A 72,089-nucleotide genomic window follows, 5' to 3' on the forward strand; every position below is an offset into this window, starting at 1 on the left:
ACAAACCCAAAAACAAAACCCAAAAATTAAGGAAAAATAACAAAAATTGCTCATAACTCCATTTAGAAAGCGATTTATGGACTCAAAAATGGGTAAGTCCCCTTTGGGGACTTAGTTAGACGTGCTCCTTGCTCCAAGCTTCGATTTGACTGGTCGTAGGCCCAAAACGAAGATTCGTAGCCAAAGTTATGGCCATTTTCGTGAAGCCCCTTTAGTCACACGATCGTGGGCCTCTAGGAACGCAATGGCCCGCATCACAATTCAACAAATTTCCAATTTTAATCAATTTTTTATTTTGAGCAATAATGTTGTCATCATGATTACAGCTATCTTCAAAAATACACTCACTGACTCTATGAGAAGTATCACCACAGTGGTAACAAAGTCTTATTCTAGAATTCTTTCTTTTAAAATTAGAACTTTGATTTCTTTTGACAACTAAACATGAGGAATCTCAATCATTTGATTTGAAAACTTCTGCTTTAGTTTTAGACCAAGGATTGTTATTAATCGTGTACTTGCATGAGAAATTTCCACGGGACACAAAGGAGATAGAAGAATCACCAGAAGGAGAGAGTTTAGACTGACTTCCAGTTTCAATGTTGCTAATAGAACATCATGGAAACATGCTGAGGATTTCATTTATGGGGTGAACTTTGCCATTAGAGATGGGAAATTTCAACAAGGTCTTAGTAGAGGGCAAAATATACTCAGAATGAGGAGGTTGATGATAAGGGTCAAGAGTGTTAGATTAATCTATCTAAGCTTATATATAAATTGGTATAAACTTGAAAAGTAGAAGAAAAATCCTTTTGGGTTGCCCTCATAACCAGAAATAGCTAGAAATTATATTTGGAGAGAGATAATGTTTTGCTAATATATATTAATTGGGAATAGATAATCTATATGTTAATTTGTTATGTGATTAATAAATTAACATGAAATAAATAGTTAAATAATTTCTTTGTTAATTAATATGGTTAATAAATTAATATGAAATCAATTAGCATTATTTAATTATTAATCAAAAATAATCTGGAATTGATTTGAGATTAATTGGAATTAATTGATGGTGCAAGGGATGGATTGTAATTGTTCAATAGTTGAATAGAAGAAGCAATTCTAGAATCATAAAAGGGGTGAACAAAATCAGGTGTCTTTCTAGGGTTTATGGAAACCTCTTGGTTGTATAAAAGGAAAGGATTTGAATTAGGACTAAATCTATTATTTAACAAATTCAGATTCTACTTTGCGTGCAAGTTACCTAAACTATAAATAGTACACCAAGACCAAAAATTTTCATTCATGACATTCCTAAGAGTATTAGGAATGAAGTTTCCTTCTCCTCCCTCTCTATCCTTTTCATTCTAGGGTTTCTAGTGTTTTGGGTGTAAGCCATTAGATGTACGAGATTTCTGGTGCTTGCTTTCTAGAGTTTGTACAAGAAGGATTTTATTGATTATTTAAAAAAATAATCGAAAGGTATGTAAACCTTAATCCCTTTATGAAGTTCAAAAATGCTAGGATATTCCTAAGGTTCTTGACGTCCAGTTATTTTTTGCAATCAATATAGAAAACTTATATCTAGTAGGTTGCATGTGAACTTAGGGTTAAGATTTTCCACCACATATGTTTTTGTAACCTATAAAACCTATTAGTGGTATCAGATCCATTGTTTTCAATTGATTTGGTAGTACGTTGAATATATCAAAATTAGGTTTTATAGAAATTAAACCCTAAGGATTCATTTTTCGAAAATTGCTAGGGTTCTTGAAACCCTAGCCTCTACCCCTAAGTTTTCAAAGTTTTCTAGGGTTCTTGAAACCCTAACCTCCTTATAGATTTTCAAAAATTAGGGAAATCTTTGTAGGTTTTATCTTTTTTGCTTAGTTGTTATGTTAAAAGCCTTAAATTTTGAATAATTAGAACATGATAAATCCAAGCCATGTTTTTGAAAATTAAGGGATTTTGGATTAGGATTAAATCTCAATTATTTTATTAATTGATTAATAGTAAATAATTATTTAATCCATAAATGATTTAGCTAATTTAATTAATTGTTTAATTAAAAGATAAAGATAAATCATAACTGGTTAATATTGATTAATTAATAAGTTTAATTTAAATAATTAATAATTGAACTTCATATTTTAAAATCTTTTAAAATATACATTATATATACTATTAAAAGTGAACTACTATATGTATAAGAAAAGTTAGTTAAATCAATATTAAGTCTCTTTCACGAAACCATGCTATAGAGAGAGTAAAAGGAAGTGGCCTATAAAATGTCCGTCGAATGGGTGTCCACTTTCAACCACCGCTCTCCTGTGTAGTGGGTGGTTGATAGATGAACAAATTTGATAGGACATAATCTCATTAAAAGTATAATTATATAAAAGTACTAGAACTTTCATTTAAAATCGCACTCTCATTACTTTAGAAAAAATGTGAAATCTATATTAATCCATGAAAACGCACATCATACTTTAGTATGTCGTTAGTGGATTGTGTGTGATTAACCGACACACTATTAAGGAAACTAAAGAAAAAAGATGGACATCAAAAAAAATTTGGTTGTTGACGAAGCGTGTATGGTTAACCGGCACATCAATGTAAGATGATAATGGAATTGCGGATGTCAAGCGGGTTTGCATGGTTATTCGCATATCGTTTGTGATGGTCGGTATCCCAATGACAAAAGCGAGAGCATAATCTGAGATTAAGCATGTCATTGATAAGATTCAATGAATCTCAAAAGATCTAGGAGTTTCATAAGATTGAAATTGGTAAAAGCCTTACCAGCTTGAAACTGATTCGAATTTGGTTACTGCGTCCCTCTTCAAAGTTCAATTTGAAAATATGGATCCTAGCCCGAATTTTTGGGTTATTAATTAAGGACTAAAATAAACTAAACTAAATTGTGTTCTCTCTAAATTTTAAATGTCTTGAAGATATAAATTGGTCTTTCTTGTTCGTTTAGAAATGGTTTTCCTCTTCTTTCTAAATATGATCTTCCACATTTTGATCAAGGTGAACATGTTTTCCCTTCATTGAGAATTGGTGGAACTGGATATCATGCTTCTTTAACTCTTCCACCTCCTCCTTTTGTGACTCTCCCAACGTCACGTTTTCCTCAAGTTGAAAGATGTGAGACAGCTCAAACCCTATTGGCATGTAGACATCCAGATGGAAATTATGTGTGTATACATGTTCTAAAAATGAAATCATACATTGACAAGTTGGAAACATTGGATGTCGTTATTCCAAAGGGAGCAAGCCATTGATTTGTTTTTCTCTTGCTTCCTACATCATATGGTTAGTTTGTTAAAAATGTTTACATGAGGAATATCAACATGACCCTAATTGATTTGACCCAAACATTGATATTTGCTAAAGCATGAATGTTTCAGAGCACATCTGCAGTAGAGATGCTTAAAGGGTCTAATTCCATGGTTTCCATCGATATTGGCAATGGTGACAACTGTGGTCCACAAAAGATGTACCTTCCCAATGGAAAGGGGTTGTTCAAGATCAAACCACTTGATTGAATGGTAAAGAGAAAGGCTAGGTATTGGATCATTCCATATGTTGACCTCGAAGTGTAACACTCAAGTCCAGGTATGAAATTATTTTCGATTATGTATGATATTTACTTTTGAAGGACACGGTGTGGTGAAGCCTCACCACAACATGTTGATAAGCATTTGGTGGAAGATCTTGATGAGTTAGTTGATAGATCTATCGATTTTTCTGAAATTTCTATATTCCTTGTTTTTTTGGATGGTCGAATCTCGTAAAGCTTTCAACTTTATGAATATCCAGACCATTTGGAGCCTTTGGCTCTTTGGATCTGATTTAGATTTGATTTTTGAGGCTATGCAAAGAATCTTGGCCTTTTTGACCTAATTTAACCTAATATGAGTTCAAGACATGCATTGGTCATTCATGTCTGAAAAGCACTTATTTTGTTTATGTGTTAGGTTTTAGAAACTTGTATAGAACCCTTGGACAAGTAACATTAAGGATTAAATGAGTATTGATTAATCCATCTAGTGTTTTGGGCCTTAAAGTTGAGATCCATATACTTTGGAGGGGGTTCTATTGGATAAATTTGGAAACTTTATCCATTTAGATCCTATTATGGACCAACTTTGAGTTAGAGACCCTTTAGAATCGAAGAAAATGGTTGAATCTGTTAAGCTGCTGAAAACCCCGTTACCACGACATGGTGGCGAGGTTGGTCACAACAATTTTCCGTTTTCGACACCACGTCGTGGTAAAGGGCTACCACGGTGTATATGTCAGCTGAGTTGGCTTTTCTTGACTTTTTGACCGTTTGACCCAGTTGAACCAATGGGTTATTTTGGGTATTCTAAATTATGTTTGAGAATTAGTCTTTTGTTGGTTAGGCATTGGTTAGAGCCGAGATTTGGAGTCGGGACCTCATCAACTATTGTTCAGGTTCAGAGGTGAGTCTTCCTCACCATGGTTAGCGATCCGAACGCACCAATGCTGACCCCTGGTTTATTATTTTAGGGTTCTGGATGTCTCCATGACTCTTACATGTGTATGTGTTCGTATGCTTAGTGGGTAGGGCCCAATGTGTAACCTTTATGATATTTTTTGTCATACTTGTATGTTTGTATGTTGGCCGGGGCCCGTTATGCGAGTTATGTAAATGACATTTATACTCAGTGGGCGGGGCCCTTTATGCGAGTTAGGACAAGGCCCTTTATACTCAGTGGGCGGGGCCCATTATACGAGTTAGGGCAGCACCCGTTACACTCGTTGGGTAGGACCCACAATATGTTGATATGTGTGGTATGTGGTATTTGGGGAAAACTCACTAAGATTCATGCTTACGGTTTTCATTTTATATTTCAGGTAGTTCTGGTGATTGAAGTGCACACACGATATTGTTTCGTATTTTCATGATAACTCTGATATTTTATGATGTATTGATATATTTGTTCCACTCGGGATTTATGATGATGTTTTTGGATACTAATTTATTAATTTAAAAATGAAACTTTTGGGTCTTATTGTTTTTGGGACGTTACAAGTTGGTATCAGAGCCTTAGTTTGAGGGATTCAGACAAACTCTCGGGTGTGTCTGAACTCGAACTGATGTTTTGGTAAATTTTTTCAAAGAGAATTTAAAAAATGGTTTTCTAATACAAGAAAAGGTGTCGTGCATGCAATCGACCGAGATCAATTAAGTTTTCCCAAAATACCTATACATGTTATCTGATATGATTTGATTTATGAATCTGTGAATCACATGCTAGTTAGGGTTAGTGTTTGCATGATAGAATGTTATGATAGATGCCTTTTTATGCCTATTGTATGAGCTTGTAGACTTGCATTCAAGTACTGATCAGTCAATGATAGATTGGTCGGATACGTGATGCCTTGTAGCCTAGGAAGCATTGGATACTGTATTTGACTGGGAATATCTTTTGGAATCAGTAATTTCTAAGCGTACGCTTTAAAATTTGTATACGATTAGGAACATATAGCCCTAGAATTATTGATTTGCCCCTTTTTCTTGTTCCTTGTTTGGTTGTGGTCCTAGGGTAGAGTCTTTTATTCGATAGTTTATTTGATCCTATATTTTGTATAATTTGCATGCATAAGGCAACCGGCAGTGAGAGTGGAAGATCCTAGCATGAGTTATAGTATGTGAGTTTGAATGTTGTTTGGCTATTTTATGGATTAGAGTGCTACAACATAAATGTTGCTTGCTTTGTGCTTTGTGGAACTCTTAAGTTATGTGAGTTAGCTATTAAGCGAATATGTTAAGTCACATGTGACAAGTTGAATAATCTTAGAGTGATGGATTTGGCCCTATGGCGCAACTCTCGTTTGAGTCTAACCGTTGTAGGGATGAATCTTTTTACTCGAATGATTATCTATGCTTTGTTGCATGTGATTGTATTCATAAGGTGGTTAACTGACATTATAGGGACTTCTTTAGCAGCTGATGACAGGGTGAGGTCGGAAACCTAGAAAAGCCTTGGAAGTGCTTTAGTGAGCTTAGTTGTGCTGCTCAGCGAGCATTTGAAGGATCAGTTGAGATGGTGACTTAGAGGATTCGGGATGCTTTTTGAGGAAAGTATGGATAGGTGTGGAAAGTAGTATTGGCCCGTACTACTGAAAGCATAAGATCCATACTCGAATTGGGGGGAGTCTTGCAGAATCTAGGAAGCATGTGCGATGAGGATTCTTCGATTTGTTCTAATTGTTTGCATGGTTTTTTTCCAAAATGGTGGTCAGCACTCAGGAAGGAGATTTGGGTTCGGTTCAGGCTCAAGTGCAGGTACCGAGACGAACGATGAGTGAATGCGGGAGTTCATCTCTTCGGAGATTACCTGCGGTATTTTGGAACCCTTCGATGGTCATCTTGGGGCTTTTTAGATTGAGATGGTAGCAGGACAGTTAGGGGCCCATCAGGAGCTCGAAGCATGCGGAGCTCTAGATTCCTTCGGGAAGGCGATCGTACTGCTAGCTCTTGCTGTAAGGGATCGGAGGTGGTTTATGCATCATGTTTTTTGGGAGATCGATCCCATGATTGAATTTCCATAGAGGCTTCACGAGCTTTACACGAGGAGTTACCCGACACAATTGACCGTATCAGTGATAGATTGGTCGCTAGGTTTGAGGGCCAGATCTTGGCTATTCTGGCGGTTGACGGTATGGTCAAGGTGACTCAGGAGTAGGAGATTAGTTCGGAGAGGCGACTAGGGAAGAAGAAGCACGTCCATGATCAGACTTGACTATCCGAGTAGTTGGATGTTGTCACAACCAACAAATTAGGGTTATATTTTCTATCCTTGTACAGGATAATTTCTTAGTGTAACCTTGTAACCCTACCTTTGACGTAAATCAAACTTCAACACTATATAAGTTATACATCCAAGAATCATAATTCAAGTCGAAACTTCTTCGTGTAGCCCAAGAACTTAACCCAGTAAGCTCAAAACCTACCCAATAAGCTATAACCACTTAAACTTTGGACCTTAGCCTAAGCTTCTCGGACCAAATCCCTATTGGTCTAATACTTCTCTAGTGGGCCTTAATGGGCCAATAAACCCTCAAACATGATCCTTGTGGGCCGGAACTTGTATTTAACAATGTTTTGGACCCTAAAACTCTTATTGGGCAGCGAACATCTTCCTTAGACTAAAGTGAGCCAAATACCCTATTAGATATTATTTTGGGCCTGAAACTCTCCCACTTGATCTCTTCGGGCCAAATTCATATCTTTTGGACCCATTATTGGGCCGCAACCATTTTGGGCACAATCCAAGCAAACAACACATGTAAGACGAAAACTCTTTGTGGGCTCGAGGTTTTTCCACCCATTCTTGAAAAATGAAACCCAATCCCTTCCATTCTCCTATTGGGATGTAACGCCCGTAGACCAGACTAGTCAATTTAGAGACTATAAGCGTCAAAAATTACTTTTTGATGGAAGATTATTTTGAAGAAATAATCTTAACTAAGTTGTAGTACATGTTACAAGGGTTTCGTACATATAAAGAATGCAAAAATCCGAGTTATAACGAAGAAGTTATAACCTGTCGAAGTTTCGCGACAGAACCCGCACGACGTTGAACGACGTAAAAAGTGAATTTATGATAGAACGATATTTAGCCTTAGTGATCTAAACGAATTTTGTAGAATTAGTTAAACTGAGAGCGTGCATGAAAAGAACGCCCAAATCTGACTTCGTATGAGGAAGTTATGATTTTTCAAAATTTCGACTTAGCAGTATGCAGCCCGAAACTCAAATTCAAGGTCGAGTGATTTCTAGCTGAAATTATCTAAACGAGAATCGAAGATGTCGTTGATAGTGGTTCAACGGTAAAAAGACAGACGAAAATGGACGTCGGATGAAGAAGTTATGAAATTTTAACGGAGTTTTCCTGTCCCGACCTACTAAAAATAAATTCAAAAATTAGCCGACGGAGTCTAAACGAAAGTTGTGGAGCATAGTCTCACCTACGCGTGGATATAAAGAACATCAAAAACAGAGTTCGTATGAGAAAGATATGAATTTTTAAAGTTTATTAAATTATTAAAATATTTAATTTAAATATGAAATCCGATATTATCCAAAGGGGGGGGGGGAGTCATCGGAATTATCCGAGTTACGCCCAGCCTAACTGGAGTATGCCCAGCGTACCCATATGCATGAAATGAAATGGGCCACGTCGACCTGACCCAATACTCAAGTGCATGCGTTCGTAAGCAATGACGACTCCGGCCTGATCCAAAGCATGCGCCCATCGTAGAGCTTAGTACGCCCAGTGTACTCCGAAATTACGCCCAACGTAAATCAAGTTTCATCACCCTATAAATAGAATGCGAGGGTAGCCGAGTTCTTTGCCAATTTTCTTTCTTTCTCTCTCTTTTTGCATCGTTTTGCGTGGAAGATATACCCCGAAGCCCTGGTATTAATCCCGAGCCCCGAAGCAAGTCCCGAAGCCCCGAAGATCCCGAGAAGTGAAATTTCCGAGCCGAAGCTCTGCCCGCGAGGAGCCCGGTTTTTGTGAAGAAATCCTGGTTTCACCAAAGAATACTACTTCTACAAGCCGTAACGCTGTCTGATCATCTTCTGATCAAGTGAGTGTATAGTTATTTTCTTCTAACACATAAATATAAGGTATTAGCTATGAAATACGCGCTATGTGTTATATATTATTTTTCTATTTGAGATGGGCTTGGAATTGATGTTTTTATACGGGTGTTAAATGATTTAAACTTTGTTTGTATTTATATCTACAAAAATGTTGGGTAGAACAAGGGTAGATGGAATAGTTGGCGACGATGCAACTTCGTGCCTATTGACTAAGCCTTGGTAACGATGCGACTTCATGCCTATTGAGTAAGCCTTGGTGACGATGCGTCTTTGTGCCTTTTGAGTAAGCCTTGGTGACGATGCGACTTTGTGCCTATTTGATAAAACTTGGTGACAATATGACTTCATGCCTGTTGAGTAAACCTTGGTGACTATGGATTTAGCGCCTGATAGCTATGGATTTAGTATCTGATAGATAAATTTTGGCAGCAATGGACTTCGTGCCAATTCCTTAGGTAAATCCTTATGAACAAATGAATGAAGGATACTTGGTTCTTAGGGTAAAACCTTAAGAAATAAAGGAGATAATAGGGATGGGTATTTAGGTTGATTGTTGGATGAGTGAATAATAAATGTATTATTGTGGGCTGAAAACCCTATATGCTCTTCAGGCTCCGAAGCCTGACCCACTCAGTTTTCTTTGTATCACAGGTATCAATACGAAGACATATTTCACTGAGAGATTAAAGGAGATGTAAATCATTAGTGTAAATAAATGTGAGTTCTGTTTCTGCTTATGTGTCTATATCGGAACATGTGATCTCGAGATTTTGTTATATAATGAAAATACTTTTCTTTAAGAAATGTTTTGATAAATTCTTCTCATATTTTGTTTTGGGAACAAATTCTGCAACAGTTTTCTTTAAACGATTACTCTGATTTTAAAAACAAAGCATAAACGAATCGGTCTTTTCTGGACGTGAAAATGGGGATGTCACAGTTGGTATCAGAACATTAGTTTAAGCGAACTAGGAATTTGTATGAAATTTGTAGACTTAAACTTAGAATGCTAAGTAATGATTGTGAGGAGTGTGTGTAAATATGTTAGGTAGTACACCTAAACTGACACAAGCACTAGTTTATTTTAGGAATGATGCCTAAAATGCTTTTATGTGCTAAATCTTTTGTGTGATTGCTATTTTGATGCTATTATTTGTTCGGATCTATGGTCTGTTGCCGACCGGATCTGGAAACCTTATGTGTGTAGGATTCTAAGTGGATGACTACGATATTAGAACTAGCATGTAAACGTTTCGGAGTGATACAGATGATATATGAGTCTATCATGAATGAGGATCTAAATTCACCTTATTCGGTGTATAGATCAAGAATGGCAACAACTAGAAGCGGAGTTGGATATGCAAATGAGAACAGGAAACCACCAGTGATTGAGCAAATACCTGTTGTAGCTGCATCACCTGAGCCAATGACAATGGTTGGTGTACAAGCAATGATGCAGGCGATGTTGGATCATCAAATGGAGGAGACCAGACGGTTGCTTCGACAGAATCATGAAGAACTGTCAATTCAAGTGGAAGAGCCCAAAGTAAATGGAGGGAATTCGTTAGCAGGGAACTACAGTGGGACTATTGGTCAAGCCAACCCACCAATAGTTCACCGAAACAACCAGGATGGAGGAAATGATGGACATGGATGCAAGTACAAGGATTTCATGGCATCCAAACCATTGTGTCTTTCTGGGAGCCCGACACCTGTGCAAGTCATGGACTGGATCTCCGAGATGGAGAGAATGTTTGAAAGTTGTGAGTATAGCAACAGACAGAAGAACGCTCTTGCAATTCCTCTATTAAAATCTGGAGTACTAAGCTGGTGGAAGTTACTGGCTAGTTCGATGCCCAAGGAAGAAGCTAGCAAGATGTCTTGGGAAGAGTTTGTGGAGCAACTGAAAATGCAATACTGCTCTGAGCAGGATCTTCTGGAAATCAACAATGAGTTCCAGAATCTGAAGAAGGGAAAATTGAGCGTCACTGAATATGCTACAAGCTTTACGAAGAAGATGAAGCTTATTCCTTAATCACGTCATTTTAATAAATAAATAATAAAAATAATTTCATAATTATCCAACGGAATCTAAACGAAAGTTGTGGATCTTAGTCTCACCTACGCGTGGATATAAAGAACGTCGAAAACGGAGTTCGTATGAAGGAGATATGAATTTTAGAAGTTTATTTAAAATAAATATAAATTCTTGGTAATATCCGAAGGGGAGTCAGCACATAGGACCGGAGTACGCCCTGCGTACCCTCGTACGCCCCGCGTACTCGAATCAAGGGCCTCGGATCGTCCACGTAGCCCCTATGCGAAGCTACCGACCCGCCCCATCCGACCCGCACCATCCGACCCGTCCCATCCGATCCGTCCCATCCGAAGCCAAGGCAGTCGAGGACTCGCTCATGCATGACGTACGCGTACGCGCTGCTTACGAGCGTACGCCCCGCGTACCGAGGCTTCTCAGACCCCCTATAAATAGAATGCAAGGGTTTCCGGAAAAATTGCTCATTTCTCTCCTTTCTCTCACGATCTTGCCTCGATTTCCGTGCCCGTTCAAACCCAAAGCCCTGGTCATTTTGCTCAAGTCCCGAAGGTCGATTTTACTCCCGAGATTCCCGAGAATCCCGAGAAAAATCCGTTTCCCGAGACGAAACTCTGCCCGGTTTTCCATCTCGCTTTCTTCAATCAATCAAGTGAGTTCATACCCCTTAAATCAAGCTTTGAAATGATTTTAAATGTTTAAATACTTTAGGGGGGGGGGGAATACAAGTTGAATACATATAGTTATTGCTTCAATCACATGTGATTGCATTAATCACATGTGATTAATAACTAGGAAACCAATGATTTTATCACTGTTCAAACTGTTTTACTTCAAAATGGTTTACAAACTCTTTTACTTTTCAAACTTATTTACAACTGTGATTGAAACAAATGTTCCTTATACTTGAACTGTTTCATCAAACTTATGCCTTCAAATTGTTTTATAGATTGACAACAAGTCGATCTTTTCTTGAATTAATATTTATGTTTCAAATGTATTATAAAAACTTATTTATGCTTTTATATTATAAATTGCATGCCCATATATGTATAGATGTATAAATAATGTTTAAAGGGCTTAGGAAGGCCATCCGCCCTATTTCCTTTTTCTCGATTTGGATGTGGTATGGTGGGATTTCAGGTTACCATCCGAAGGTCGTTTCAATATTAATTATATATCAAATATACCTATATAGACATAAAAGTACTTCCATATTCATACGTACTAGACACATCATTAGTGAGTTACCATTGGGGTAACACAGGATCATACTATTACAACTGTTAGATCAATGAGTCAGTTCATTCATGAGTCTATACATTACATTACTATGAGAACATATACAACTATACTATGAGAACATATACAACTATACTAGGAGGAGAACATATACAACTATACAAGAACGAGAAACATTACATTACACATACTAGAATACTTAAATTACTGTGATTTAAATCGGAGCATGACTTAAATGTCATGACTCGAGTTGTGGCCAGAGTCTCTTGGAGGGGGAGCGTGAGTTTGCGTATAGATCTATGCTGGATTGACAATCCTACACCTTGCTGCTAGCTACAGCCGGACCTGCAGGTCTGCGGGTGCCAAACGTCATTTCGTTATTACGACCATTCATTATGTTGTTGTTACTAGTCGATAGTATGGTGCAATTTAGCACATAATTCCTTAATATAAAATCCGGTTTAAGGTAGTTAGTACAGCAGTAGTTCCTATAATACAAAACTACAGTACTACAATGATTTACCCATTACATATTTTTAGTGATAACCTCACTTAAACATTAATGTACAAACTATATTTTGTTAAATGATAGTTACACTAGGGAAATTACACACTTTTACAACAAACGAACATACAAAACAGTTAAGCCTTGGTAGAAGGCTACTTTAATAGAAAATATAGGTTTTTCTGAGAGATTCAAACTTTTACAAACACTTACATACATTTTACAAACTTATACTTGAGACACGTTCAAACGTTTTTGATAACAAACACCGACACTAAAATACTTATGAACTCACCAGCTTAATGCTGATAAACTCTTTCAAAATAACTTGTATTCTCAGGTCATCAGTAGACAGGTACCGATGCCAGCTTTTGAGAAGATGGAGCGCATTCAAGACTCATCATATTATTATTTTGACTTACCTTATATTTTTGGTGTCTAAAACTGTACAGAACACGCTTGTATTAAAATTATATATTTAATGCAATGGATGATGTTGTTTGCTTATTTACATTGACTGTGTTGTGATACTTTACATGACGTCCTCCGCCCCAGAATGTTTCCGCCGTTCTTGGTTTTGGGGTGTGACAGTGACGATGCTACTTTGTGCCTATTGAGTAAGCCTTGGTGACGATGCGACTTCGTGCCTATTTGATAAAACTTCGTGACGATGTGACTTCGTGCCTGTTGAGTAAACCTTGGTGACTATGGAGTGTGCGCCTGATAGCTATGGATTTAGTATCCTATTGATAAATTTTGGCAGCAATGGACTTCGTGCCAATTCCTTAGGTGAATTCTTAGGAACGCATGGATGAAGGATACTTGGTTCTTAGGGTAAAACCTTAAGAAATAAAGGAGATAATGAGGATGGGTATTTTGGTTGATTGTTTGATGATTGAATAATAAATGTATTATTGTGGGCTGAAAACCCTATATACTCACCAGGCTCCCAAGCCTGACCCACTAAGTTTTCTTTGTATCACAGGTATCAATACGAAGACATATTTGACTGAGAGATTAAAGGAGATGTAGATCATTAGTGTAAATAAATGTAAGTTCTGTTTATGCTTATGTGTCTGTATCGAAACATGACATCTCGAGATTTTGTTATATAATGAAAATACTTTTCTTTAAAAAATGTTTTGATAAATTCTTATCATATTTTGTTTTGGGAACAAATTCCGCAACAGTTTTCTTTAAATGATTACTCTGATTTTAAAAATAAAGCATAAACAAATCAGTCTTTTCTGGACGTGAAAGTGGGGATGCCACATGGGTCGGTCAAATTTTAAAAAAAGAAAAAAAATGAAAAATGAAGATTAAACCTAAGCATGACAACACACATTTAACCACCATATTTCTAGACATTAAACACCCATATAACAATGCAATATCATGCATCTAGGAGGTTTATTGTCCCATAAATATCACGACTTAACCTCTCTCTTCTGTCATCTCTTAAACCGGTCAAGACCACCACCACTTCTCTCTCATTCATTTCAAACTTCACTTCCATTTTCCTTCCTCTCTAATCTTCAAATGCTATCTCTCACATTTCCTCCTAAAATTTTGTGGGTTAAGGGTGTTCATCTAAGAGTTTCTTCACAAATCATTAGCTTGGTAAGTTGTTATCAATCTCAAGTTTTTTTGTTTTCTATTTATGCTAAGATCACTCCTTAAACATCACCATTTCGTGTTTTGCTTCCTAGAACTCTCCTAGCTTCGAAAATCTCTTCAAAATAGTAAGCTAGACCAAAAACTCACTCCATTCTCCTCTTCAAAACCGATCAAGCCCCAAGGTGAGCTTCATACCCCATTATTTTCCATGTTTTCACATTCTTTTTTTTTTTGGGGGGGGGGGGGGGGGGGATACAAGTCAATGTTTTGGTTAACCATTGGATAATTGCATGGACCATTGTGTTGTGTGTTTAACTTTTGGGTTTTTACTTGAACATGAAGTTTATCACATAGATCTTCATAAAAATCATAAGAAAGGTTTTTGTTAACATATATATTGTATGGGTACTTGTAGATATGGGATTATACACTAAAAAATAACAAAAATGAGTGTTGTGTTCAAACATGTATAACCTAAACTCAAAAATCAGCTTTCAACAGAAAAGTTTTGGTGTAGTTACGGATAGTTTTGATCATCTTAAACTAAATATTTTTCAAAAATGTTTAATATTCAAATACTTCATGTTTATACCTTTCAAATGATTACTCTCACGTGTTCATATGATATTTCTACAATTTTTGGAGATTTTTACAAAACCGCCTATCATTTCAAGAATAATCTCGGACCATTCTGTGAAGATGAAGCATTTCACACTAGTTTGAGGCCATTAAAAGTTATGGGAAAAATTGTGAAAAAGGTAGAGTCAATGTCCAAACTCCGAAAGTTTACAGATCCAAAGTTTAACTTACGATAATTTTTCTAAAAGCAGGGACAGAAAAGCCAAAAACTAGAAAATTGTTTTAACCTACGAAAAATGCTTATACTTGTGTTTAGATGTAAGTTTTAAAAGTTGTAACCTTTTGAAAACACCTAGACATGATAATTTCATGTAATCATATACTTGACTATATAAATATTTTTCAATTACACTAGATACACTCAATTCGTTTTACAATAAAGAGAATTCATAGTTTAGGTAAATCTGTTAAGGCTCTTGTGAGACTCTCCTTTAGTCGTACCTACCTAGCATACACGATAAGTCCTGTTAGTTATAACCACAGTCTCCTGGAGAGAGAGCGAGAATTTGTGTATAGATCTATACTGGGGTGACACCCCACACCTGAGTTGCTCGCTACAGCTAGACAGGCCAGTTTAGGGTGACAGATATCTTACCTTAAACAAGCGACACCTAGAAACGTTATGACATGCATATCAGTCATATCAAGCATGATTATATTGACTCACATAGGGAATAACAACACCATTTGGTTTACAGAAAGCTTTACTTCATTAGTTTTATTAATAGAAATATCAAACTATGTTTTATATACTTTGTAAACTAATTTTACCACTCGGGTCTTAGGGTTTTAAGACCACAACACCTTTATATTCAGGAAATATAGGATTTTATGGATTTATTCATCATTACTCTACAAGGAAGAGACACATAGAGAATAACCACATTATTGGAATTTACGAAGAATTTACACTCAGCTAGTTTTCACAAAACACCAAGCTATGCTTTGTACAGTTTGAAAACTGATTTCACCACTCGGGTATTAGGGCTTTAAGACCAAAACATTTTTATATATAGAAAATATAGGATTTTCTGGGGATACACTCTTTTCAAATACAAAAAAAGTATAATAAAGGAAGTACATGCAATTATACATAGTTTTGGAATGAAACTCACAAACTACTTTTTATAGAAAATATTGGATTTTCTGAAGTTTTACACTTATTGTAAGAAAAAAATTACAAAGTTTTTCCTATAGATATGCTTATGAGCTCACCAGCATTCTATGTTGACGCTTTTCAAAACAAATTGTATTCTCAGGGACTCAGTGAACATGTACTCGAGCCTCAGATCGGGATTACTTTACTACCTTTTGAACAACCATACTTTAAGTTATTTTTGTGTAATCGATAAACAAGTACAATTTGTAAGCAATGGATGCTGGTATATTGTAATGTATGATGTTTGGTTGCTATGTTTCATTCATATTCAATTGTTATGACACTGTACATGAAGTCACCCGCCCCGGGACGTTTCCGCCGTTTTGGTTTAGGGTGTGATCGTTGTCATCAGCCTGTCCATATCGGGGCGAATTTGCCACACTTAGTGGTTAGGGCAGCTCAGGTTCCATCACATGTGCTTCAGCAAGAAGGGGATGTTAGGATTTCATCAGATGCTATTGTGGGTATATTATCTTTTGCTTTCCTCTTGATTATTATCAGTATTTGTATTGCTTTGGAATCTTGTTGGGTATGGGTAAGCATTATCTCTGGGATAGTTCTCCGTTATTGCTTGGCATATATCATCAAGAATTGTTATATGCCATTTTGCGTGCCAAGATTCATTAGTGGTCGTATATTGCTAAGCAGGATTCAGTCATTCGGTTGATTTTTCTGGTTCTTTTGATGGGATCAGTTCAGTGGTGTTGATTGGAGGATCTATGGTGGAGTCAATAGGAATAGTTGATCAACAAATTCGAAGTTCGGACATGATAAAATTTGTTCAGGTAGGATCAGCAGTCGTCTATGGTAGGACCTTTGGGTCGAATCACTAGTGTTACAAGGGAAAGAGCAGTAGCAAGAAGATATGGATGACAGCCGCATGTGTTTGTTTGGTAATTGGAAGTGTTGGTGTAATTCTATAATAATAAGAGTTGAAGATGGTTAGAATTCAGAGATCCTTATGAGTATGAGAAGTTAGAGTGAAGATTCGCAAGCTAATGTCAAGGGTTATTGTTTTCACCAACATAAATGTAGAAACAATAAAATAATGATCGATATATTCAAAACAGTTTATATGAATCAAACTACATGAACAAAGTTAGAAATATGATTGAAAGGGTGCCAAATAATTTATGATCAATATCTTAGAAGAGTTCGAGTAGAACTTCTCTGTAATGATACGAAGGGAAATCAAAACATTAACCCTAAAACGATACATTCATGATGTATTTATAGTCTAACCCTGGCACCATAATGACGGATGGATAGGCCTAATCCGATAATAATAAAGACTAAATCCATGCATAAAAAAATTGAAACAACACAATAAATATACCAACAATCCCCCCTTTGTGTCAATAAGGAAGGAAATTCTTTCGTAGTACAACCACTATCTCCACATCCATTTTCCCAACTTCTAGGATATAGGAGATCAACATCCTTTTCGGATGCGCCACAATAGGTTCGAATTTTTCTGTTCATCTTTAGATAAAAGATTGAGCAAAGAAATCCAATCGTAAGGGTTAAGGCATGACAAATCTGCAAGTGTAAAGTCAAAAAATGTATTTCTTGCCTCTCATAAAGCCTTGAACCGAGCATTGATGAAACTTTCATTTTCTATTAGACCAACAACCTTCACAACATTAATCTTATTTGAAATCCAAGTTTGATTTTCGGGTTTTCCATGTTTCAGATAAAAGGAGATGAGAATAAGATTAGCATCCTATTCTGAATCAGATGCTTTCTCAACATTATCAATACATCGAAACAAAAATTCCTTCAGAGGTATAGGAAGTTCGAGTTGAGGCTCTGAAGTATTCTCCAATTCAAACGAAGTAACTAGTTCCAACTAGTATGCATTCTGTTATCAACCGCTTCGTTTAAAATACGCTCCCTAGACCAAGCATAGAAGTGGGCTTTCTGAGTTTTCAGATTGAGTTGAGCAACACGAGCCTCGCTTTCCTGAACTTCGACTTCTTTTGCAACTCGTTGAGCTTCATCAAGTTCTTGGTCACATTTGTTTCTTTTGAGTTGAGCCTCTTTGGATAGATCTTCTTCTTCATCATCATCATCAATCAACTTTCCATTTCCTTTCGATCTTGAAGCTTCATTACCATTTGGATCTTTTGCCTTGGTTGGAGATATCGTTGTTTCGTTTTCATCAGAACCAGCATCTGGTTTCTTGACTTCTCCCCTTTATTTTGGAAAAGAGCCACACTCCGAAAAACCTTGTAATCGGTTGAGCATAGAAAAAAAAGGCTTAAGTTTCTCAACAAGATGTTGTTGGACAAAAACTTTGAGCAAAATGTCACAAGTCTCGATGAGAGTCTGCATGTATTGATTTACATCTGCAACATAACTTTTCATAACAGCCATTTTGGATTTCAACTCATCAATTTTCACATTTGCATGAGATAGGTGCGCTGAAAGAACTTTATGATGGGTTTTGAGCAAAAGAACATTCCTATGTGCACATGCAAAACCCTAAAGATTTGGATCTAGGCTTCTCTATTATACATGAAAATATATCCCAAAGCTTGTGAACCCTAATCTAGCATACTATTAAAATTGAAATCCACAACTAAATCAAGTTTAGATGATTACCTTTGATAGTAGCAAGAATCTTCAACTTCAAGAGCTTAGTATCACAATTGTAATACCTCTAATGGCTTACAAACACTACGAAAAGAAGATGATTAAGAAGAGAGGGAATGGAGGCTTAATTTTCGCTATAAAAACTATAGGGTTTCTTAGGGTAGACGAAATCTGAAGCCTTGAGCTCCTTTATATATGTGTGCTGCTAGGGTTTCAATCAAACCCCTAATTGGATAGCTTAGGCCTTAAGCAATCCAATGGAACCCTCCAGAACAAAGCCTTGGATGATTTCTAAGTGGGCTTCCACCTTAAAATCGTCCGCCCTATAATCCAAGAGATCCACAACCTAAAATCCAATTATATTTTAGTTGCAATTCCAGTCCCCTTAGTTCAATTAATCTCTTTTGATCACAAAATCAATTTCTGAATTAATTCTTGATGAATATTAATTAACTAATATGATTTCACTTTTAATATATTATTCTTATAATACATTAATAAACCATAATATCCTCTCTCAACATAAATCATCCTGTCAAGTTACTTTAGTGAAGGCAACCCAAAAGGACCATGCAACAACTGGGTTAGGTACATACCAAATATAGTTATGGACTTAGACACTAATCCAACAATCTCCCACTTAGATAAGTCTAATAACTATAAATGAAAGTATGACTTCAGGATCCGATTAGCAATCGTAGCTCTCAAAAGCCGTTGTCGAACTCTGTCTCGTCCTTTAGACAAGGGATCGTATAGTCCTCCTTTCAAGATATCGTGCGGAAAATTACATGGAACATAGTCGTACTTATTGTCCAGCAATTTGTTTCTCGATCTCTGATTTTTCTGACATAGAACTTAATTGAACACATTAATTCAGTCCCGATTGGGCCCGACACATAAGTCAAACCAAATCATCGATGGGCCCAGATATTGCTTTTACCCTTTTAGGATAAAAGGAATAGATAAACTTTGACTTATATTCATTTACTATTCACTCATCAAATCATGCACAACAATGCGTTTTATAAATCTAGTTACTAATGCGTTTATGCATTATCAATTTACAACCAACTTGCAAACAATAAACCATATACCAAGGTTTAAAGACTATATGATATTATCGTCTTTGGATCATTCATGATAAGTTCCATGAAGTGATTCCAGCAAGCGTGGGTTTAATCCAATGCTCAAATCTTATTTCGTAAGCGCTCATGAACGTTGCAACAAACTTTTTCTATGTTCAATACACATTAGACAGTCTACAAACCAATTCATGATACTCTTCTTTCATACCTACTTCCAAAGTATGAGCGACTGTGGACCGTTCGAATAATCTTATTCTTCAGGAAGTCAAAACATGCAAAGTTGAAGAATAGGTAAATAATAAACACAAGACAGTAACTTTACTTATAAATAATACTCCTTTATTTAATCATCATATGTTAATTACAATTTATCTATTACACGTTTTGAAGCTATCTAATCTAAACTAATATCTTCCTTTAGCCCAACGCTCCTAGCGTGCTTCAAGTGCTTAACCCTACTCAGTCCCTTCGTAAGGGGATCTATTGGGTTATCCTCTGATGATCCCCTCTTTACAACGAGGAGTCCCTCTTCTACCTGATGTCTAATAAAGTGATATTTCCTGTCGATATGTCGGCATTTGCCATGATGCCTTGGTTCCTTGGTTAAGGCAACCGCTCCTTCATTATCGCAGAAAATCTCCATAGGCTCCTTTATGGCTGGCACAACTCCAAGATCTCCCATGAAGTTCTTCAACCATATTGTCTCCTTTGACGCTTCTCTCCCCACTATATACTCTGATTCACACGTTGAATCAGCTACGGTCTCTTGCTTAAAAGTTTTCCAAGCCAATGCTCCTCCATTCAGGGTAAAGACCCAGCTCGAATGAGAATGGTAGTTGTCCCAGTCGATATAAAAACTAGCATCACTATACCCTCGCACTCTTAAGTCATCACTCCCACCAAGGACTAGAAACCATTCATTGGGCCTCCGAAGGTACATAAGAATATTCTTGATTACGGTCCAACGTGCTCTTCTAGGGTTCCCTTGATATCTAATGACCATGCTCAAAGCAAAGGCCACATTAGGGCGAGTACATGTCATAACATACATGATCGAGCCAACTAAGGAAGCGTAAGGTATTCAGCTCATCTCTACTATCTCGAGATCGGTACTTGGGCTTTGAGTCTTACTCAACTTGGCAATGCTTTGGATCGATAACTCCCCTTTCTTGGAATTCTCCATACTAAAACGTTTTAGTAACTTGTCCACGTATGTATTATGACTAATTCCTCCTAGTTGTTTACTCTTGTTAATCACTATTCTTATTCCCAGAATATAGGTAGCCTGTCCGAGGTCCTTCATAGCGAAGAACTTACCATGCCAGGACTTAACCTCCTGCAGGGTTAGGATGTTGTTTCCTATGAGTAGTATGTCATCGACATACAATATGAAAAATCTAACAATACTCCAACTGGCTTTGACATATACACATGACTCATCCTCGCTTCATAGGAAGCCAAACTCTTTGACTTTCTCATTGAAACAAAGATTGCATCTGCGAGATGCTTGTTTCAATCCAAAAATGGATTTCTCAAGCATACACACCCTATTAGGATGCTTCGCATCGAAAAAACCCTCTGGATGACTCATGTAAACATCCTCAGCCAACTTCCCATTATGGAAAGTAGTTTTGACATCCATCTACCATATTTCATAATCATGAAACACAACTATGGCTAGCATCACCCTAATAGATTTTATCTTCGCAACTAGCATCATAGTCAACTTCGGAGGTTTGAGTAAAGTCCTTCGCAACCAATCACCCATTATAAGTGTGCACCTTCCCATAAATGTCAGTCTTCTTCTTGAAGATCAACTTGCACCCAATCGTCTTATGACCTCGCACATTTTCAACCAAATTCCAAACTTGGTTGTCATACATGGACTAAATCTCGCTGTCTATAGCCTCTTTCCATTTTGCAGACTCTGGGCCTGCCATGGTTTCCTTGTAGCTGTTAGGTTCATCCAAATTTATTAGTGTACTATCACTAATAAACATATCACCCTCATTTGTTATATAAAAACCATACAACATAGGTGGAACACTAACTCTACTGGAACGTCTAAGAGGTAAGGACTCGTCAACCGGTTCAATTGGAGTTTCCTCCTCAGGATGAGTGCCAGTGTTTGAGGTTCCTTCATAGTTCGACTCTTGAAGCTCTTCAAGATCGATTTTCCTCCCACTGTCCCCTTGGCTTATGAGTTCTTGCTCACGGAAAACCCTCTGCTCACAACGAAGACAACATTGTCACTCGTTCTGTAGAAGAGATATCCAAAGGAATTCTATGGATAGCCGATGAAACTACACCGCTCACTATGAGGTTCGAGCTTGTCGCGAGTCTCTCGTCTTACGAAAGCCTCGTAACCCCAAACCTTGATATGTGCCAATGAAAGATCTTTCCCTGTCCACATCTCGTGAGGTGCTTTGGCACCCTTCTTTGTAGGGACTTGGTTAAGGATATGGGCGGAAGTCTCTAAGGCATACCCCCAACATGAGATAGGTAGCGAAGCACGACTCATCATGGAACGAACCATGTCTAGAAAGGTTCGATTACACCTCTCAGCCACACCATTCAACTGCGGTGTCCTAGGCGGCGTCAATTGCGAAACGATTATGTATTCCTTGAGGTACTCTTGGAATTCAATACTAAGGTAATCACCACCTCGATCGGATCGGAGCATCTTAATTTTCTTGCCCAGCTAATTCTCCACTTCTTGCTTAAACTCTTTGAACTTTTCAAAGGTTTCTAACTTGTGCTTGATTAAGTAGATATACCCATATCTGCTATAATCATCAGTAATAGTCACATAGAAGTGGCTTGCATCCCTTGTGGTGGATCTAAAGGGCCCACATACATCAGTATGTATAAGATCCAATAAGCCCTTACCTCTTTCACAAGTACCAGTGAAGGGTAACTTGGTCATCTTTCCAAGAAAACAAGACTCGCACACGTCATCATCCCTAAGTTCGAATGACTCCAACACTCCATCCTTTTGGAGTTGGGCTATGCGCTTCTTGCTGGCATGTCCAAGACAGCAATGCCAAAAGCATGCTTTGTCTAAAGTATTGGAAGAATTGATATGTAACACATCATTTCCTAAGTTGTCTAAAACCATCAAAGTTTCATATATTCCATTATAAGGAAATTCTTCAAAATAGAAAACACCATTAAGAAAAGCATTAATAGAACAATTTTCATTATCAAAAAAAAATCTAAATCCTTGTCTATACAAACCATGAAAATAAATGATATTTCTTGCCATTTCTGACGAATAGCAACAATTATTCAACTCTAGTCCAACCCACTACTAAGCACTAAAGAGTAAACTCCAATTATGGTGACTAGTGACGATCCAACTCATCTTGGTCGTGATCATCGAAGTGATGATCTCGTACCTCTCCTGCCTAGCACTTTGGTGGTACCTGTCTAGCAAATCCTGGTGCATCTCATAGGGATAGTAGTCCTTATAGGACTTTTGTAGTTTTGCAGTCATATTCGCGAGCATGATGCAATGGACTTTCGTAGCATCTCGCTCGTGGGCCTAAGAAAGCAGTGATCTCCTCCGGAGTAGTAGTGTTGACATTCACCTCCTTCAACTCCTTCTCGTGTACATACTCCTTGTCCTCGTAGCGAGTAACCCTTCGAATATTGCGATCCAATCATTAAAATTGGTCCCATCGAAAATTACCCTCCCACACAAATTCATGAGTGAGAACGAGTCGGAAGAGCTTGAGCCTGAAGTGTTGCTGTTGTTCGAGTTAGACATCTGAAAAAGAAAAGAGACAAAGTTTGATTAGATAAGAATCCCCAATTAAACACCCAAATGAGAAATTAGGGCTAGGATCCAACAACATTATTTTCTGTTTAGAAGAGGGATGTCGTAATCTAAACAACAAATAATTTGCAGGTAAGTGAATGATGATTCACCAATTTCCACCATGAAAAACAAAAAGAAAATTGAGTTTTAAAGGTATTGAAAATTCCTTGATCTTTTGAGATTCATTGAGCTTTGCAATGGCATGTTTAAAACTCGATATTCCCTTCAAGTTTGTGACTGGGTTACCAAGTATCAGAAACAAGGTGTGAATAACCATGCAAATGTAATTGGTGCCCCTAATGTTACAATCCCCTAATCAATGTGCTGGTTAGCCATACACGCTCCATTGATCTTTGATAAACATCGATTCACCCTTTGTCAGCATTGCTAGACCCAAATTAGTGTGTCGGTTAACCACACACGCTCCACTAACATCTTGGCAAGGGTATAAAGTGTTATTTCATGGAATTGCGTCAAACTCACATTTTTCCTAAAGTAACTTAGATTGAGAATTTTATAAAAACATTTAGTTACTTTATTAATCATTATACTTTTAATGCGGAATTAGTTGCCCTATCCCACCCGTTCGGCTAACGACCTTCCACCAATTAAGGAAGCGGTAAGTGAGAGTGGACACCCATTAAACTGCCATTTTATAGGCATCAACCTTATACCCCCATTATAGATAGGCTTCGTGAGTGAGGCCTACTAACGGTAAGACTAGCATTTATCTTATATGTTGGGCTGAAAAGAGTTTTGATGTTGCGTCGTTTGGGCTCGTTGGATAGCCTTGTATTCTCCGGTTTGGGCCTGTCCAACCGAGAGCCTTTTATGTATTGTATATAAGTTAAATGCTTGCATGCATATTAGGTTAAGATTCTAGAGATTATCGAAATAGCGATTGATCAAGAGCACTAATAATTTTTTCTGTAATCGTTCTTGTAATCTTCTAATCCTTTACAGTTGATGTTCTTAATCGAGCTCTTCTAAGGATTTTATTTAATCATTCGACACGTTTGATTCAAGCTGTTTGTTCTTATTATTGCGTTTTTACTGTTTTAAATTCATATACTTGTTCAAGATCTAATCGATCTTCTTAGATTAAAAGTTGTTTTAATCCCATCAATTGGTATCAGAGCAGGAGGCTGTGTAATCGATACACATCTTTTCTGTGAAAAAGATTTCCATTAGGGTTTTTCCGCAATCATTGATATTTATTGAGCCGTCATCTTAATTGACGTATCTTAGTATTTATTATTTTGCCCTAATCTGCTTTATTACAAGTCTGATCTTTGAACAGGTTTTTACGATCATTATGGACGCAACGCAATCAAACCCTATTAATATTTCCAACAGCATCGGTTCGACGACAAAGATTCCAATCTTGTACACCCATGACTATGAAGTATGGGCACATCATTTCGAAGATTATGTGATTGGATCGGAGGACAATGGTTATCTCATATGGGAAGCCATCATCAGTGGACCATTTTCTCATTCTACGACGTCCAGAATCATTAAGACGCAAAAAGAGTACAATGATCTGCTCAAGGACGTGACGAATATCGCGCAAGATGAAAAAGACAAACTCCAGTGCAATATTAAGGCACTTAGGTTGATCAGATTCGCCCTTCAGTCCGACACATTCAGGCTGGTCAGCTCATGCACTACGGCGAAGGAAGTGTGGGATAGACTTCGCGAACTGTATTCCACAGACGAAGATCTTGAACATTCCATCCAAACCTTGCTTCTATCTGAATTTGGTGAATTCAGGAAAGGGGCCGAAGAAACTGTGACCCAGACGTTTGATCGCTTCAATCATCTTCTCAGCAAGATGATCAAACACGACATTGAAAGGAAGCTCATCGAACAAAAGGTTACTTTCTTGAACGGACTGCGATCTGAATGGAGAGCAGTTGTTTCCATAGTCAAAGCCCATGAACAGTTTAAATCATATTCTTTGGCGAAACTGGTGGGTATTCTAAAGTCCCAAGAGAAGATTGTGGTTCAAGAGAAGAATGTTGTCTCCAGTCTTGGTTCGTTGGCCCTCCTATCTAAAAGTAAAGCTGTGGTGGAGGATGAAGAGCTCAACTTGGAAGAATATGACCTCTCAACTGAGGATTATGCCATGATGGTATCCAATCCTAAGAGGTTCATAAAGAAGAGATTCCCCAGCAACAAAAACCGAAACTGGCAAGGGAGTTACAGCTCGGAAAAAGCGAACAATGAACCGAAAGCTGAGGAGCCCAAAAAGGAACCGAAAGCAGATGGCGATTCCGGAGTAAGCTGTTTCTATTGTGGTGGCAAGAACCATTATGCTAAGGACTGTGTTCTTAAGAAGATGGCTGAAAAGGACAATGGAAATGATGAGGAAGTTGTGCTGCAGAAGAGATTGGATGAGTTGAGAAAGAAGAAGTCTACCGCTAACCCTTCTATTAATGCTCTTATTGTGCAGGGTTCGGTCAATGACGATGAGTTCGGTAGCACTGAAGTTTGGTCTACTGACTCAGAAGACGAAGAAGTGAGGAAGCCTACTCATGGAAAGGCATATGTGGCTAAGGAGGAAAGCAGTGGTGGAAAATGCTTCATGGTGACTGAAGTGTCTCAAATGAGGGGATACAACACCGATGGAGGAAGCAATGGACCGAAGGTGCAGGAGGATATGTGCTTTACGGCCAAACCACTCAGCCAGCAGTTCAATGAACTCGATGAACTGATAAAGAAGGTACAATCTGCTTTTATTTCATCTAAAATACCACCATCCTCTTACGAGAAAGAACTAAAAAATATTAATACAAGAATTTCTCATTTAGATAGTAGCCTAACTCAAACTCGAGTCACCAATTCTAACCTGACTGATCAATTAAGCAGGGCGGCGTCGAAGAGTGAGAAGCGGCGAATGTGGATTGAGTTAAAAGAGTCGGAATTAATTAAAGTTAAAGACGAAAACATTTATTTGCAGAGAGACAATTTGAAATTGTTAAAACAACGAAATGTTTTTTGTTTAATAGCTAAACGTTTATATTCCAATATTACTCAACTTCACTTGGATTGTGAGATAGGCCAAAAGATCCATCGCATGATTTTGCCCTTTCTAGAATTTAAGGAGGATGAAATCGATGCCGAAGCCTACAATTGTGAGAGTGTGATATCGTCTGATGATGTCAATCCGACCTATATGTATGGACTGGACAAAATTGAGTCCTTCATTAAGTCCAAAGACCACAAGGACATGCTCAAAAACCTTTTGGACGAAAATGACCGACTTAAACTGAGAACCGAAACCATGCAAAAATTTGACTCTCTAAACGCCAACGTAAGCTCAGAAAACAAAATCGATGTTGAAAATGCATCTGAGCTTAACGAGGACGAAAACATGAGTGAAATTTCTGTAGAGGATACGGTTGACTGCTCAGAATTTGTTAGAAGCGAAACTGAAAACCACAAAAATCTTATTTCTGAAAACTCTGTGGAATTCGCTAGATTGTCCCAACAAAAGTCCCCGAAATTAGTAGAAAAGGCTGTTGTGTATCAAAAGGTCAGGACCACTCCAAATCAAGTATACAAGGTGACTGGAGTAACCGAACATCAAACAGCTGAACTCACAGCTATTGTTAACGAAGACAATGCTGATGGCTGTGATGAGTATTTCTGGGAAGCTCCTATTGATAATGGAAGCGAAACCGTCGGCCTATCTGAAAGAACCTCTTGGATGAGAAAAGGGAGATATATACCTGAACCCTTGAACAAGCCCGGTAATTTCAGTGAACGAAGCACCAGTGGTACGAAAGAAATTCCTCAAGAGGATGATCGTTTAGCAAAAGAAGACATTCCTTCAACACCTACAGCTCGAAGCGAAACTTCATCAGATACTCCTTCCGCTTCCTCAGGGCAAACTGAATCTTCTTCAGATATTCCATCTGTTCCCTCTGCTCAAAGAAAAACTCCTGAAGTTCAAAAGGAACCAGTGAAAGTGACAGCAAAAACAAGAGCGAACGTTCATCATCAACCTAAGCAGATGAGGGATAAGAAGATAGAGAGGAACCAAAGATACAGGAAAAATCTTTCTGAAAGGAAAAAATTCTGGCACTCCCAGAACGCATACTATACACACAAGGACAAGAATCTGAAGTATGAAAACAATCCTGTACGAAAGCCTGAAAGTTCCTCCAACCGAAAGCCAAGGTTCGGTTCGCAAGAAAATACCAACCGAAAGCCAAGGTTCGGTTCACAAGAAAACACCAACCGAAAGCCAAGGTTCGGTTCTGAAAAAGACTTCGACCGAAACCAAAGGTTCGGTTCCAAGAACAACTCCAACCGAACACAGAGGTTCGGCTCCGAAATAAAAAAAGGACAAGACTCGAAGGTTAACCCCACCAATGATCAAAAGCAAAAGGGTCACCTAGAGTCATCAGCAAGGAAGACATCTCCATCCAAATCCAAATCCTCTCTTCCTAATTCTTCTCGTTCTTCTACTTCCAACCATTCATCTCCATCTTGCTCTAACGCTAATTCCGTTGGTTCTCAAAAACCTCATCCATCTGCCGAACAAAAGGGAAAGCAGAAGGTCGATGAATCCAAACCTGAGTCCAAAACGAACATCCCTAATGTCAATAAAATAAAAGTCTTTACCATTAAAAAGAAAGATGAAACAACTCTAATAAAACGAACATATCTAGTTGACATCTCTCTTACTATTCCTGTTCCTATGAGAAGCTCACATGGACCCAAGAAACTTTGGGTTCCTAAATCTGCTTAACTTTTGCAGGTTATGAGTGACGAGGAGTTCGACGAAGAATGGTACATCGACAGTGGCTGCTCGCGTCACATGACAGGGAGGAAAGAGGAGCTCAGGGAATACAGATCTCTTGCTAATGGTGGCAAAGTTAAGTTTGGAAATAACTCCTTCGGCACCATAAAGGGATACGGGATGATAACGAATGGTGACTTTACAATAAGGAAAGTGGCGTATGTGGAAGGACTTCAACACAACCTCATCAGTGTATCTCAGCTTGTTGGAGGTACAGGTCTCAAAGTTTCATTCAATGATGAAGGTTCTGAAATCATAGAGAAAAAGACAAAGAAAGTCATTCTGAAGTCAGCGCGAAAGGGTGAAATGTTTCCTCTGAACATGAAACCCATAAAAGGAAACCCAGCCATATGTCTGCTATCAAAAGCTCAATCCGACGAATGCTGGCTGTGGCACCGAAGACTCTCTCATCTCAATTTCAAAGACATCAACCGACTTGTCACTGGAGGTCATGTTAGGGGCCTTCCATTGCTCAAGTTTGACAGAGAGCATCCATGTGCTGCATGCGAAATGGGAAAGCAGAGTCGTCAAAGTCACCCATCCGTAATTAACACAAAAGTTGTTGAACCACTAGAATTACTTCATATCGATTTGTGTGGTCCTTCATCTATCGAAAGCATCGGTGGTAGCAAGTATATTCTTGTTATCGTTGATGATTTCTCTCGATTTACATGGGTGTTCTTTCTTAAACTCAAATCTGAAGCGACTCAAAAGCTGAAAGTGTTTATCAAGCAGATTGAAGTCCAACTCAAGAAGGTCGTTCGAAACATCAGAAGCGACAATGGTCTCGAATTCAAGAACAAGGAGTTTGAAGAGTATCTTACAGAAAAGGGAATTAGTCATAATTTCTCAGCTCCTTACACACCACAACAGAACGGAATAGTCGAAAGACGAAACCGATCCTTGTGTGAAGCTGCCCGAACTATGTTAAGTTTCGCTTCATTACCTCTTTATTTTTGGGCTGATGCTATTTCTGCTGCTTGTTATACACAGAACAGGTCCTATCTCAACAAACGATTCAACCTCACACCATATGAGATAATAAATACCAGAAAACCCAACGTGAAATTTTTCCATGTGTTTGGCTCAAGGTGTTTCATCTTTAACTCTAAAGAACATCGCAACAAGTTTGATGTCAAAGCTGACGAGGGAATCTTTCTGGGTTACTCACTCACATCCAAGGCGTACAGGGTCCTAAACAAACGATCAAGAACTATTGAAGAGACATACTATGTGACCTTCGACGATAACTACGTCAAGAAGCTACAGGCCATAGATGACACTGCCGGGGAAATATTTCCTCAAACTGGCCAAGTCACAGTCTCAATCGCCAATTTGTACGAGAAATTTCTGGAACTCTTTGATGAACCGGAAAAAGCTTCTCTCTCAGAAGCAGGTGCAGCTGACAACAAAATTGATCATATGAAACAAATTGTCGAAGATGCTGCGAAAAGAATGCATGAAGGAGAATCGCTTACTGATGAATCTCCAACCAACACTGCTTCTGTCGAGGGGGAGCCAAGTTCTCATGTCGAGGGGGAGCCAACCTCACAAGTCCAGGGGGAGCCAAGCTCTACTACTTCAACCGAAGGTCCTTCACCAACCAAAGGTGCCTCTCCAACCGAAGATGCCCCTCCATACAAAGGTGCTTCAACGTCTGAAAATCCAGCACCACAACAAAATCCTGAGCCTCATGATTCTCAAGACTCATTATTTGAGGGGGAGCATGATGATATGACGCTTGATGACGATAGCCAATCTGAGCCCGAAGAGATGATCAATGCTGAACTAGATCCAACCTTCGACCCGAATTACCCTCCTCTTACCAAATGGACCAGAGATCATCCTATCTCTCAAGTAGTTGGTGATGTATCTGATAAGGTCTTGACCCGATCTCAACTGAAGGCAAAACAGACATCTTTATTCTCAAAGGTAGAGTTTTGTATGTTTAACTCATTCGTATCAAAATTTGAACCGAAGACAGTGAACACTGCCCTCAATCACTCTGATTGGGTTCAAGCAATGCAAGACGAACTGAACGAGTTTGAAAGGAACAAAGTCTGGCGCGTCATTCCAACTCCTCCAGATGCTTCGGTTGTTGGTCTTAAATGGGTTTTTAGAAACAAAATGGACAAGGAAGGTAATGTCATTAGGAACAAGGCTCGTCTGGTAGTCAAGGGATACTGTCAGGAGGAAGGAATAGATTACGAAGAAACGTTCGCTCCAGTAGCTAGACTAGAATCTGTTAGAATATTTCTAGCCTATGCTGCTCACAAAAACTTTGAGGTTTTCCAAATGGACGTCAAGTGTGCATTTCTCAATGGAGAACTCGAAGAAACCGTGTATGTGGAGCAACCTCCTGGGTTCGTGAACGAAAAGCATCCAAATCATTGCTATATTCTGGATAAAGCTGTGTACGGTCTCAATCAAGCTCCGAGAGCCTAGTATGAAACGCTTTCTAAATTCTTAAAGATGTCCAAATTTAAACAAGGTTCGGTTGACCCAACCTTCTTTCACAAAAAGGAAGGTAACCACCTTATGATAGTTCAAATTTACGTTGATGACATCATCTTTGGCTCCACGAATCCTAGCTTAACGGCTGAATTCAGAAAGTTGATGGAAACTAAGTTTGAAATGAGCTCAATGGGTCCTATTAACTTTTTTCTTGGTTTAAACATAAGACAGGGACCCGAAGGCGTCTTTATTAATCAGGAAGCTTACACGAAGACTCTCCTAGCGAAGTTTGGCATGATGGGAGACTCAAAAGTCAAAGTCCCAATGGCATTCGGCACCAAGCTTACCCCTTCTCTAGACAAACCGGCTGTCAACATCACGCTCTATCGTCAAATGATAGGCTCACTGATGTATCTAACTGCTAGCAGGCCTGATATCATGTTTTCTGTATGTTATTGTGCCCGATTTCAGGCTAACCCACATGAACCTCACATGCTGGCAGTAAAGAACATCCTACGCTATCTCAAGCGAACCACCTCCTTAGGTCTGTGGTATCCATCCAACTCAGGCTTCTTCGTTCAAGCCTATTCTGATGCTGACCTTGGAGGATGTGGACTCTACCGTAAAAGCACAACCGGTGGCTGTCAATTTCTTGATGGGAAATTGGTCAGCTGGAAATCCAAGAAACAAACAGGTGTGTCGCTGTCTACTGCCGAAGCGGAATACATTGCCGCGGCATCCTGCACATCACAAGTGATTTGGATCCAGAGTCACCTCCGAGACTATGGACTCAATATGAAGAAGATCCCACTATATTGTGACTCTGAAAGTGCAATTAGGATCTGTCATAACCCAGTGCAACACTCTAAAACCAAACACATAGCACTGAGGTATCACTTCATCAAAGATCATGTGGAAGATGGAAATGTCGAAGTTCACTTCGTAAGAACCACTGATCAACTGGCTGATGTCTTTACCAAAGCTCTTCCTGAAGCATCATTCAATAAAATATTGCAAGGGCTAGGTATGATGGAATCAGAGTCAGTACCTCACACTACCTCTCAAACTTAACCGTAAGAAGCGAAACCAACCGAACGTTCGGGTTCGGTTCAACCATCTGACTCGCTCTTTACTTCAAAGGTAGTTTTTCTATGTTGTATATTTCCTGTACAATCTTGTTTTCCTTTGTGTTAAAAGTATTTATATCTTGTATATCTAAAATCCTTTGTGTCTCAAAATTTTCCAAAACCGAAACCATCCGAAGGTTCGGGTTCGGTTTTTCAAAATTTTGTGGAACCGAAACCATCCGAAGGTTCGGGTTCGGTTTTTCAAAATTTTGTGGAACCGAAACCATCCAAAGGTTCGGGTTCGGTTTTTCAAAATTTTGTGGAACCGAAACCATCCGAAGGTTCGGGTTCGGTTTTTCAAAATTTTGTGGAACCGAAACCATCCGAAGGTTCGGGTTCGGTTTTTCAAAATTTTGTGGAACCGAAAGCATCCGAAGGTTCGGGTTCGGTTTTTCAAAATTTTATGGAACCAAAACCATCCGAAGGTTCGGGTTCGGTTTTTCAAAATTTTGTGGAACCGAAACCAACCGAAGGTTCGAGTTCGGTTTTCCAAAATATTCTAGAACCAACTCCAACCGAACGTTCGGGTTCGGTTATTCATTTTCACCAAAGTTTTTTTTTTTTTCGTATTTTTTTTCTTTTCACTCTTTTATTTTTATTATATATCACAAATCCAAAAATATTTTTTTCTTCTTTCGTGTGCTTATTCGTTTATGGGAATATATTTGATCTCTTACTTAAGTGTCCCTAGAAGCATGCTGCTGTATGTGTCCCAAGCCTCAAAAGATTTTGAATAATAGCCTTCATGACCTGGTATACACAAACCTTGTCTTCCCAATAAGGCTAACATATTTATTCTAATCGTGAGCTACCTCACTCTTTTCTCACATGAGTTAAGAGTCTCCTGCTTGGCCCTTATTTTCGCAGCAGAGGTACTATGTTTCCTTACACCATCCCTATAACACTTCTCCATTACATTCGTTTCCTCACTGTAACCCTTGAGACTCTCAGACACTACCACTGAGGTTTATGGTTACACAACATCTGCGTTTATGATCTTAGTTTCGTGCCACTACGAGCTAAGTGAAACCCAAAATTCAACACCAAAGAATTGACGGTGACAAATTAATTTGTTTACGTTTTCACCAATGAATTGACGAATGTATCTTCATGGAGTCTCAATTTTTTTTTGCATGATTCCAATGAAATTGTTTCACACCATAACATTTCTTCCCAAGGGATCTAGTTTTAAATTTTTTCTGAGATTTCATATTAATCCAAGCCACTTCAAAATCAACTCCAACCTACTTGTTCAACAGACTACACCGGTCTCACAAGTACTTTGTTCACATTCGTTCTTATATCAAGAATTGCATTGTTGAATCAAAGCGAACCCACCATTACTTAGCCTAATTAAAAGAAGCCTTTCAACATTTCTTAATAAATGTTTGATCGTAATTCAACGGGATTCCACATTAACACTTTGAGGTTCTTCTTAACCTTGAAGGAAGAGATTCGTGCCCGGGATCATCAGTTTCGTGTCCTTATGGACATCACAGATTATCCTAAAAAGAGTTGCTTTATTTCTTTTTCTTTTACACTCTTTGCACGAAAATCCTAGATTTTCAAAAATTCCGTTACTAATTACTTTACAGGCTGGATTATTACCGAAGCGTTACTAATGAAGTTGAGGCCAAAAATCAGCCACGTGGATCCTAAATTGAATACAGCTGATTAAAAAAAGGGGAAAAGACAAAAAGTTGCTGACTCGGCGGGAGTTAAATGGATAGAAATTCAAACGACGATAAAAAGGAGGGCGTGTGAATTTGAAACGGCCGCGCTTTTTCTGACACTTGAGGACGCGTGTGCAATGTCGAAGCGTCATATCTCTGCAGTTACAGGCGCGTGTGGAAATGGAAACGATTTCTTTCTCTGAACCGGCGCTTATTGGGCGGCGTAATCCTAGGAATCTGACACTCTCTCTCCTACGTGATCATCGCACGTCCCAACTGTCACCAATCAGTCACTCAAAAACCCTTCCATATTTCCATAAGAGATTTGAAACGATTTTTCTCTCTCTTCACCAACTATAAAAAGCCATCAACACCACCTTTTACCTCTTTACTGCCCCCATATTTCCCAAAGCAAAAATACTCCCAAATACTCTCCCGTTCTCCAAACCTGCAACAATGGCTGAATCTTCATCTGTTCATGCAACTTCTCAGATTTTGCCCATCCGACCCCAGCAAAGCTTAGTCATTGATCTAAACCCACTGGCGTATGATCCCTACATGTCGCTGATCATCGAATGCCTCAAGTATTCCCACCTGGCTCCTGCACTGTCCAGAATCGAAACGGTGCCGATGGTTACCCTATCTCAGGTTTATGCAACGACTTACTACGACAGGGCCGTCGACCGGGTATTCTTTGAAGTTGGTGACCACAAGACTTCAATTTCTCGTCCCCGTTTCTGCACGCTGTTAGGGTTTGCTGCTGACTCTTCACGAGTTCACCCGGATACGATTCCGGTGGGGATGTTCTATAGCATGTTTTATAACATGGGCTACACAGAGGTTCTCACCTCCGTCGCCAGGTTCAAGAAGTCTTGTCTACCGCCCCTGTGGAATGGGTTATTTACAGTTCTCTTCAAGGGATTGTCAGAGAGGAGCTCCGGATCTGACGGGGCAAGTCGTCTGTTCCTTTCTGTAATGTACGGAGTGTACAATGGGATCAACCTGGACTATGGGTTTGTCCTCTGGCAACAGCTGCTTCAGAGCCTCTCTTCTTCTTCTCGACACTCTGAGGTGTCATTCGCCCGGTTCTGGATCTTGATCACAAGATGGGCCATGGATAAGTTCGACGTTCCAACAGAAGATGGTGCATCGATGTCTTCTATTGGTACATTTCATACCAAGAAGATCATCGTATCCGCTGCATCAAAGTTCTCTTTCATTGGCTCTATCCCGGAGTCGATGTATGGGAATGTGCCATCTGACAGCCAACTGATCCGAACGATCAAGGAGTCTGGGCCATCTGGTCCGAGGGAACTGACATCGGACATGCTGCGTTCGATTAATGATGCCGATAAACCGGTGGCAAGGGGTAAAAAGGCAGAAAAAGGGAAGAAACCATCCAAAGCCCCAAAAGGACCTTCGCCCAAGAAGCGCAAACAACCGAAGGTTGCTTCATCCCTTCAACCGAAAAGGAGGAAGACCCAACAGAAGCGAAAGCTCGTCCTTCCCTCCTCATCAAGAGAATCCGAAGGTGGGAGTTCGGACTCTGAGGGATCCCAAGGAGACGAATCTCCTCAACGAGGCAACACACCCCCTCGCTCCCCAACCCCGGACATGGAACTTCATCAATCCCCAGTTCCTTCTCCTCCACCCACAATACCTATTTCCATTCCCACCATAAACCCCACTATTCCCCCACACTCCATTCCTATCCCTCCACCCATATTCACCACATCAACCGAAACACCACCTGTTACCGAAACCCCTCCAGTAACCCAACCTCCACAAACCGAAACTCATACACCACCACCACCCGAAACTAACCCCCCACCCTCTCAACCCGAACCAACCAAACCCATAACACCCCCAACTTCACCACCACCTCAATCTCCGGAAGACGCCTCCGATGGCGGTGATCAATATCTTGGCGGTGATCACATGAACTTCGATTCGGTCTACTATAGTCCGTTTCAAGTTCAGAGTGATGAGGAGGATGATGCTCCAGTGACAAAGAAGCATCTTCGCGAGCTTAACGAGAAGGTTGATCAGCTTCTCGCCTCCTCTTCCAACCAGCAGTCATCTATGTCTGAAGCTGCCCTTCAGAAGATCGTTGACGCCTTCTCCAGGGCTCAACATGATTCCGTGGCCTCAGCTACTGCTGCTATAGACGCCTCCACCCGAGCCTGTGAGGCAGCGACCGAAAAAGTCGATAAACTATTCAAGGATGCTTCTGTCCTGCTGCAGTCTTTGCAGGAAAGCGCCGAAGCCACAAAAACAACTCTAGAACCAGTTGTTCATCAATTGGCCGAGTTTGTAAAGACGGAGCTGTCTTCGTTCGCTACACTCAGACAAAATCTTAGTGACGACAACTCGGCACTTCGTGCCTCCATCGATGCCCGTTTGGCAAAGCTACAAGATGATCTTGCAGCAGAAAACTCACTGATGGACGCCTTGGCGAGCAAGACTACCGCCCTAAAGGTCAAGAGCACGCAGCTTTCCAACTCCGAACAACAATTGGAAGCTCTTCGATCCGAGAGGGAGGTCATAAAGACGTGTGTTTCGGATGTCCACGCAGCTCTTTCAAACATCCTTGAGGCACACGATCCCATCCTTAATCACTCAGTGAGGCGTACCCTTGCTGAAAAGCTATCTCCGGCCATGGACCTTTTGAGCAAAATTGAAGGCCTACCCAGTTTCGTGTCCATTCCGAAACAAGGGGGAGAAGAGAAGAAAGGATCGAAACCACCTCCGTCCTCCAAAGCTACTCACACAACCGAACCACCCCCAACTGGTCATGCCTCGGGTTCGGGTGTGAAGAACAAGGGTAAACACATAGCAGAGGATGAAGATGAAGATGAAGACAAGGAGACCATTGCGGACATGTTAAAAAGAAAGAACAGTCGCAATGCTGAAGACGATGCCAGTCGTGTGGCGCGTGAGGCTGAAGAAGCCGAACGAAAGCAAAAAGAAGCCCACGATCTCCTTGAGAGCCGAAAGTTGCTCTTCCCTGCCTGGACCAGGGATCGTTTGATAAAAGAGGCCATAGAGACTCCAAGCATACTGTGGCTCGAGCCGGTGATATCTTTCGACTGCAACAACACTATTGATTCGCAGTTTGATATGCCGCTAACTCGAAAGGCGTTCATCTTCCACGCCTTCTCTAATATTTCTGAAGTCCCGCATCCGAACGATGAGCTTGACAGGGAGCTCATTGACTTCTACCTGGAGGCCGCCCGCCCTCAGTGCCTTACATGGAGTGCCCAGAAGATCGTCAACGTTCGGGTGATGAAGCCTTATGCCGTGGGGAGATTCACAAACGTCAAGTTCAAGCTTATCCGAGGATCTGCAAGAACTGCTCACATGATCTCTCTGGCGGATCTGCCCAATTTGAACCCTCATGATTGGATAGTCTTGTACAACATCCTGCTGACAAATGAATCTGAATATGGTCCCATCTTAGACCATGTCAAAAGGATGCTGGCATGCTATATCATGGAGGTGGCCCTAATGGATCAGGAGGTTGCCACAGTTTTTAAGAAGAAACCGAAAGTCAAACCTGTGGGATCGGCCAGTGATCTAAATCAAATGCAAATGGGCAAGATAGATTCGAGGCGAAACTCTGTGATGTTCACTAGAGCCGAAGGACAGAAATGTCTCTTCGCTTTAGCTGACAAACATCTTTACACTACAACTTGCTTGGAGCACATCTTATTCATCATCAAACAGTGTAAAGACAATTCGGATGATGATATCAAGTACTTCAATGATATGATCAATTGGTACATCCGGTTTAGACAGACCATCCTTTCCATAACCAAGTGTCTGTTTAGTACCGTGAAGAAGAAGGTACCAGCTTCAGCCGCCGGCCCAAGTAGGAAGTGAAGGTCTCGCTCCAAATTGACGCAAAGGGGGAGATTGTTGGGCTGAAAAGAGTTTTGATGTTGCGTCGTTTGGGCTCGTTGGTTAGCCTTGTATTCTCCGGTTTGGGCCTGTCCAACCGAGAGCCTTTTATGTATTGTATATAAGTTAAATGCTTGCATGCATATCAGGTTAAGATTCTAGAGATTATCGAAATAGCGATTGATCAAGAGCACTAATAATTTTTTCTGTAATCGTTCTTGTAATCTTCTAATCCTTTACAGTTGATGTTCTTAATCGAGCTCTTCTAAGGATTTTATTTAATCATTCGACACGTTTGATTCAAGCTGTTTGTTCTTATTATTGCGTTTTTACTGTTTTAAATTCATATACTTATTCAAGATCTAATCGATCTTCTTAGATTAAAGTTGTTTTAATCCCATCATTATACATATATAATAATTATTCTTATAATATTATAATAGTATAGGGGTGAATTTTAAACTTATAAAATTCTAGGGTTTGGATTTAATTATTTCAAAATTAAACTTTTAATCAAAATCTTAAAATCCAAAACTTGAGGGCAAGTTTTGAAACATTTCAAAACTATGTAGATCAAAATTCAAATAATATAATTAAACAATTAATTGGTGATTATCTAATTTTGACCTAATCCAATTTCATGCAAGATAACTCATTGAATAATTCAAATAATTAGGGTTGATCAAATAAAGCAATAATTATCTAATTAATTGATAAATATATTTTACTTTATAAGGATAATCATGTGGAATCAATAAAAATCGGATTTTATTAATTAAAAACATTTTTGGTCATTCTCCCAAGTCAAAATAAGCCAAAATCACAAAAATCCATCTGTCTGACACCCCGACTCACTGAGTCCCTTACAGAACTCGCCGAGTTGATCTGACTTGTCGAGTTCATCTTGGGACTCAACGAGTCTATAAGGCAGAAGGCAGAAAAATCGATGTCAAGCAATGAACAAACACACAATGCATCAAATACAATTGAAACTAAGCAAGCCTATGATACCACTGATGGGTTTTGAGCAAAAGAACATTCCTATGTGCACATGCAAAACCCTAAAGATGTGGATCTAGGTTTCTCTATTGTACATGAAAATTTATCCAAAGCTTGTCAACCATAATCTAGCATACTATAAAAGTCGAAATCTACAACGAAATCAAGTTTAGATGATTACCTTTGATAGTAGCAAGAATCTTCAACTTCACGAGCTTAGTATCACAATTGTAATACCTCTAATTGATTACAAACATCAAGGCAAGAAGATGATTAAGAGGAGAGGGAATGGAGGCTGAATTTCAGCTCTAAGAACTCTAGGGTTTCATGCGGTAGCCGAAATCTGAAGCCTTGGGGTCCTTTATATAGGTTTGCTGCTAGGGTTTTAGTCAAAACCCTAATTGGATAGCTTAGGCCTTAAGCAGTCCAATGGAACCCTAAAGAACAAAGATTGGACTATTTTTAAGTGGGCTTCCACCTTAAAATCGTCCACCCTATAATCCAAGAGATCCACAGCCCAAAATCAAATTATCTTATAATTGCAATTCCAGTCCCCTTAGTTCAATTAATCTCTTTTGATCACAAAATCAATTTCTTAATTAATTCTTGATCAATATTAATTAACTAATATGATTTCTCTTTTAATATATTATTCTTATAATACATTAATAAACCATAATATCCTCTCTCTCCATAAATCATCATGTCAAGTTGCTTTGTTGAAGGCAACCCAAAAGGACCATGCAGCAACTGGGTCAAATATATTCCAAATATAGTTATGGACCTAGACACTAATCCAACACTTTAATCTTTTCAGTCTTGACCGTGAGCTTGTCTATGAGGGTTTTCATAACGGCAAGATCAACTATAAGTTTCTCGATCTTTGAAACAACAGAAGCAATTATTTCTGCATTATCAACTTGCAAACCTGAACGTACATTAGAGAGAGCTTCTTTTTCTGATTGAAGAATAGATCCAAGATTGGTGATCACTTTATTCGCAGCATCAATGTTGTTCTCAGACGAACTCTGAAAATCTGCCATAAACTGAGTCGCCTTGGCCAGTAGTTTTGCGACATTCTCGGTCTTTTCTTGCACTGTCGACTTGAGTTTTCAATAGCTTTTGTAGAGGCTTGAAGACTGTTGGTGTGCTCCTTGGTGAGAGTTTCGATTAAAGCTTTGACGAACTTAATGGAGTATTTAGTGCTTGACGAAGTTATGGAAGACTCAAGTAGAGTATCCAACTTCTCATTAAGAGCCATGAATTTCCCTTTCATATATGGTGCATCATCAGCACTTTCTTCTTGAACATCGAATGGAATGTAATGGAAATATTGAAACTCATCAAGATCGTCACCGAAAAATGTATCTGGATCTAAAACCAAGAGTAACACCAAAACCACCTGCCTCGTATCAGATACGTTGACAGTCACTGGAAGCGAAACTAGTAGTAGTGGTGGTTGTTTCGGTTGATACTATGTAGAAGGGAGTAGATAGTGGAATTGAAACATGAGGCTGTGAAACTCCAACAAAACAATTTGGGCATGGTGCAATCGTAATTGGAGTAGTCGTTTGTGTGGAGGTATGATTTGGAGAAGATTGAGGGTAAGATCCCGAAAGCAATCTTCAAATAAAGGTACAAAGGTGGGCATTAATGAAGTTACCTACAGATTGGTCTATGTAACAGTTGATTCCGAAACCATTGGTTGTGAAGTCGCAGCTGTATCTTTAGTCTCGTGTTGGACTTGCTTGGTTCTTTGAATGTCAGAAACTATATGAGACTCCGAAGCCTCCTCGACCATAGCAGAAGGAGACCTAGGTTTCCGAGCCACCTTTTTGACTTTTTTTTTTCGGAGTTTGAGCTGGCTCGGAGGGCCAGCCTTCTTCCTTCACTCACCTCCCTTTTTAGGCTTATTCCCTTCCTCCAAAGCCTTTTGCATTTCAGGTGTTTCAGGGTTAGGACTTAAGATATGTATCTTCCGATACTTGTTGATAAGCTCGTTGTTTGTTGGAATGTAGTTGAGCATCTCCTCTAGAAGTGAACCAATAAAGTCAAACTTCCTAGGATCTGACACGATGAAGTTTTGTTGTATTTAATATAAAAATAGATGCGATGGTAGACCCTGTGCCCACAGGAATGTGGAGTCGATTGAGGGCTCTAACGATGATAAAAAACTAGAACCGAGCACAAGAGATCTCCAGGTGTCTTGTTATGGAAAGAGTTCTCTGAACTAATTGTTTCCAAAGGACGGAACTGTAATCTTGGTTGATTCCATGATATAATCTGTAGATAATTGTGCAGAAAAGCTTAGTTGCACTCTTTGAGCCGGTGACCAGTTCTGAAAAGCTTTTGAAGAGAATGGTAAAGAGGCCATTCCATATTGGAGGAAGATTGGGCTTCCTGAAGTTGGAGAGAATGGTAAGATTACCTAGTTAACCCATTTGAAAAAACATCTCTAGAATAGCCGACGAAAAGATGGAATCCGGATCAACCCGATCCCTGGCTTGAGAAAACCCTAGTAATCGACTGAACTGGGACTTGGTGATGGAGATTTTGTGAATTTTGATTTCAGAATTAATCACATACTCACATTCTTGATGTCTTGCAATGGAGAATGCCTTGGATAGATGAACCAAGTGGACATTTTCTACAATGGTCAGGGCCAGAGCCAAAGGAGAGTGACGAAGGCACTTAACCATCGGCTGGAGAGAGACAACTTATTTAGTTGAGTCGAGATCCAAGATGAGATTTTGGTTGGCTTTGATGTTTAGTAGCCCCGATGAAGTAGCTTGGTCACCCACAGATGGAGTTTTAGAAGAAGCGGCCATCGATACATATAGAGAAGATGAACAGTGTTTGAGAGAAAAAGGGTTTTGCTTGAGAGATTTGGAAGGTGGTGAGGAAGTCAATCGGCATTTTTCCTTATATACGGTATGGCTGGAGAGAGAAATCAAGCTATAAGACTATTCATTTCCCTGAAATGTCGTCTGAAAAAGTGTGACTGACAGGCGTGATGTCAGGCGGCGTAACTGACAAAGCGTGCGTTCAGGAAAATAATTTTTGAAATCATATCTCTTTAAAACCTCCATTTCAATTATGTACATTTGGAATTCAACATTATTAACCATAACTAGTTCTTGGAGTTGAAAGTGATCATTCGGAGGTTAGAACCAGACTATTGGAAAATCATGAGGATTTTCATGCAAGAGTGTGCTAAAGATAAAGAAATAAAACAAAATATATTTGGGATTCTGTGATGTCAATTTAAAATTAACGTAAAAGCAAATGGATCCCGAGCAACGATCTCTTCCTTCGGAGTCAATAGAGAGTCGAAAGTGCTTGCATGGCTTCCGATTGAATTACGATCATCTATTTGTTGAGAAATAGTGAAATGCTTCTTTTCATTAGGCTTTAATGGGTTGCTTTGCTTCACCCAAACTACAAAAATCAACATAAGTCTAAAATTATGGAAGAAGTACTTGTCTAACCAGTGTAGCCATAATAACAAGTATGCTTTGGAGTTATTTAAGTGGCTACACAAATTTGAAATCTCAAAAAAAAAAAAAATTGGATTTACTGGGAAGAAATCTCTTAGGTGGAGAGCATTCCATTAAGATATCACAGAAACAAAAGAATGAGATTTGAGGGTATCATCTAGGGGGTGAAATTTCGTCAATTCCATGGTAAATAATCTAGAACTTATTATTAAATGTTCACTTTCAATACATAAGTAGGACTTAGATTTGGGGTTTCACTCAATTCGTGGTGATAACAATTTGAAGATCATAAGCATAAAATCTGTGTAGCATAAACCTCAGGGGTAATTTCTGAGAGTCTCAGGGGTTACGAATGTGATAGTGAAGGTAATGGAGAAAAGATATGGTGGTTCCGAGATAAAAATGTACTTTTACTATATAGCGAATGACTAAGCATGTAACATTCTGTTTAAAATAAATTAAATAAATAATAAAATCTAAAGCCCCAAGATGTAATCTTTATTATTATTTTATATAATGGTAACTAAAATAAATAATATTTAGCAGGGTGTTGGTTTCGGGGAGCCGAATGATATAATTTTGGATTTTTGGGGTTAAAAGCGTAAGTTCTGGATTTGATTTGAAAAGGATATCAGAAGTTAGGGTGTGTTTGGGAATTAATGGACTTAGATTGAAAGGATTCTTGGAAGCAAGGCGCAATAGGGTAAATTAGGGACTTAAATTGAAAACTTTCCGGGATGGAGAGGCTAGAAGCGTGAAATGGCATGAACTTTACATTGGAGACGGGGATTAATCATGTCACCCTCCTTGCATCTCGTTCGCTTAAAAGAAAAGGAACCCTAACCCTAGAGCGCTACCATCCAACCGCCACTACCTTTGGAACACCCACACCCACATCCGCCACCCCCTTGCCAATGGACGCCACCACCATTGTACCGCTACCGGAGGAACTGTGAGTAGCCGAGACGACCGTTAGAGGCCAATGAATGGGCCATAATCGACGTTGCGTACAGTTATGAGCGACCGGGAAGCCTTGGGTAATGCCTTCTGCCACCCCTCTCTCTCTCACTCTCTCTCTCTCTCTCTCTCTCTCCCCATTTCCTTGCTTTTTCGAGCAACTGTGACGTAGGTCATGTCCTCACTGTTGCTGTCGGCGTAAGCCACCGTTTCTGTTAGCTCTGACGCCGCCAACCGCCAAGTTGGTGGCTGAATGTTGTGATCTCATGTCGTGTTATGCGTGTATGCTGCTAAAATCATGAAGCTTGTGGAGTAGATAACATTTTGGCCGAAGATGAGGCAAACCACCATGGCTGCTAAAGATGTTAGCAGCCGCTAAATCTCTTCCTCCCGCCACCACCAACCACTGTGAGGAGCACATTGTGCACATGAATTAGTATGTGTATGAATGTATTTATTGGGTTTAATGTGGTATGGATCTCTCTTTTCCAGGAAAACAGAAGGAAACTCATCACCACCACAATGAGGTGGCGGCCACCATCTTCTGCCGTCGTTCTACCACTGCTAGCCACCATCTTGGGTGGTTGTGTGCTTTCGGGTGCGATTAAATTGATGCTTGGAGTGATTTTGGCATTGTTTTGGCATAAGATCATAACCACCACCACCGTGAGGTGGTGGCTGCCGTAGTGAACCATCGCCAACCACCACTGCCCGGGGTGGTAGTTGTTGGTACCCGACTTAATTAGACTTTAATTAATGTAAAACTTAACTATTGGATCAATTGATTTTGTGATTTCGTTGGAAACCCTAATTAAGGTTTAGAAAAACCCTAATTTTGGATATGTTAGTTTTGGATTTGTCGGGACCCACGTTTGGACCATTAGATTTGAAATTTTGAATTGCACCCGAACGCATTGTATATTTGGATTACTGGAGTGATGGACCTAATGAATTAAGTCCTTATTGGATTAAATCCTTAATGGGTTAAGTATGAACACTAAACCCTAATCGTTATTGTATATGAAAACCCTAATTGGGTTTGGGTTTTTGTTGGGCCATTTATTGGACTAAGTTGTTATGGGCCTTCGTGGGCCAATTGAGAACATATTTATGGACTAAGGAAATTATTAGGCTTTAGTATAAGGCCCGTTGGAAAGGCATAGGCCCAATTTGGAAAATTAGGCCGTAAGTGGGCCATAATTGGGTCTTGATGATTATGAGATATTTTTCCAACAGAATGCGAAGTGTTGGACTAGAATTAATGGTTGGGCCCTTAAATAAGTCCATGTAGAGGTTTTGGCCTAATTTGGAAAATTAGGCCATATGTTGGGCCTTGGTTGATTATTGGGATTTTTGGCCTTCAGAGTGTGAGTTTGGGCTTGATTTTGGACCAAGCTAGGTTAGGGGTAAAATGGTCCATTTACCACAAGTGTATGTATTAGAACCCAATTATTAATTTGGTTTCGTTTTGATGATTGACAGTTCGGGAATCTGTTAACTAGCAGCTAGAGTTTTATCTGCGGGACTTCAGAAGTGCCAGGTGAGTCTCCTCACCATACCAATGGGTCTAAGGCACCAAGGCCGCCCCATTTATTTAGTTGAGATGATTATTGTTAATTTACTATCGATACATTTTGTATTTATCTGAAGACCAAGCGGGGGTTCCCATGACAATTGGTTATATGTGGTATGCTAGTTGATGGTGTGGTATTTGGTATGCTAGTTGTCTTTGTGATACTTACATGGAAGACCTCGGGGGGTTCCCAAGGCATTTGGAAATAAGGCCATGTGGGGGTTCCCACGGCATTCCAGGCTAAGACCATGTGGGGGTTCCCATGGCAGTGAGCTAAGAACATGTAGGGGTTCCGATGGCTTCCGGTGTAAGACCATAAAGGGTTTCCATGGCACCTTTTGTTGGATTAGGGGTCTAAGCCCATAACTATGATTGTTATGTACTTGACACGGCATAAGCATGGTCCATTTGGGTTGCAACTCCATGGAGCAAATTGATAGGATGTATATTTAAGAAAGAGGTTATCTATGATTTATTAATATATTATAAGTATAATATATTAATTGAGAAATCTTATTATATAATTAGTATTGATCACGAATTAATTGGAATTAATTTAGTGATCAAAAGAGACTAATTAAATTGACAAAGACTGATTATGTAACTTAGTGATACATATGGTTTGGGCTATTGATCCACGATGAACTAAGCTTATGTGAAAGTCCATGAAATATTAGTCCAAATGAATTATGGATCAAAAGCCTATGTGTAAGAATTAGGGTTTGCTTATGACTCTTGGAATTCTACACTATATATGTATTCCTCTAAAGCCAAAAATCGTGTACTATGTGTGCTTAGAAGCCCTAGACGATTTTTGTGTCTCCAAACCTATCTACCAAGTTCCTCCTCTTGTTCTAGGTGTGTTGTAAGACATTTGAGGCATCACACTTGAGGTTCTAGGCTCTTCAAAGACCAATATCTACAAGCTACAATTAAGAGGTATTCTTCTAACTTACTTTTATGATTCATATGACAAATATTATGCTAGTTGTAGGCTTCATGCTTTGGAAAATTTTGTTGCATGTATAACTAGAGAAAACTTAGATCTAAAAGCTATTAGGGTTGCATGTGCACAATCGGAGTATTATAGTACCTAAAATCCAATAGTGGTATCAGAGCCATGGGTGTTTTCTTTTATATAGATGCATAGATTAATTGTTCAAAGTTGAAAAAGTTGAAAATTTGCATTCTGACTAAAGGACTCGACGAGTCCATACATGAACTTGATGAGTCCATGTTCATCAGTGATGAACTCGACGAGTCCACTATCCGACTCGACGAGTTGGATCACCTGTTTGCAGTTTTTCGGGTTTTTTGGCCAAAATTGGATTAGGATCATTACCACAAACTATTTTGTATCATAAAATCTGTTTTTTCTAGTATGGTAGTGATTATCCTCATCTAACTAAGAGGTAAATTGTCAAATTATAAAATAATTACAAGATTATATGATAAACTAATTATTTGTGTAATTTGATTTGAAATTATCTTACTACAAGAGTTGTATTATGATCAAATTGGTAACAGATAAAATGGTTATTTTATAAGTTTAAAATTTGATCTAAATGTTTTTAAGGAGTTACAAAACTTGTCATCAAAGTTTTGGAACTCAAAAGTTTTTTAAGGCGTTACAATATTTGTCATCAAATTTGGAACTAATTTTTTTAAGGAGTTACAATATTTGTCATCAAATTTGGAACTCAAAAAGCTTTGAAGGGTTTGATAACTTGTCCTCAAGTTATGGAACATAAAAAGTCACATTTATAAAAAAAAACATTAACTCCTTAAGTTATGGAATTCAAATGTTATTGAAAAGTTACAAAAATGGCTTTCAAGTTTTGAAAGTTGAAAAGTCACAATTATGAAACATTGAATTCTAAAAAAAAACCCTAGTAATTTGAAAAGTTTTCAAAAGTGTAAATCATGGGTTCATAACTTAAAATTAATTAAAAGGTTTTAATTTTGGTTTAACATCTTGATGTTTTGAATAGTTCAAATCAAACCCTTATGTAGTTTATTAATTTAATTAAGTGTTTAACTAAAAGAGAATTAATAAATCCATAATCATATGGTTTAAGTTAAATTAAATTAAGAGTATAATCTATTAATAGATTAAACCATCAAGTATTTTAAAAGTGTGAAATACACCTTTATAATATATAACATTAAAAGTTTAATATATTATATATGTATAATTAAAAGTCAGTTTTACCGTTAGTAGGCCTCATTCATGAAGCTAATCTATAAGGGGGGTATAAGAAAAATTGCCTATAAAATGGCAATTGAATGGGTATCCACTCTCACCCACTTCTTCCTTGATTGGTGGAGGGTCGTTATCCGAACGGGTAGGATGGGTCACAAACATCCATTAAGAGTATAATGAAAATAAACTAAACATTTATAAAATCCCAATCTTAGTTACTTAGGAAAAATGTGAAAATGGTGTTATTCCATGAAATTGCACTTTGCACCTTGCTAAGTCGTTAGTAGAGCATGTGTGGTTAACCGACACAATAATTTGGGACTAGAAAGGGTAGCAAAGGGTAGCTTGACGTTAATCATGGATCAATGGAGCGTGTATGGTTAACCGGCACATTGATTACATGTTATGTAACATCGAGAGTACCAAGCTAATTTGCATGGTTATTCACACCTTGCTTGTGATCCTGGGCTTCTCAGTCACAAACTTGAAGGGCATAATCGATATTAAACATGCCAATGTAAAGTTATATGAATGTCAAAAGATCTAGGAATTTCTATTCATGTAAAACCTAAAATTCATTTTCCTTTTTCATGGTGTAAATTGGTAAATCGTCATTTACCTACCTTCAAATAATTTGTAATTGGATTACGACATTCCTCTTCCAAATTGTAAATTATTGTGTTCGGTCCTAGCCTTATTATTTCATTTTGGGTGTTACATTAAGGACTTAAATCAATTTTTTTGAATTTCTCCCTGTAGGTGTCTAGTTCTGACAACTATGGTCTCCCCAAATCTTTTGGAAAAAGCTTTCCTCATGAAGATGATGTTCAACGATTGGATCGTCGAAATGGAAATCATGCTTCAGTTCGTCCACCTCCTCTAATAGTTCTCCCTAACCCACTTGTTCGTCGACTTGAAAAGTTCAAAATCACTCAAGCCCTATTGGCAAGCAAACATGAACATGGAAAGGTTGTATGTGCTCATGTCTTGTACATGAAGATGCATATTGACAAGCTGGAAATGTTGGATGTCATGTTCCCAAGTAAGTTGGATGTTGGCTTGGTTCTTCATTCACTTCCTGATTCATATAGTTAGTTTGCTAAAGACTACTAGGTGATAGATCACAACATGACCCTTATCGATCTTACCTATTTGCTTATTGTTGTTGAATCAGAAATAATTTGGTGCATTGGTAAAGCAAACCCGATTGGAAAATCTACTTCCCAAGATGGCATGGACATAGGGATCGACATGGATATCCCATAAATGATTCCTTCTCCTAAAGGAAAGGAATTGGCCATGGTTAAAAGTTTTGATCATAAGAGAAAAGACAGTTCTGAGATAGTTCCATGTGAAAATGCTAAAGAGTCCATTTGTTTCTACTGCCATTTGAAGGGACATTGGAAACGAAGCTGCTCTGACTACCTGAGAGATCTGAGAGAGGGTAAAATCAAATTGTATGGTTCTACTTTAGGGTCAAAGAAAAGAAAGAAAGCTTAAAGGAAGAGTAAGCAGAGTCTGATCGCGAAGAGATGGATTTCGATCGCATGGTTCGATGATCAGATTTTTGCGTTGCTACTTTGGAGTTATGATAGATTGCTTAGAAATATTTAGGAACATAGTTTTCATATGTAGTTTCATTGTAAAGACAAGTTTTTCCGCATTTTTATAAATAAAAAAAATTTTGTTTCTATTTTTTCTTACAATGGCATTTCTTAAAATTTGGTGTTTATATATTATTAGTAATACTGTGAATGGATTTGATTCTATCGTTTGTGGTAATGTCAAGAATTTACCAAATATGAAAGATTATCATAAACCACGTTTCAATTAGACAGAAATTTGGAATCATGCAACTTGTACTTTATAATGAATGAGAACCTTCATCCTTGGGAAATTAAAACTAATTCTTTGTTCACATGTATATGTGAGTCAAGTGAAGGACTAAGGGATTGAGTACACATCATTGTGCACTTGTCAGGTCCACCACAAAGAACAATAAGACTATTGGTTATGATTTACTAGAATTTTGGTAATATGGTTATGCTTACAAGGTTAAGTGTGATTCTGAATCATTGAAAAAGTTTCAATGTATAGTAAAGTGAATAAAAAGAATTAAACAGGTAGAAAGATTAAAAGTTTCTCCAATCTGAAAGGAAAGGAGAATACTTCAGTATCTTGTTTTACGATCATTTTAATGATTATTAAAACCATATCACTATTGATCCTCTAAGGACACCTTAGTGCATTTGTATTACTAAGAAGAGCAATCGGGAATTGTTGAAATACTTAAATCAATTAAGGTGAGTCATACTTCATTCCAAAATCAAAGTCTTAGAGTCATACTCCAAGATTATGACTTGAGTGACATATATTAAGTAGGTTATAACACATTCAAATTGGTAGTTGTGATATTTTGTATAAAACAAAGACCAACTAAGACCAATTGTGTGAAGTGTTATTCCTGATATTAATTCGCACTAACTCTTGAATATTTGTTTGTCAAGGAATGTTTTTGTTGGATCTGTTGCCTTCACCGGTGCAATTTGATAGGATGGATTTTTGAGAATAAGGTTATTTGTGATTTATTAATATATTACAAGTTTAATATGTTAAAATTATTTAATTAGTATTGATCTAGAATTAATTTGGAATTAATTTTGTGATCAAAAGATCGTAATTAAATATATAGGAATTGATTATGTAAATCAATGATTCTTGTAATGTGGGCTAATGATCCATGACTGTATAGTTGGGCTTAACCAATAAGATAGTCCATGGATAGTCCATGGAGGATAACCCATGGAGCATAAGAATGTGAAAATTCATGGATCATTAGGGTTTACAAAGTGTAACCCTAGCATTTTCCACATTATAAATAGAGACCCCATAATCCAAAATTTCCTACACACTCTTTAGAGTCAAGTTGCTTATTCTCTTAAAGCCTCTTCTTGCATATTGGTGTTTGTGAACCCTTAGAGGCATCACACTTGAGGTGCTAAAGCTTTTAAAGGTCAAGAACTCTACCCTACTCACGAGGTAACCATCTGAACCAAAGTTTAATATTATATAGCTTCAATTGTATGCTAGATAGGGAGAATGCTTTGGAAAACAAAATGCATTTACAATTAGAGAACACATAGATCCAAAGCATTTAGGGTTGCATGTGCATAATAGGAGTGTTATAGTGCTCAAAACACAACAATGGTATGAAAGCCTAGGATTGTTTTCTAATATATTTGATGCTTACTTCCTTTTCAAAGCAGAAAAAGTTGAAATTTTTGCCTCTAACTGGTGAACTCGTCGACTACATGAACAGACTCGACGAGTCCAGTCAGTAAATAGGGCAACACGGGAAGTCAATTTATGCAATAGACGAGTTGAAGGCCCTGTTTGCATAATTTCGAGTTTCTTGGCCTGGCTTGGATTAGTAACACAACCACAAACTATTTTGGATCATAGAAAATGTTTTTTTATGATATGGTATTGCTTGTACTCACCCAACCACAAGATAATTGTCAAAGTTTTTAAAATAATTGTTGCTTTATATGATAAACAAAGTTTCTTTTAAAATTGTTTATTTGAAATTGTCTTGATTATGAGTTTAGTTAGATCATGAATAATGTGATAATTTAGTTGTTTGAAAAATGATCTAATTCTTGTTTAGTGACCTCCATAACTTGTCCTCAAGTTATGGAAAATGAAAGGTCTCTTCATTAAAATCAAATTAAACTAATAGGTTATGAATGTGAAGAGTTTTAACAAGTTTTAAAACTTGCCCACAAGTTTTGAAATTTGCAAAGTCTCATTAAATGAAACTTTAATTCCAAACCCTAGAGTTTTAAAAGTTAATATCTAACTGTTATACTTTATAATATTATAAGTTTAATATATATATATATATATATATATATATATATGTGTGTGTGTGTGTGTGTGTGTGTGTGTAAGAACAAGTAAGTCTTACCATTAGTAGCGCCCATTCACAAAGCTGGTCTATAAGGGGGATATAAGGTTACTGCCTATAAAATGGTGGTTTAATGAGTGTCCACTCTCACCCACCGCTTCCTTGACTGGTGGAGGGTCGTTAGCCGAACGGCTTGGATAGGACACTAGTTCTCCCTCATTAAAAGTATAATGATAAAGTAACAAAAATTATATTAAATTCCCAATATTAGTTACTTTAGGAAAAATGTGAAAATGGTGCTAATCCATGAAATTGCATTTTGCACCTTTGTTAAGTCGTTAGTAGAGCATATGTTGTTAACCGGCACAACAATATGGAACTGACAATGTGTGGCAAAGGGTAACTTGGTGTTAATCATAGATCAATGGAGCGTGTGTGGTTAACAAGCACATTAATTAGGTGATCTGTAACATTGGGTGTACCAAGATAATTTACATGGTTATTCATACCTTGTTTGTGATCCTCGACATCCTAGTCACAAACTTGAAGGGTACACCGAGATTTAAACATGCCATTGAAAAGTTCAATAAATATCAAAGATCTAAGGATTTCAAACCAATTAAAACTTAATATTCTATTTCTTTGTTCCAATTAAGTTAATTATGCATGTGAATTAATTGAGTTCTCATTTTGAACGCATAAAAGGCAAGGCACCTTGATCAATGGAAAGTACATTGATAGGAAATGGTGAGCTGCTTAACTACTTGGAAGACATGGTGGGCAGTTGTGCTACCATAAGGAAAGAAATCAATACTAAGAAAGTTCGGTCCATATGAGTTTGAATTTGTCGTAAACTTTGGTTTTAACAAATTCACATGGATAGGAACAAATACACCGTTTAAATCTAAGTGTCATAAGATTTCCTCCTTCATGAAAATGATTGTGAGGAAATGCTTTCACTAAGAAAGATTTTAAAAAGATAGTGATTGTAAAATTGCATTCTCGAATTCGATTATGGTTACGGTATCCCTTTCCATGATTTGAATTGTGAGGTTTGGCAATTAGTCTTAATTGTTTAGACACATATATGAGCTATCTAAGACAGAGGTGTATAAGTTCAAGAAGCCTTGATAAAAGATTATCAAAGCACTAGGTATTAGAAACATGAACTTAAGAAATTCAATAAATATTGTTTTTTTCTGGAAGTTTAGCCGGTTTCTGAATACATGTCATAGCTAGTGGGAGCATAAGTGTTATGTTTATAATAATCATCATGATAGTGGGAGCATAAATGTTATGATTGTATGATTATTAAGGCACGTATTGCAAGTTCGCAATATTAATTATAGAAAACAAGAGTTATACCTTGCAAGTCGTAAGGGTTGTAAAGTTGTTTTGCTATAATTAAGGGAGAGAATATTATGCTTCATTTCAAATCTAAAGGCTTAGGTTGAGAAATGTTAATAAATTTAGTCAAAAGTACATAGTGTGTTCTCAAAATTTCGATTATGATTACGGCATTCCTCTTCACAATTTGAATTTTCAGAACATAGCAAATAAAATATTATGGCAGAAGATTGATAAAGTATCAAATCTTTATGTAAGACATTATGCATCGTGTCCCATACGCTTCGGATATAGGATCGATTGCAAATTCTATAATATTTCACCATTCTAAAATTTTCCAAATGTCTAGCGCATTTAGAGGGAAAAGGGACTAAAATCGGTTTTGACTAAAATAATTTAACAACTATCAAAGGACAATCCAAAGTTCGACGAGGATTGGTTGCTTGTGAGTAGTTGGAAGCATGGTATTGAATGGACCATATCGACATTATTATGAATAGATAAGATTCTATTAAGAATAAGTTGTCATATGGAAAATATGGAAATGTATCCATATTGGGAATTGAATATTGAAAATCTATGACTAGATTAGAAACTTTTATGCAAAAGGATGTTCAAAGAATGTACCTTGAGTGAGAGACATCACGTCTATGGAATTGTCTTGTAACAATCTCTAATAGAGGAATTTGTAATTTCATTGGCAATAGTCATTGTGACTTTTGTGCTATGACATTACGAAAGGATCGTTGCATAAAATGTTAGAATCTAACATATTCTATAAGTGGCAAGAATTTGATATTCTTACACTTATTAAAAAGGATTTGGAGTTATGAAATGAGAATGATTGCAAATGTGTTCAATTTGATCTATTTCACAAAGTAAGAACCATAGGTAAACATTGTGTGCATGCTAGGAGCATGGGACAAGTGTTGTAATTCAAGTAAGAAGTTGATTAACCGAAACGACAAATAATGAGTAATCGATATGGTGATAAATAAAATGTGTTTTATTTATGCTCAAAGGGTTGAGGCCATATGGGATTGGTATTATTCTTGTGTTTCACTTTGCATGTTTTGACTTCCTGAATAATTTAATTGGTTAAGGACAGTCAAATTATTCAAACGGGCCAAAGTCGTTCATATGTTGGAAGTAGGTATGAATGAAGACTGTCGTGAATTGGTGTGTGGAATGTCTAAAAGAGTATTAGACATAAGCAAATGTTTGCTGCAACGTTCATGAGTGCTTATGAATATGAATTTAAGCATTCGATCAAACCCACGCTCACTTGGATCACTCCATGAATTGGATCACGAGTGATTGGTGAGACGATAACATCTTATATTCTTGAAACCGAGATGTGTGAGTTGTATCTTGCAAATCGGTTGCACATTGATAATATGTAAACACACTAGTAACTTGGTGTTATAAGACATATTGTTGTGTGTGATTCGGTGTGTGAGTGCAAGCGAACATTGTATCAAAGTTTATCCGTTCCTTTTATCCAAAGTAGGATAAAAGCGATATCTTTGGGCCCCTCGATGATTTAGTGATGACAAACGTAAATGATCGGCTGGGCTAGGGCTAATTTGATTTGTTCAATTAGTTAGTCGTCATAAATCGGAAGTCGAGAAATAGTACAAAGAGAATGATTAGAAATCATATCTCACGATATCTAGAATCGAGGAATATATGATCCTTTATCTAAAGGACACGCGTATCTGATTGGATCAGAGTTGACATCGGCTTTGGAAAGCTACGATTGCAGATTAGGATCTGAAGTCATACGCATAATAGTTATTAGACTTATCCAAGTGGGAGACTGTTGGATTAGTGTCTAAGTCCATAACTATTTTGGTATGTACTTGACCCGATGGTGCATGGTCCTTTTGGGTTGCCTTCACCAAAGCAACTTGATAGGATGAATTATGGAGAGAAAGGATTAAATATGATTTATTAATATATTAGGAGAATAATATATTAAAGGAGAAATCATATTGTTTAATTAATATTAGTCAATAATTAATTGGTAATTAGTTTTGTGACTAAAAGAGATTAATTAAACTTAAGGGACTGGAATTGTAATTATATGACAATCGCAATGTGGGCCATGGATTGACTTATATTAAGGAGTGGACGAATTCTATGGGAAACCCATAAGAAATCGTCCAAGGCCTTAAGGAAAGGGATCAATGGGTTGCTTAGGGCTTAAGCATCCAAATTAGGGTTTCCTTGTTAGATAACCCTAATAGCCTCACTATAAATAGACCCCTTATGACCTAAAAACGTGGCTAAGACTTATTCTAGGGTTTCACACGTTTTTTGGGCAGCCTCCATTCTCTCTCCTCTTCATCCTCTTGCTTATGGTGTTTGTGAACCATTAGAGGAGTGACATTTGTGACTCTAAGCTTTCTAAAGTCATTACAAGGAGATTTGGGATTGTTATTGCTACATAACAATCAAGGTAATATCTTAAACCCATTCTTATGTTAATATGATTACTTGTATGCTAGAATTAGGGTTTATAGTCTTGGATAACTTGCATGCACAATAGAGAAACCTAGATCCAAGCATTAGGGTTTGTATGAGCACATAGGATGTTCTTATAGCTAAAACCCATCAGTGGTATCAGAGACTAGACTGGTTTCAATTGTATTGATGCATTGTATAATTGAAAAATTCGATTTTTGTGGTTCTGGAGGCTAGACTCGCTGAGTCCATAGAAGAACTCGCCGAGTCCATGCTGACTCGACGAGTCCATGCCTTACTCGGCGAGTCGGCTGGTGAGATGGAGGGTAAACCGGGATTTCCTGCTGTTTTCTCTTAAGGATAGTTGCCTTATCACATTAGATCAATATAAATCCGATTTTTTGATATATATGACTATATTCTTGATCTAATTGAAGATATTTATCAATTAATAAAATATTTGTTTCCTTATGTGTTAATTGATTAATTATTTTGATTCAATTGGTAAATTGTTTTGAATGAAATCATTAAATAAATCAAATATGGATAATTATGTGATTAAATTTTAATTTAGATTATTTGTTATTTGATACTTGTTGTTATGAAAAGTTTCATGTTTTCCCCTTTAGGTTTTATAGTTTAAATTTGAACTCAAAAGTTTTGTTGTTTTGAAATTTAAATAGTTGAAACCCTAATGTTTTGAAGGGTTTCAAAACTTGCCCTAAAGTTTTGGAATTTAAATTTTGAATTAAAAGTTTAATTTTGATGTATAACCCTAATGTTTTGAAATGTTTCAAAAGTTGCCCACAAGTTTTGGAATTTAAAAGCTGATTAAAAGTTTAATTAGGAATGTTAAATTCTAAAACCCTAGTATTGTTTTGAAAAGTTCAAATCACACCCTTATGGTTTTATTAATTAAATAAGGTGAATATTTAAAAGAGGTTTAATAAATCCATAAAAGTTTTGGTTTACAATTTAATTGAATTAAAAGTATAATTGTTAAATTTGACCACCTAGTATTTTAAAAGTGTAAAATACACCCTATACTATATATATAACATTAAAAGTCTAACATTATATATATGTATGAGTAAAAGCCAGTCTTACCGTTAGTAGGTCTCATTCACGAAGCTGGTCTATAAGGGGTGTTTAAGGAAATTGCCTATAAAATGGCGATTGAATGGGTATCCACTCTTACCCACCGCACTCTTGACTAGTGAAGGGTCGTTAGCCGAACGGGTAGGATAGGACGAAACGTTCCATTATAAGTATAATGAAGTACAAAAGTAACTAAATTTTTTTCAAATTCCCAATCTTAGTTACTTAGGCAAAAGTGAATTGATGCAATTCCATGAAATTACACTTTGTGCCCTTGCGAAGACGTTAGTGGAGCGTGTGTGGTTTACCGACACACTAAATGGTTCTAAGAAAAGGTAGCAAAGGGTGACTCAATGTTTGTCATAGTTCGGTGGAGTGTGTGTGGTTTACCGGCACATCGAATAGGTGACTGTAACATGTGAGGGCACCATGTAAGTTTGCATGGTTATTCACACCCGCTTTGTGATCCTCGGCATCCCAGTCACAAACAAGAGGGGCATATCGAGATTTAAACATGCCATTGAAATGTTCAATGAATCTCAAAGGATCTAGGAGTTTTCATAGATTTAAAACTTAATTTTTTTTTTTTGTTTTTCATGGTGGAAATTAGTGAATCGTCATTCACTTACCTTCAAATGTTCTGCAATTTGGGTTAAGACATCCCTCTCCCGAGTTGTAGAATATTGTGTTGGGTCCTAGCCTTAGTATCTCATTTGGGTGATTTACTAAGGACTCAATCAATCAACTAAATTGAATTCGTTTTCTCCCGTTTTGTAGATGTCAATGTATGACAACTATGGTCTTCCCAAATCCCGTGGAACAAGCATTCCACATGAAGATGATATTCCACGATTCGATCGAGGAACAAGAGATCATACTTCACTTCCTCCTCCTCCTCTAATTATTCTCCCTAGCTCACAAGTTCGAAGGCTTGAAAAGTTCTAGATCACTCAAGCCCTTTTGGCAAGTAAACATAAAGAAGGAAAGTCGGTGTGTGCACACGTCCTAGGGATGAAGTCACACATTGATAGGTTAAGAATAATGGGATCCGTTGTCTGTGAGGAGATAGCGGTTGATTGGGTTCTTCAGTCGCTTCCTAACTCATATAGTGAGTTCTTAAGAGAGTACTATATGATAAACCCCGACGTGACCCTTATAGATCTCACCTATATTCTTATTGCTGCTGAATCAGAAAGGGTTTGGCGCAATAGAAAAGCAAAGTTGATTGGTGAATCTGCCTTCAAGACCTCTATGGATATGGACAATGGCAACGAAAAACATGCTATGATTGAAAAGTTTGATCATAAGAGAAAGGCAATGTCTGAAGTAGTTCCATGTCATGTTCCAAAAGAGTCAATTTGCTTTTATTGCCAAGAGAAAGGGCATTGGAGACGAAGCTGCCCCATTTACCTAAGAGATCTAAGAGATGGGAGAGTCAAAACGTATGGCTCTAATATAGGTAAAATCCATTAACTACCTCTTTTAAGCTTTTATTCTAGATTCTTAATACATAATGTGATAAGATTGCAATTGATGTTTTGTAGGATCGAAGAAAAGAAAGGAAGCTTAAGGGAAGAAGTGAGCAGAATCTAACCGTGAAGGAATGGATTTCGATCGCATTTCTCGAATATTACATTCTTGAGCTACTACATAGAGTTAGAATTAGATTGCTAAGAAAAATGTATTAGCATAGCTTTTCAATGAATTGCATTGTATGGACAAAATTTTTCCGCTATAAAATAAATTTTGATTTTATATTATTTATTTATCCTTGCAATGGCGTATATGAAAAAATGATGTTTGAATGTTTCTATTATTAGCAATAATGGATTTGGTTCTTATTATGTTATTTATGGAAAGTCGAGAATTTACCAAATAGGGAGAGTTTCTCATCGCTAAAGTTTCAATTAGACAGAAACTTGGAATCATGCAACTTGGTTGCACGATGAATGAGAAATTTCATATTTGGAAATTAGACTAATTCATTGACAAAGTGTCAAGTGAAGGACTAGGAGATCGAGCACACAAAGTTGCGTGTTAATCATGTCCACCATAAGAGTAACAATGATATTCGTCATGATTTACTAAAGGTTTAGTAAATATGATTATACTTACAAGATTAAGTGTAATTCTGAATTGATTGAAAAAGTTTAAATCAATAGCAGAACGAATAAGAAGAATCAAGTAGGCAGAAAGATAAAAGTCTCTCCATTCTAAGAAGAAGGGAGAGTACCTTTTATGCTTTATGATAGGTCTTAATGATTAAGAACCATATCTCAATTGATCCTCTAAGTGAGTCTTAGAACAATTTTATGTCTAAGAAGAGGAATCAAGAATTGAAGAAATGACTAAATCAAGAAGTCAATCATACTTCGTTCCAAAACAAGTCTTAGAGTTAAGATTGTGACATTAAGTGATAAGTATTAAGAAGGTTTATAACATTCATCAAATGTGGAGAGTTGTGGTGTCTTGGATAAGACAAAGACCAACTAGGACCAAATTTATGAAGTGTTTTGATAAAAGCTACACTAACTCTTGAATATTTGTTTGTTAAGAAATGGTTATTAACAAGAGAATCATATATGTCAAGGAGTCAGTGGGAGTCTTAATGGCCTTGAAAGGTTTCAAGAACAAATCAAAATACACCTTATTGATCATCACTAGCACACGAGTTGAGGTTTACAACCTATCGTGTTGACATTATTTTGTTTCTGTGTTGTTCCAATTAAGTTAATTATGCATGTGAATTCAATGAGTTCTCATTTTGAACGCATAAAAGGCAAGGCACCTTGATCAATGGAAAGTACATTGATAGGAAAGGGTGAGCTACTTAACTACTTAGAAGACATAGTGGGCAGCTGTGCTACCGTAAGGCAAGAAATCAACACTAAGAAAGTTCGGTCCATATGAGTTTGAATTTGTTGTAAACTTTGGTTTTAACAAATTCACATGGATAGGAACAAATACACCGTTTAAATCTAAGTGTCATAAGATTTCCTCCTTCATGAAAATGATTGTGAGGAAATGCTTTCACTAAGAAAGATTTTAAAAAGATAGTGATTGTAAAATTGCATTCTCGAATTCGATTATGGTTACGGTATCCCCTTCCATGATTTGAATTGTGAGGTTTGACAATTAGTCTTAATTGTTTAGACACATATATGAGCTATCTAAGACAAAGGTGTATAAGTTCAAGAAGCCTTGATCAAAGATTATCAAAGCACTAGGTATTAGAAACATGAACTTAAGAAATTCAATAAATATTGTTTTTTTCTGGAAGTTTAGCCGGTTTCTGAATACATGTCATAGCTAGTGGGAGCATAAGTGTTATGTTTATAATAATCATCATGATAGTGGGATCATAAATGTTATGATTGTATGATTATTAAGGCACGTATTGCAAGTTGGCAATATTAATTATAGAAAACAAGAGTTATACCTTTCAAGTCGTAAGGGTTGTAAAGTTGTTTTGCTATAATTAAGGGAGAGAATATTATGCTTCATTTCAAATCTAAAGGCTTAGGTTGAGAAATGTTAATAAATTTAGTCAAAAGTACATAATGTGTTCTCAAAATTTCGATTATGATTACGGCCTTCCTCTTCACAATTCGAATTTTGAGAACATAACAAATAAAATATTATGGCAGAAGATTGATAAAGTATCAAATCTTTATGTAAGACATTATGCATCGTGTCCCATACGCTTCGGATATAGGATCGATTTCAAATGCTATAATATTTTCCAAATGTCTAGCGCATTTAGAGGGAAAAGGGACTAGAATCGGTTTTGACTAAAATAATTTAACAACTATCAAAGAACAATCCAAAGTTCGATGAGGATTGGTTGCTTGTGAGTAGTTGGAAGCATGGTATTGAATGGACCATATCGACATTATTATGAAAAGATAAGATTCTATTAAGAATAAGTTGTCATATGGAAAATATGGAAATGTATCCATATTAGGAATTGAATATTGAAAATCTATGACTAGATTAGAAACTTTTATGCAAAAGGATGTTCAAAGAATGTACTTTGAGTGAGAGACATCACGTCTATGGAATTTTCTTGTAACAATCTCTGATAGAGGACTTTGTAATTTCATTGGCAATAGTCTTTGTGACTTTTGTGCTATGACATTACGAAAGGATCGTTGCATAAAATGTTAGAATCTAACATATTCTATAAGTGGCAAGAATTTGATATTCTTACACTTATTAAAAAGGATTTGGAGTTGTGAAATGAGAATGATTGGAAATGTGTTCAATTTGATCTATTTCACAAAGTAAGAACCATAGGTAAACATTGTGTGCATGCTAGGAGCATGGGACAAGTGTTGTCATTCAAGTAAGAAGTTGATTAACCGAAACGACAAATAATGAATAATCGATATGGTGATAAATAAAAGGTGTTTTATTTATGCTCAAAGGGTTGAGGCCATATGTGATTAGTATTATTCTTGTGTTTCACTTTGCATGTTTCGACTTCCTGAATAATTTAATTGGTTAAGGACAGTCAAATTATTCAAAAGGGCCACAGTTGTTCATATGTTGGAAGTAGGTATGAATGAAGACTGTCGTGAATTCGTGTGTGGAATGTCTAAAAGAGTATTAGACATAAGCAAATGTTTGTTGCAACGTTCATGAGTGCTTATGAATATGAATTTAAGCATTGGATCAAACCCACGCTCATTTGGATCACTCCATGAATTGGATCAAGAGTGATTGGTGAGACGATAACATCTTATATTCTTGAAACCGAGATGTGTGAGTTGTATCTTGCAAATCGGTTGCACATTGATAATATGTAAACGCACTAGTAACTTGGTGTTATAAAACATATTGTTGTGTGTGATTCGGTGTGTGAGTGCAAGCGAGCATTGTATCAAAGTTTATCTGTTCCTTTTATCCAAAGTAGGATAAAAGCGATATCTTTGGGCCCCTCGATGATTTAGTGATGACAAACGTAAATGCTTGGCTGGGCTAGGGCTAATTTGATTTGTTCAACTAGTTAGTCGTCATAAATCGGAAGTCGAGAAATAGTACAAAGAGAATGATTAGAAATCATATCTCACGATATCTAGAATGGAGGAATATATGATCCCTTATCTAAAGGACACGTGTATCTGATTGGATCAGAGTTAACAACGGCTTTGGAAAGCTACGATTGCAGATCAGGATCTGAAGTCATACGCATAATAGTTATTAGACTTATCCAAGTGGGAGACTGTTGGATTAGTGTCTAAGTCCATAACTATTTTGGTATGTACTTGACCCGATGGTGCATGGTCCTTTTGGGTTGCCTTCACCAAAGCAACTTGATAGGATGAATTATGGAGAGAAAGGATTAAATATGATTTATTAATATATTATGAGAATAATATATTACAGGAGAAATCATATTGTTTAATTAATATTAGTCAATAATTAATTGGTAATTAGTTTTGTGACTAAAAGAGATTAATTAAACTTAAGGGACTGGAAATGGTAATTATAAGATAATTCAATTTGGGCCATGGATTGACTTATATTAAGGAGTGGACGAATTCTATGGGAAACCCATAAGAAATCATCCAAGGCCTTAAGGAAAGGGATCCATGGGTTGCTTAGGGCTTAAGCATCCAAATTAGGGTTTCCTTGTTAGATAACCCTAATAGCCTCATTATAAATAGACCCCTTATGACCTAAAAACGTGGCTAATTCTTGTTCTAGGGTTTCACACGTTTTTTGGGCAGCCTCCATCCTCTCTCCTCTTCATCCTCTTGCTTATGGTGTTTGTGAACCATTAGAGGAGTGACATTTGTGACTCTAAGCTTTCTAAAGTCATTACAAGGAGATTTGGGATTGTTATTGCTACATAACAATCAAGGTAATATCTTAAACCAATTCTTATGTTAATATGATTACTTGTATGCTAGAATTAGGGTTTATAGCCTCGGATAACTTGCATGTACAATAGAGAAACCTAGATCTAAGCATTAGGGTTTGTATGAGCACATAGGATGTTCTTATAGCTAAAACCCATCAATCATTGCCTCCATGATCACAACCAACATGATGGATGGTGAACCCATCACGACCTACTGTGGCTCATTATCAAATTTTAGGCTAGCAAGAAATTTTTAAGGCTGCTGCTAAGGAGTTAACAGGCATGATTGCGGAGATCATTGAGAAGAAGATGTGGTTGGGTGCACTGGGAAGATCTGACGTGCTGGTCATCGAGAAAGACTAAATTTATGCTAGCCTCAAACCAAGGGGGAGACTGTCAGGTCATCTTTTATTTGTTTGAGCTAGGCATCTATCTGTATGAGTCTTGTTATTTTGTGTTTATGTATTTGGGGTGTTTGCATATGGATGAACCGGAAACATGTTGTTTTCGGTTCACATGGTGTATGTGGTCATACACATGTTTGCGGCCGTGAACCCGTTTGCGGTCAAGTATTCCTATAAATAGGTGTCAGTCTTGTCAGAGTGGTGTTCGGTTGTATGTGTGTGTTCCTTTGTACCTGACGTTTAGGGCCACATATAAAGGTGTGCATTTTGGAACTTTCTTGCTTCTACTCCTTTTTGTGCTTATTGATCTTAGCTTGATCTTGTGTTTGATCACTGGTTAGATCATGGTTTTTGGACTTACACTACTCATGAGAGGGATGCGACAAAGGTATATTGTCTTATGATTGCAACCATGATTGCAGAGCTACAAAAGTCCTATGAGGACTACTATCCTTATGAAATGTATCATAATTTGATGGAAAGATACCATCAAAGTGCTCGGCAGGAGAGGTATGAGATCATTGCCTCCATGATCACAACCAAAATGAAGGACGGTGAATCCATCATGGCCCACTTGCAAAAGATGCAGAGATTCGTGGACCACTTGCTTAAATTGAATGTCAATTTTGATGAAGAGTTGGTGATATATATTATTCTAGACTCTTTACCTCCTTGTTATGATCAGTTTCGTATGACCTATCATATTAACAAGGAGAAGGTCACTCTTATCAAGCTTCAAGGCCTTTTAAGGATGGATGAAAGCAACCTAAATGGCAAATTGGCTGTGCCTACTCCTACTACTACTTCTGCCCCTGTTCTGGCAAACGAACATGGAGAAGGAAAGAAGAGAAAGGATCCCTCCAATACCCGCAAGGGAAAGTCTCTTGATGGATCCATTTCTAGTGAGACGAAAGTTGGTTCTGCTAATTCCTCTAATCCGAAGGATGTACAGTGCTTCCACTACCATGAAAAAGGGCACTCGAAACAAAGCTACCTAAAGTTCATGCAAGACCGAAAGGATGGGAAAATAAAACCCTCATTTGTAGGAATTTACACTATTCAATCTAAAAACTCATCACATGCTAAGTCTTGGGTCCTTGTTACATGTTGTGGATTTCACATTTGTTCTGATTTGTATTGACTAAAAAGAAGTAGGGATGTGGAGCATGGGAAAATAAACTTAGTCATGGGAAATAGGAAAATGTCGCCTGTAACCAAGATTGGAGTTTATTCTTTATTGCTTAGTAATGGTTTAAATTTAGATTTGAATAATTGTTGATACTCGGCCAATATGGCAAGAAATATTATTTCCTTTCAGAGTTTGTACAAACAAGGTTTTACTTTTTTGTTTAATAATGAAGTTGGTACTATTAATTCTTATTACAATGGTGTATTTTATTTTGAAGCATTACCTTGCAGTGGTGTGTATGAAACTGTGAATGTTGTAGATAACTTAGGATATACTGTGTGACACATTGATTCTTCCAATAATTTGTATAAAGCATGCTTGTGGCATTATCATCTTGGACATGTCAAGAAGAAGCGCATAGCCCAACTCTAAAAGGATGGAGTTTTGGAGTCATTCGACTTTAAGTCGGATGACAGTTGCCAATCTTGTTTACTTGGAAAGATGAGCAAGTCACCCTTCACTGGTACTTGTGAAAGGGGTGAAGTTCTGTTGGATCTGATACACATTGATGTGTGTGGACCATTCACAATTGCCACAAAGGATGCTAATCGCTTCAATGTGACTTTTACTGATGATTAAGGTAGATATTGCTATGTCTACTTAGTCAAGAACAAGTCAGAAACCTTCGAAAAGGTCAAAGAATTTAAGCAAGAATTGGTGAATCAATTGGGTAGAAAGATAAAGATGTTGCAATCCAATCGAGGAGGAGAGTATCTTAGTATTGAGTTCTGTGACTACCTTAAGGAATGTGGAATTATTTTACATTTGACGTCACCTAGGACACCACAGCTAAATGGTGTGGCTAAGAGGCGCAATAGAACCTTGATAGACATTGTTCCTTCCTTGATGAGTAGAGCTTCGTTACCTATCTCATTCTGGGAGTATGTCTTAGAGACTGCCGCCCATATCTTTAATCTAGTCCCTACCAAAAAGGTTTCCAAAACACCTCACGAGATGTGGACTGGGAAGGTTCCCACATTAGACCACATAAAGGTTTGGGATTGCAAAGCTTTTGTGGGACGCGAGACTTATGACAACCTCAAATCTCGGAGTGAGCAATGTATTTTCATCGGCTACTCACAAAAGTCCTTTGGGTATCTCTTTTATAGACCGAGTGACAATGTTGTCTTCGTCGCGAGGAGAGGATTCTTTTGTGAGAAATAAATCATATGCCAAGGGGATAGTGGCAGACAAATTGACCTTGAAGAGCTTTAAAAGTCAACGGTGAAGGAACCTCAAACACTAGCACTCAACCCGAGGAGGAAACTCCGGTTGACCCAATTGATAAGTTCATACCTCTGAGGCATTCCAGTAGAGTTAGAGTTCCACCTGAGTTTTATGGATTCCATATTACTGCAGAAGGTGATACATTTATCAGTGATAACACACTGGTAAATCTGGATGAACCTAACAACTACAAGGAAGCCATGGCAGACCCCTAGTCTGCTAAATGGAAAGCGAGATTCAGTCCATGTATGAAAATCAAGTTTGGAACTTGGTTGACAATGTTCTGGGTCAGAAGAGAGTCAAGTGCAAATGGATCTTCAAGAAGAAGACTGACATGGATGGGAATGTACACACATATAAGGCGTGAATGGTTGCGAAGGGCTTTACTCACATTCCAGGAGTTGACTATGATGAGACCTTCTCACCAGTAGTGAATATTAAATCTATATGGGTTATGTTGTCCATTGCTGCATTTCATGACTATGAAATATGGTAAATGGATGTCAAAACTGTTTTCCTTAATGGAAAGTTGGCTGAAGATGTTTGCATGAGTTAGCCAGAGGGTTTTGCCAATGCAAAGTATCCTAATAGAGTGTGTAATCTTGATAATTCCATTTATGGATTAAAACAAGCATCTTGCAAATGGAATCTTTTTTTTGATGCGAAAGTCAAAGAGTTCGGATTTTCGAGAAGCAAAGATGAGTCCTGTGTAGTCAAAGCTAGTGGGAGTATAATGATCTTTCTGGTATTGTATGTAGATGACATACTACTCATAGGAAATGAAATCCCTACCTTGTAGGAGGTTAAGTCCTGGCTTGGTAAGTGGTTCGCTATGAAGGACCTCGGAGAAGCTACCTATATCCTAGGGATAAGGATATTGAGAAATAGATGTATAAGACTAATAGGACTTAGTCAAAGTACCTACTTGTACAAGGTGTTGAAACGTTTCAGCATGGAGAACTCCAAGAATGGTTACTTACCTATACAAGGCAATATCAAACTGAGTAAGACTCAGAGTCCGAGTGTAAAGGCTGAGATAGAATAAACGAGTGATATACCATATGCTTCCGCAGTTGGTTTGATCATGTATGCTATGACCTGTACTCGACCTGATGTGGCCTTTGCTTTGTGCATGGTCAACAGATATCAAGGGAACCTTGGTAAAGCTCATTGGACTGTGGTTGAGAACATTCTTAAGTAACTGCGGAGGACTAAGGACTGGGTCCTTACCCTTTATGGGGGTGATGAATTGAAAGTGACAGGGTATAGTGACGCCAGCTTTCAAACCGACATAGATAATTTCCGCTCTCCGTCAGGCTGGGTGTTTAACCTGAATGGATGAGCAGTGACATGGAAAAGTTCTAACCAGGAGATTGTAGCTGATTCAATGAGCGAATCAGAGTACATAGCATCAAGTAAAGCATCGAAGGAGGAAATATGGTTGAAAAACTTCATCGGAGACCTTGGAGTTATTCCTTCCATAAGGGAGCTTGTGGAGATTTTCTACGATAATGAAGGGGCGGTTTCCTTAACCAAGGAACCAAGAGATCTTGGAAGATCCAAACATATCGACATAAAGTACCACTTCATAAGTCATCAAGTAGAAGAAGGGCACCTCGTGGTGAAGAGGATATCGTCAGAGGACAACCTATCAGATTCCCTTGCAAAAGGACTGATTAGGGTTAAGCACTTGCAACATGCAACGAGCATTGGGCTAAAGGACAATATTAGTTATAGTGATTAGATAAATTGAAATGTGTAATATCTCAATTGTAATTAACATTTGATGATGAATAAAAGGGGTTTTATTTATAAGTAAAGTTACTGTCTTGTGTCAATCACTTTCTATTGTTTCATTTTGCATGTTTTGACTACTAGAATAATAAGATTTATTCAAACTATCCACAGTCGATCATACTTTGGAAGTAGGTATGAAAGAAGACTGTCATGAGTTGACTTGCATATTTGTCTATGGAGTTAGGCATAGCAACAGGTTTGTTACACCAATCATAAGTACTTCTGAAATAAGATTTGGAGTATTGGATCGAATCGCGCTCACTTGAATCACTTCACGGAATTTGTCTCGAGTGATCGTGAGACGATTATATCATATAAATCTTCAAAACAAGATATATGAGTTGTTGACTACAAGTTGGTTATGCATTGATTGCACGAAAATGCATCAGTAACTTTATGTTATAAAACGTGTCGTTATGCATGATTTGATGAGTATTTAGTACAAGCATATAATATCAAAGTTTATATATTCCATTTTATCCTAAGAGAATTAAAATTGATATCTTAGTCCCCTCGATGATTCTGTTTTGACTTATGTGTCGGCCCGGTCAGAACAAAATTAATTTGTTCAGTTGTGTTCCTTGTCAGACAAATCGAAAATTGGGAATCAAACTTGTGGACAATAAGTATGACATTGTTCCATGTATTTGTCCGGTTGATATCTTAAGAACAAAGGACTATATGATCCCTTATCTAAAGGATGTGTCACTGACTGGGTCAGAGTTGACAACGACTTTTAAAAGCGTATGATTGCTAAGTCGGATCCTGAGGTCACATTGGGAGCTATAAATATTAGACTTATCCAAGTGGGATAATGTTGGATTTGGTTTCTAAGCCCACAGCTATAACTGGGATGTACTTCACCCGATAGTAGCATGGTCCTTTTGGGTTGCCTTCACTAGTGCAATTTGATAGGATGGATTTTTGAGAATACGGTTATTTGGAATTAATTTTGTGATCAAAAGAGACTAATTAAATACATGGAGATTGATTATGTAAATCAATGATTCTTGTAATGTGGGCTAATGATCCATGACTATATAATTGGGCTAAACCAATAAGATAATCCATGGATAGTCCATGGAGGTTAACGCATGGAGCATAAGAATGTGAAATGTCATGGAGCATTAGGGTCTACAAAGTGTAACCCTAGCATTTTCCAGATTATAAATAGAGACCCCTTAAGCCAAAATCAGCTATACACTCTTTCGAGTCAAGTAACTTATTCTCTTAAAGCCTCCGCGATCCTCTTGCATATTGGTGTTTGTGAACCATTAGAGGCATCACACATGAGGTGCTCAAGCTTTTAAAATTCAAGAACTCTACCCTACTCAAGAGGTAAGCATCCAAACCAAAGTTTAATATATATATTGCATCAATTGTATACTAGATAGGGATAATGCTTTAGAAAACAAAATGCATGTATAATTAGAGAAAACATAGATCCAAAGCATTTAGGGTTGCATGTGCACCATAGGAGTGTTATAGTGCTCAAAACCCAACAGTTTCCTGACAACAGAAACGTATATGTCAAAAGGATAGTATGAGTGTTAAAGATCTTGAATAGTTTCTAGAACTAATCAAGAATAAAACCTATTTGTTTATCACTAGTCCACGACTTGAGGTTTGTAACCCATCGTGTTGACATATTCTTCATTTTGTGCCCATTCAAATTAAAAGTTAACTATGCATGTGAGTTCTATGAGGTCTCAATTTTTTCGATAAAGCTAAGCACCTTGTTCAGTGAAGGTTCATTGATCAGCAAGGGCAAGCTGCTAAACAACTTGGAAGAAAAAAATTATTGTAGGCCCTAGTGTTACCAAGTGGAAAAAAATTATGATTGAACATGTTCAGTCCATATGAGTTTGAATTTATGATAGACCTTGTCATACGATAATGGTTAGAAATAATAAATTCACATGGATAGGAACACATGTTGGATTAGGTGTCTAAGCCTATAACTATAAGTGGTATGTACTTAACCCGAGAGTAGCATGGTCCATTTTGGGTTTCATATCAGTAGGATAATTTATTAGGATGGACTTTTTAGAAAAGGTTATTTATGATTTATTAATATATTATAAGTGCTAATATATTAATATGAAATCATATGATTTAATTATTATTGATCAAGAATTAATTTGGAATTAATTAAGTGATTAAAAGAGACTAATTAATTCAATGGGGACTAATTGTGTAATATATATATATATATATATATATATATATATATATATATATATATATATATATATATATTGGGCTTATGATACCTGATGGACTAAGTTTATGGAAGAATCCATAAAGAGTTAGCCCACTAGATTCATGGATCATGGATAATAGGCGCAAGGGTATGGATTAGGGTTTACCATGAATGCTACAACTACATATATAATATCGCATGACCTAAAATCGGCCCCTACATGTTCTAAGAGTTCATAGAGCCGATTTCTAGTGCAAGACTATTCTCTCTCAAGTCTTCCTTTGTCCAAGGGCGTGTTGTTAATCCTTGAAGGCATCACATTTAAGTTGCTAAGTTCTTAAAGGCCAAAACTACAAGCTACAACTAAGAGGTTACTCTATAAGTCATTTTTATGTTGATTAAGTCAATAGTATGCTAGTTGTAGGCTTAATGCATTAGAATCAATATTGCATGTATAATTGGAGAAAACATAGATCCAAAGTATTTAGGGTTGTATGTGCACCATAGGATGTTGTAGTATACAAAACCCTACAGTGGTATCAGAGCCTAGGATTTTTTCTATTATATTTGATGCATGGCTTAATTATCAAAGTTGAAAAATCGATTTTATGGCCTCTGACTGATGAACTCGCCGAGTCCACTGGCTGAATCAACGAGTCCACTCAGTATAAGTTCAACTCGGCGAGTCATGTTCATGAACTTGACGAGTTGATGCTTCTGATGGTAGATTTTCGTGTTTTTTTTGCCTGTTTTGGATCAGGATCATTTCCACAAAATGATTTAGTTCATAAAATTTGATTTTGTTGATATGGTAATGATCATGCTCATCCAATTAACAGATAATTGTCAAAATTTCAAGATTTGTATTAGTTTTAGGCTAATTTCTTGCAAATTTTTTATATGAATTATCTTGACTTATGAGTTTAACTCGAACATAGGTAAATTATTTGACTATTTTGTTAGTTAAAATTTTGACTTAAATGTTTTTAAAGTACTCCATAACTTGTCCTAACACTATGGAACATGAAAAGTTTTTCATTAGAAACCACATTAAACTCATAAGTTATGGAAATCAAAAGTTTTTCAGGAGTTACAAAACTTGACCTCAAGTTTTGGTATTTGAAAAGTCTGAAATTTAGAAACTCTTGTAATTAAAAGGTGTAACTCTTGGGTGCAGAAATTAAAAAAATTAACTAAATAATTTTTAATTTTGAAATTTTATATTTAGAACCTTGAAGTTTTTACATAGTTCAAATTACACCTTATGGACTTTATTAAATTAATTAAAGTGTTCAATTAAAAGGGGTTAATAATTCCATAATGACATGGTTTAAGTTTAATTAAATTAAGAGTGTAATTTATTAATAGATTAAATCATTTAGTATTTTAAAAGTTTAAAATACACCTTTATACTATTATAATATTAAAAGTTTAATAATTATATATATGTTTAAGAGAAGTCGGTCTTACCGTTAGTATGCCACATTCAAAAAGTCGATCTATAAGGGGGTATTAGGTTAGTGCCTCTAAAATGGCAGTTTAATGGGTGTCCATTCTCAACCACGGCTTCATTGACTGGTGGAGGGTCGTTAGCCGAACGGGTAGGATAGGACATTAATTCTCATTAAAAGTATAATGAAAAATACCAATTAACTAACATTTATAAATTCCCAATCTTAGTTACTTGGGAAAAATGTGAATTTGGTGCTAACCCATGAAATTTCACTTTGCACCTTGTCAATTCGTGTAACGCCCCGGGTTTTCTCGGTACGTTTGGTTATTTTAATTTAATTATCCTTGTAACCTTGGGTTAATTTATTTAACCAATGTCTGATTTCTTATGTTATTGGACTCTTTTGATCATCTTGTAAACTCCTTTTATTGAAGTCCATGGGCTATGGGCCTATTTGCAAAGTCCATCTAGTTAATAGTACTTAATGTGTAAATTGAATCATTTGGAACACACACAAGGAAAACACTCTAAACCCTCCCTCTCTCTCAAAAATCGTCCCTCTCTCTCTCTCTCTCTTTGGGATCAAGAGCAGCCAAGGGGCTGTTTGGAGCTTAATTCTTGTTGATTTCCAACCTTGATTCGTATTGGTATGAACCTCCTTATCCTTTCTTACAACTTGATTCATAACCTTGTTCTAGTTTTATGATTTCATCTTCACCTCTTCTCCTTCTTATTTTATTTGTAATTGTATGTTATAAATCATCTCAAGATCCTATCTTCACCCCATATATGGTGGATGATGGATCTAGGGGATTACATGTGGCAAAAAATCATGGAAACCCTAAAAGGGAGAACGATGATTTTATGTGCTTATGTTTATTTTCATGTTGATTAGTATTACATCCTTGTGGCTAAATGAAATCCTAATGATCCCTAACCCTTTTTAGTACCACCATTATCATGGGGACTGAATTGGAATGATGAACACATCTTAAAATGTGTTTCAAAAGGAGAAGGATGGATAAGCCAAAAAGGAATCACGGGTGGCTTCGATTCTGTTTTCCATCAGATCTGTAGTAATTTTGTCAAAATCATATCTGGAGCTCTAGAACTCCAACGGACCCCAAACCAGTTCCAAACGTTCACAAATTGAGTTTGCTAACTTTCTTAAGAAGGCCAACCTCACTGATAAGGGCTTTATCTATGTGAAAGAATGGCATCTTTTCTGTTAGGTTTGATCCGGGTCTGTTCTGATATGTCATTTTGTTTTCATCATGTCTAAGGCTTGGAAAAGGATCCAGAGTGATTCCAAGATTCTATATGTTCCTTATATTATGAATTTAAGATCTGGAGAATATGGGGTGTTATTTCCAATTATAAACTGGTTAGAATGGATCCACACTCCAGGTCAGTGGACAGTCACCAGCTTTTGCTATTGCTGTGATTGTCCACAATGTGAATTTTATATCTGGAGTTTGAGAGATTCTTTTCATTCAATTCAAACTCTGAGACTTTCACTTGTATGTCCTTTACTTCTCTTAATTTTCTTTTGGACAAATTCTACTCACAAGTTGGGTAGAATTGGCCAACATCACTTGACTGTATTGTTGGAGACAGAAGTGATACACCATTTTGTAAAATTCATATTTAATTCATCTTTTGGAGTTAGAATGAGTTCTTTATAGTTGTGGAATCCAGAGAAATCATAGTTTCCTTTAAAATTTAGTTAAAGCTATGTTTCTGTTTTAGATTTTGAAGTAAATCCGTTTTGAACAGCAGGTCTGTTTCAGAGACCTTGTTGTGATTACTCTTTTCTCAACTCATAGCTTCATTACTTCTCCTTTCTAACCTTTAGTCCTTCTTAGGTGAGGTTTTGAAGTTTGCTCAAGCTTGGTAGCATTATTTGATTGTTAGCCATCCTTAATACTCACTCAAGGTGAGTTCTCTCACACCGTTGTATTGATGATTGTGTTTGCTAGTTAGCTCGTGTGTGATTATTTGAATTTATTATAAAAGCATGCTATATAAGTATTGTTTTAATTCGTACATGTGCACTGTATGTAACTAACTATGGATATGGGGACACCACCAAAGGATACGGATTTACCAGTGCGGTGGGTAGGTAAGATCACCAACGTAATACTCTTCGTGAGGTGCGGTGATTAGGGCCAAATGATACGGGATCTTCCCGGTGCGGTTCAAACCTACAAGTCCTTCTCGTAATATAGACATTGATTCGTTCTTTGCCTTTATCATTATAATTGGAAAATGGATTAGGGCTAGTAAATATGAATGTTAGTACAATGTCTGTGTTTGAATTCACTAAGCTTCGTGCTTACGTTTTTCCCTTATAACTTTTCAGGTGTTAAGATTAAAGAGGCTAAGGCTTGACATGGAGCATCGGGACATCGCTACTAGTTATTTTGTTGGGACTTTTTTATTATTATTACTTCCGCACTTATTTTATATGATTATTAAGTTGATGGGTTATGTTATGACTATTTCAATTGTTTTAATTTAATTTAAGATGGGTTTTAAAAGTTTAAAATTTTTGCAAAAAAAAAATTGGGTGTCACA

Source organism: Lactuca serriola, chromosome 1 (assembly GCF_051521515.1).
Source record: "Lactuca serriola cultivar US96UC23 chromosome 1, Lser_US96UC23_V15, whole genome shotgun sequence".
Taxonomy (NCBI): Eukaryota; Viridiplantae; Streptophyta; class Magnoliopsida; order Asterales; family Asteraceae; genus Lactuca; species Lactuca serriola.